General features: G+C 41.1%; 2 protein-coding genes and 1 pseudogene across 2 annotated transcripts in view; 2 read left to right on the top strand and 1 right to left on the bottom strand.

Moving 5' to 3' along the window:
• The first annotated feature begins 2,496 nt into the window (after nucleotides 1-2,496).
• On the top strand, nucleotides 2,497-35,706 carry DCT (dopachrome tautomerase). Its single transcript, XM_043477965.1, has 8 exons — nucleotides 2,497-3,139; nucleotides 12,115-12,414; nucleotides 14,527-14,627; nucleotides 14,756-14,922; nucleotides 17,476-17,655; nucleotides 19,317-19,452; nucleotides 30,576-30,777; nucleotides 34,820-35,706. The coding sequence occupies exons 1-8, from the start codon at nucleotides 2,845-2,847 to the stop codon at nucleotides 34,990-34,992; spliced, it is 1,554 nt and encodes a 517-aa protein (XP_043333900.1). The 5' UTR covers nucleotides 2,497-2,844; the 3' UTR covers nucleotides 34,993-35,706.
• Nucleotides 35,707-43,600: 7,894 nt separating this feature from the next.
• Nucleotides 43,601-43,844, top strand: LOC122447244 (annotated as a pseudogene).
• Nucleotides 43,845-65,395: 21,551 nt separating this feature from the next.
• Nucleotides 65,396-72,089, bottom strand: part of GPC6 (glypican 6) — a 1,184,501-nt gene continuing 1,177,807 nt past the window's right edge. The window contains exon 9 of the mRNA XM_043478329.1: nucleotides 65,396-69,826. Within this exon, the coding sequence (XP_043334264.1) occupies nucleotides 69,624-69,826 (203 nt within the window). The 3' untranslated portion in view covers nucleotides 65,396-69,623. The remainder of the gene's footprint in view (nucleotides 69,827-72,089) is intronic.

Raw genomic sequence — 72,089 nt, forward strand, 5'->3', positions numbered from 1 at the left:
ACTTCAGATATGCAGATGACACCACCCTTATGGCAGAAAGTGAAGAAGAACTGAAGAGCCTCTTGATGAAAGTGAAAGAGGAGAGTTAAAAAGTTGGCTTAAAGTTCAACATTCAGAAAACCAAGATCATGGCATCTGGTCCCATCACTTCATGGCAAATAGATGGGGAAACAGTGAAAACAGTGACAGACTTAATTTTCTTGGGCTCCAAAATCACTGCATATGGTGACTGCAGCCATGAAATTAAAAGACGCTTGCTTCTTGGAAGAAAAGCTATGACAAATCTAGACAGTGTATTAAAAAGCAGAGACATTACTTTGCTGACAAAGGTCCATATAGTCAAAGCTATGGCTTTTCCAGTGTTCATATATGGCTATGAGAGTTGGACCATAAAGAAAGTTGAGCACTGAAGAATGGATGCTTTTTTTTTTCATTTATTTTTATTAGTTGGAGGCTAATTACTTCACAACATTGCAGTGGGTTTTGTCATACATTGACATGAATCAGCCATGCAGTTATATGTATTCCCCATCCCGGTTCCCCCTCCCACCTCCCTCTCCACCCGATTCCTCTGGGTCTTCCCAGTGCACCAGGCCCGAGCACTTGTCTCATGCATCCCACCTGGGCTGGTGATCTGTTTCACTTTAGATAATATACATGCAGTTCTCTCGAAACACCCCACCCTTGCCTTCTCCCCCAGAGTCCAAAAGTCTGTTCTGTACATCTGTGTCTCTTTTTCTGTTTTGCATATAGGGTTATCATTACCATCTTTCTAAATTCCATATATACGTGTTAGTATGCTGTAATGTTCTTTATCTTTCTGGCTTACTTCGCTCTGTATAATGGGCTCCAGTTTCATCCATCTCATTAGAACTGATTCAAATGAATTCTTTTTAACGGCTGAGTAATATTCCATGGTGTATATGTTCCATAGCTTCCTTATCCAGAATGGATGCTTTTGAACTGTAGTGTTGGAAAAGATTATTGAGAGTCCCTTGGACTGCAAGGAAATCAAACCAGTCAATCCTAAAGAAAATCAATCCTGAATATTCATTGGAAGGACTGATGCTGAAGCTCCAATACTTTGGCCACTTAGAACTGACTGATATGAAGAACTGACTCATGGGAAAAGATCCTGATGCTGGGAAAGATTGAAGGCAGGAGGAGTAGGGGATGACAGAGGATAAGATGGTTGGATGGCATCACCGACTTAATGGACATGAGTGTGAGCAGGCTGTGGGAGTTGGTGATGGACAGGGAAGCTAGGTGTGCTGTAGTCCACGGGGTCACAAAGAGTCAGACATGACTGAGAGACTGAACTGAACTTCCAGTGAATATTCAGGATTGATTTCCTTTAGGATTGACTGGTTTAATATCTATTTTCAGTCCAAGGGACTCTCAGAAGTCTCCTCCAGCATCTCAATTGGAAAGCATCAATTCTTTGACATTCAGCCTTCCTTATAGTGTAACTCTCACATCCTCTGAACACTACTGCTTGAAAAACCATAGCTTTGACTATATGAACCTGTGTTGGCAAAGTAATGTCTCTGCTTTTAATACTTTGTCTAGGTTTGTCATAGCTTTTCTTCCAAGAAACATGCATGACATGGTGCTTTATGTATTTAAAAAGAAAAACCTGCTGCACAGATGCACTGAACAGAATGGGTGCTAAGTGACTTCAGTCGTGTCCAACCCTTTGTGACCCCAAGGACTGTAGCCCACCAGACTCTTCTCTCCATGGGGTTCTCTAGGCAAGAATACTGAGGTGGGTTGCCATTTCCTCCTCCAGGGGATCTTCCCAACCCAGGGATTGAACCCACTTCTCTTAAGTCTCCTGCATTGCCAGGCGGTTCTTTACCACTAACACAACCTGGGAAGCCCTGAATAGAATAGGACGTTATTGTTTGGAGGGAAGAGGATCCTCATTGTGAGTCGTGGAACAAAGCAATTCCTTGTACGTCAGCCCTCAATAAGTGTTTCTTTATTTGTGAAGTTGTGTGACAGCCTGTAGTGGTCTTTGGAAGCACGTCAGGGAGCAGTCAGGAGTGAACGGCTGTTAGCAGTGGGGTTGATCTCTGAAGGGCTTTTGACGACAAGCTCACTGCATCTATTGACTCCCTGGGAAGTCTGAGGTCACAGGCTTGGCCAGAGCACATGAGCCCAGATAATGAAGATGGTTTTGCCCTCTTGAAACAAAGCCAGACATTCTATCTACTTCATTGTGCACTCTGGGTCATGTGCTAACGATGGGGATTTGTCTAATACTAATCCCGCTAATGACGGCTTCTCCCAGCCCTTACACAAACCCCACCAGGCCCCGTGATTTGGCAAGCCAGACAGAATAAAGGCAACACGGCATTTGGCTTTTGAACTGAGTTCAAGGCAATTAAAGTCATGGGCTAAGGAGGGAAGGAGGGGGTTCAGAAATACCAGTATAATAAGTAGCATGACTGGAGCGCTCCGTCAATTAACTCAATTAGACAAAGCCTGTTTTAACCAGGGAAGGCGGTGAGAAGCGCTCCCCTCATTAAATCTGGCTGTTAGAGGCGCTTCTGGTGGAATGAAATTTGTTTTAGCGGTTTGCATCACATAAAGTCGTCTGTGTGTGTGCATGTACACACGAGCACACATATGTGGGTTCTGTAATTTTTGTGGGTCTTTTTTTCAAGAGGAGAGGAATAGAAGGCAGATCCAAGATATACTCCCTAAAACGTAAATTTCTCCCAAGGCAAAAAGCGGGTGAATGCTCAAGAGCCCAAGAGTGGAAGACCAGGAGAAAGCTGGAGAGAAGCAAGGAGTGAAAGACGAGAGAGAGAGAGAGAGAGTTCTTCCGGTTCTAAAGCCATGAGCCCCCTTGGGTGGGGGCTTCTGCTCGGCTGCCTGGGCTGTGCGCTCCCGCCAGGGGCCCGGGCGCAGTTCCCCCGGGTCTGCATGACGGTGGGCAGCCTGCGGGCCAAGGAGTGCTGCCCACTGCTGGGCGCCGACCCCGCCAACGTCTGCGGCTCCCGGGAGGGCCGGGGCCAGTGCGCGGAGGTGGAGACCGACACCAGGCCCTGGAGCGGTCCTTACGTCCTGCGCAACCTGGACGACCGAGAGCGATGGCCCCGGAAGTTCTTCGACCGGACCTGCAGGTGCACAGGTGAGGGCGGCAGGCGGATGTGCGCATGCGCCCAGCTGGGTGGGGCTGGCCCGCTGATGGAGGAACCCCTTCCAAGGCAGAGATGCTCAGCCTAGGCTTTGAAAGGCAAACCAAGTCTGTCCATTGGCATTGAGTAAGGCTGATGTCTGGGTATATTCTGCACACCCGTTAGTAGATCTAGTTATGAGAACTAAAGAAATACTCCATGGGCCACGCTTGATTCTATAAACGCGTGCCAGCACACCATGGGCTTGTCTGTTGGCGAGGGAAGCTAAAGAGTCCCAGAGTCAGCTTTGAAACTCAGAGCAAGTCCTTTCAAGATGGATTCGGTGCCCTCTCCTTCTGGGATGGGTTTGCACTTGTTGAAGAGGGAGGGTGGGTGATTCTTGGCATCGGTTAGACAGACGTCCGGGGGTAGGTGTTCTGTAGTTCGAGTCTCAGCATTGCTAACGATCTGAACAGGTCTCAAGCAGGATATATCTTGCTCGTGAAGGTTATGACTGGCTTGTAACTTTGCCATCCTTGGAGAGATGGAAAGACAGAGCTGAAGAACGGAGGGTAGTTTTTAGATAACAATGGCTTTTTTCACTCCTCTCTGGGTGTGATGTGAGCATTTCAGAATTTATACAGTATCCCTCTTTCAGACCTTGGTCTCTCTTATTACCTGTTTTTTTTTGAAATCTCTGTGCACTTCTTACTTCTTCCGCTCTTCTGAGCCTTCTCAAATCCTCTTTAGCGGGGCTCCTCTCCAGTGTTCAGCAAACATGCACAGCAGTGATAAACACTCAAAGGCTGGCAGGGCATGTGAAGCACACACACAAAAACATAAGCAGCAACTTTAGCTAAGCCCTTGGAAACTGTTTTACAGTGTCCAGCTGCCTAAGAGGTTTTCCTTTTTAATTATGTTTTTATTGATGTTCTTATATGATGCTAGAACATAGGAGAATATAGATAATGAGCTATGTAAGGACATTAAAAAGGTAAACTAAGAGAATGTACAAAGGGCTGTGATGTTGATGTAAGAATGAGATCAGGTTTCTTTTCTAACTGAAAATTCTGAAGCTATTTTATATAGAATGGATAAACAAGGCCCTTTGTATAGCACAGGGAACTATAGTCAATATTGTATAAGTAACCATAGTGGAAAAGGAAAAACTCTGGCTTTATAATCATTCCTTTGTAGTCATATTGTTAATTCTATAATTCAAAGGATTTGTTAGTTTTGTCTTGGGGGTATTAATTGTGACAAAATGTTTGTAATAACATGTTGAATGTATACTATTCATTTTTTTCTAATCTAATTGACCACTTGCTTCTGTAGACATCTCATAGATTCTCATGGTTTTTTAATCTAATGAGATGCAGCAGATTTCGTATTACTTGTGGGACTGGAAACCACACTACACAGTGACTTCTTTGTTGGTGACTCAAAAATTCTTCTGGAAAGCTTATTTCCAGGTCAGTCAATGATAGAGTGCCACAAGTTAGAAACTTTGGGAATCTCCATTTTATGGGATCCTGGAAGCAGAAGACATTAGGAGCTCAGGTATAACTGTTAACTCTCCTTGTGGCTACCCGTACCTGGGCTCCCAGGTGGTGCAGTGGTGAAGAATCCACCTGCCAATGCAGGAGGCGCAGGTTCAATCCCTGGGTCAGGAAGATCCCCTGGAGAAGGAAATGGCAACCCACTCCCATATTCTTGCCTGGAAAAACCGTAAACAGAGGAGCCTGGTAGGCTACAGACCATGGGGTTCCCGAAGGGTTGGACAGAACTGAGCAACTGAGCACATACACGCATATCACCATCTACTCTATCTTTCTGACCTGACTAGGAAGTTTTTTTTTTTTTTTTTTTAAGTGAAATGGAAGGAATCAGGGGTGGCAGAATAGAAGAGATAGTTACAGTCTCCCTGTCCTAAGAGAGTACTTATAAATATTCCCTCTAGAAGTGGCAATAACTTCGGGTCACAGTGACCTACTCTCAAAATGTTCTCAGGAGGATGTGTGTGCTCAATCACTCATTTGTGTCCAACTGTTTGCTACCCCCATGGACTGTAGGAGCCACCAGGCTCCTCTGTCCATGGAATTTTCCAGGCAAGAATACTGGAGTGGGTTGTCCTACTTCAGGGGATCTTCTTGACCCAGGTATTGAACCCGTGTTTCCTGTGTCTCCTGCATTGCCAGGTGGATTCTTTACCACTGTGCCATCTGAGTTTCCCAGGTGGCACAGTGGTAAACATACCTAAGAAGGCAGTGGGCCAGAAACAGGGCCTGACCTGTAAGTTCAGAAGGACATCACGTATCTGTAAACCAATCAAAGGAAGCAGGGTGTATGGTCTCCATCTCCAGCCATTGTCAAGGCCAGGACTGCCTCTTAGAACCCCTTGTCTCCCTCCTCTGGGATTTGATCTGTCTGGACTCATTCAGGACCATAGCTCTTTCCATCCCAGCTTTGGATTGACTCCACTTATGTTGGTTAGATGGTCTTTTTCTTTGAGCCTCAGGACACCAGACTAAGTCCTTAGTGATTGGACTGGACAGGTATTTAGTATGTCCAATAATCACTGTGATGTGTCATATGCCCCAAAGCAAGACACATGTTTTTCAATTTATTCTCCCTAGAGAGTGAATTGCTTGCTTTCTTAGGCTAATTTCTTCATGATGTAGGATGCAGTCTTCAGAAGTTAAACCTGATCTTCAGTGCCCAAAGTACCCCCGCCCCCGCCGTAACCTCAAAATTCTTTGGCAAGTAGATTCTTCTAGTGTCACCCCAAATTTATTAATGAAATGTAGATAGCAACAAGGCTGTTGATGACCTCAGAACTTTGTTAATTCCGTGGAAATATAAACACACCATTCATCTGTTAATGGACATTGAGATTGTTTCTTCATCTTGGTCATTGGGGATAATGCTGAAATGAACATGGGAATCTCAGTATCTTTGTGAGATCCTGATTAATGTTCTTTTGGATAAATACTCAGAAATTGGATTGCTGGCTTGTATGGTAGTTTTATTTTTAATTTTTTGAAGAACCTTCATACTATTTTCCACAGCAGCTGCACCATTTTGCATTTCCATCAGTAGTGTGCAAGGGTTCCAATTTCTTTGCATCCTAGTCAGATGGTATGTATTTGCAATTTAATGCTATTCAGCCCTAGAAAAGAAGGAAATTCGGCAGTATGCAGCAACATGAATGAACCTTGAGGACATTGTGCTAAGAAGATAAGTCAGCCACAGAAAGACAAATACTGGATAATTCTATGTACGTGAGGCATCTGAGATAGTCGAATTCATATAATCAAAGAACAAAATGGTAGTTACCAGGAGCTGGGAGGGAGGGGAAATAAAGATTTAGTAATCAGAGCCATAAAGTTTCAGTTAATCAAGACAAATATGATCTGTACAATGTTGTATCTAGAGTCAACAGTAATGTTTTAAACAATTAAATGTGTGTTAAGAGGGTAGATCTCATGTAAAGTATTCTTAGCACAATAAAATAAAAATAAAAAGAACCACCCGTAGTCTCCATGATCTTGAAGTTGGTAAAGGATTTTAGCTCAATAAAAATAAATAAATACAAACTCTGATGGGAAAAAAAAAAACCTAAATTATGTACTCAAATTTTCTAGACAGAACTTTTGTATTCTCTGTGGGGATAATTTCAAACTGAAAAATTATTGAACTTAATTTTCAAGAAGAGCTTAATTTCAGGAGATCTTGGCATCAGAGAGTCACCTTCCAAATCTTACCTGCCAATTGGCATTCCTGAGAAAAGACCAGTTGCAGCTGTGTTTTTGGACTTTTGAAAAACATGTGCACCAAATGGTTTTTGAACAATTGTCTGAGAATTTCTTGTCATACAACTAATGCCTCCATCTTCCAATCTCTAAAATGGGGATAATGATGAAACCACACTTGTAAAATCCTTTTGAGCTTTGTAGATGAAAGGCCTCATGTGAGTGTAAAGTATTGTTATTAATATAATAGAATCTCTAATTAAAAGGAATAGGCTATTTAGAGCTCCTTGTAAATTCACTAATCGGTGGTCTTTAAACTTATTTAGTCTAATAGCCTTTGGAGGTTGAGCTGATGTGGTTCATGTAGGAACGTGCATTGTTTCGTTGTTCTCATTCTTTTTCCATTTTTATCCTAGTCCTAAGTAGGTATAAGACTTTGTCTTTTTAAATTTCGTTTTTGCTCAAGGACATACTAAGTAACAGATAGACTGATATCTAGGGACCTTTTACTTTTTCTCTCTCCATTCCCCAGTGAGATAATGCAATCCTTCCTAAAGGGTCTCCTTTTTTTTTTTTAAAACTGTTGCTATTGGTGGATTAATGGAAAAACTCAATTCATTAAATTAATATAAGGGACTGCTAGGAAATCTAAATTAAAGAAATAAACATTTTGTTTGGTAAGCTTTTATGTTACTGCATTTTTCAGTTGTCTTCAGTATTTTAACAAATTCTTTAGACCAGGTTTAGAAGCACAAATATGAAAGGGAGCTGACTGCAGAGCTGTGGGATATGTTTTCTCTGAGACATGCTGGAAAAGGGATTTTTTTTAAAGTCAAATACATTTCTAGGTAATAGGTGAGCTCAAATCCACACAAACGCTTTCTTATTAGCATTTCTGCATTGCTTTTCAGGGACAACTTTGGCTTTGTGAGAAGAGATGGCTTTGTTCAACACAGTTGTGAACCATCTTTGATCTTCTGTCAGAATGAATCATTTCATCTTCTGTCATCCATGGTGCTCAGTTACTTCTTGTTTTCACTTTTCCCATGGTTAGGCTGGTGTTGATGTTTCATCGCACTCATGTTCCTCATACCACTAGATGAAGGCACCGAGCCTGATTTATATTTATATCCTCTAGCACTTAATGCCTTTTATTCAGTTATTCATGACTCCTTCATCAACCACCTAACCAGTGTTTATTTAGCACCAATTATGTTAGGTCCTTCAGATACTAAGGGGAAAACCCCAACATGATTTTTGATATGTCCAAATGTGCTGGTTGAGTAAGACAGGTATGAAAACAAATACTTAAAGACTATGAGATTTGATCAGTGGTAACTTGTAAAACTAGTACTGGTAACGCTTCATATAGAACTTACTATGTACCAGTACTGCTCTATGTTACCATGATTGCTTCCTGTAAGAACACTTTATTCCAATAGGACAGGTTTTGAGAAGTCAAGTCCACAGTAATCAAGTGTGGCAGTTGTATGAATGTACATAAATATGTGGGTGCGCAGAGAAGGACATGTTTAATTTTGACCTTTCTTTAGCTAATAGGTACTAATAAATTATTTGTTGAGTAAATGAATGAGGGAGATAGTTATTGGTAATTTAGTTTCTAGCAACCAAAAAGAATATTGGTAGAGAAAATGCAGAGATCTTAAAACTCAGTGCCTAGGTTATGAATTACTCAATTTTAATAATGAGACACCAAAATTCAAAGACAAATTTTATTCCTTTAAATCTAGAAATGTACTGAATTTATTATTTCAAAATGTGTGCATGCTATTTCTTAGCATTTAGAAGGAAGCAATTGCTCTCCTGTTGTAGACTGCATATTCACCTCTGATCATCTGGCCTTGGGGAAACAGCTGGAAGTTTGGGTATTTAGTGTTCTTCACGTGCATTTTGTTCAGTCACTTCTCAAGAAATACTCTGCTCCTATGCTGCTGCTGAGTCGCTTCAGTCACGTCCAACTCTTTGCAACCCCATGGACTATAGTCTTCCAGGCTCCTCTGTCCATGGGGATTCTCCAGGCAAGAATACTGGAGTGGGTTGTCATGCCCTCCTCCAGGGAATCTTCCCGACCCAGGGAAGGAACCTGTGTCTCTTATGTCTCCTGCATTGGCAGACAGGTTTTTTACCACTGGCACTACCTGGGAAGTCCACTCTGTTCCATTAGAAACTATGAAAGTGGAGGGATGTATTTCAATCAAGATGTTTTAAAAATAGATATGATTCAATTATAGTAGGCACCCCAAGGGAAAATAGATAGACTCCAAGCTCCATGAAGACCGAAGTACCTTGCATAACATCTGATACTATAGTAGCCGTTGAATAAGTGTTGATTAAATAATTTATATTTAATAGCTTCACCTGAGTGATCAACATAAATTTTAATGTTTAATGTAAACTGTTCAAAAACTTGATTTTCAGTCTTAGGACTAGTAGAATTTTTCCTTTTAACTATTATTTCAAACTTAAGTTTTCATTTGGTGTTGAAACAGGAAAATGCAAATAAAGCTAAGTAAGGGTAGGTAAGCGGCTTCCCAGGTGGCGCCAGTGGTAAAGAACCTGCCTGCCAATGTAGAAGACATAAGAACTGTGGGTTCTATCCCTGGGATGGGAAGATCCCCAGGAGGAGGGCATGGCAACCCTCTCCAGTATTCTTGCCTGAAGAATCCCATGGACAGAGGAGGCTGGTGGGCTACGGTCCACAGAGTCGCAAAGAGTCGGACACGACTGAAGTAACTTAGCACGCATGCACACAAGGATAGGTACGATATTTGGTATATTACAAAGAACATAGGACTACCCCCCCTCTCAAATTCTTCCTACTTATGATATTTTTAAGGACATTTCTTTTAACCATACAAAAATAGCAGACTGTATTTTCTTTATATAGGACACATGCTCATTTTGTTTTCATGATGTTGGAAAATTTTCTTTTCCTTTAGAGATCCAAATAACCCTCTTTTATATATTTTTATTTATTTATTTAGCTGTGTTGGGTCTTAGTTGTGACTCTTCGCTGTGTCCTGTGGGATCTTTCTTTGTGGCAGTACGGACTCTCTAGTCATGCTACATGGGCTTAGCTGCTCCTCAGCATGTGGGATCCTAGTTCCCCAAATAGGGATTGGACCTGTGTCCCCTGCATTGCAAGGAGGGTTCTGCGCCACCAGGGAAGTCCCTAACCTTCTCCTTACCATGGTCATAGTATGTTTTACTTACATCTATTTTGGTACTTGCAGTTTATCAAAATTACTTGCAGAGCCTGCTTTTCCTTCTGATTCACAAGGACAGGGAGAGAAAGAAAGAAGAAATTGAGAATTATTGAATCCATCTGCTACATGCTTTTTATATCCTTTTTTTAATTTAAAAATTTTAAATTTCAACTTTACTGATGTATAAATGGCAAATAAAATTGTAAGATATTTAAAGCATCCATTGTGATGATTTGGCTTTTTGCTCCTTTCATTCATTAAATGAAGATTCATTCGTCCAAGGCCCAGCATAGGCCTAGGCAGCAGGATAATTGCCTTCCAGGTGTCTGTAGCTGAGCCAGTAGATGTCTAAAATTGCCACAATTAATTCAATGAAAAAAGAAATAGGAGGTGTCGTGGGAGCACAGCTTGGGGGTCATCTGACCCTGATGTGTGGGATCAGGGATGACCTTGTAGAGAGTCCACTGTGCAGCTTAAAGGAGGAATAGGCAAACCAAGTGAAGAGGAAGGTAGGAAGACTGTGAGGGAAAAGTGTTCAAAATAGAAGGAAGAGCAAGTAAAAAGATCTGGGAGGAAGAGGAGGAGGAGAAGGCAGGAAGTTGACATGTTAAATGTTTCAGACAACCCCCAGGAGATAAGTTATTGCCCTCTTTTGTTTCAACACACAAACAATATTTAAGTGTTTACTCTCTAACTTATCACTACCTAAGGAATGAGGTGCTGGTCAAACCAAATGCAATGAAAGTCAAAGTCAAAGTGTAGTCATTTAGTCATGTCTGACTCTTTGTGGCCCCATGGACTGTAGCCCACCAGGCTCCTCTGTCCATGGGGATTCTCCAGGCAAGAATTCTGGAGTGGGATCCAGGATCCCACTTCTCTAGGGGATCTTCCTGACCCAGGGATTGAACTGTGGTCTCCGGCATTGCAGGCAGATTCTTTACGGTCTGAGCCATCAGGGAAGCCCAAATGCAATAATCAAGGCTAAACAGGGAAAAGTCAACCTAAAATAATTTCAGTTTTAGATGCTAAACAGAAAGAGGCCTGGAGCTTGGTATGACTAGTACTCGGTCCCTGGGATGATAAAATGGATGAGCAGTTTGTGCAGAGATGGGCAACCCTGCAGTGATTTGCACTTTCTGACACTAGGGCCACTAATTCACCTTTATGACCTGCCAGCCTCCATTGATTTTGTCTTAACTCTGTCTCCTTTGTAACATAAACCAGCTTTTTAAAAGTTGGATTCACCTAAATTCCTGGAAATCAGTTTATTTATTTTGGTTCCCCCTTTAGCTTGGTATATATTCTCTTCCTTCTGTAAATCAATAACCTTCTGCATGTGCTTCAGGGGAGAGGGACCAAGCAGGGATGACATTTGAGGCTGCAGCTCTGCTTCAGGAAGGGACATCTGACATGATCCATGAGTGGAACAGATGGCAGCACTTGTCTTAGTCTCCCAAGACTTCCATGACAAAGGACCACAGACTGGGTGGCACACAGAAACTCATTCTCTCGCAATTCTGAAGGCCTGACCTTCCAGATCAAGGTGTCAGCAGGGTGTGTGTCTTGAGGTATCTCTTGTTGGCTTGTTGTGTCCTGACACCCCTCTCTGAGTCCAAATTTCCTTTTCTTAAGTGGACACCAGTCATGTTGGATTAACCACACACCCCCTCCCTGCCCCACCACAGTACCTTCATTTTAACTTACTTTTTTAAAAGACCGTATCTCCAAAAATAGCCCCCCAAGTGCTAGGGGTTAGGACTTCAGCATATGAATTTGGTGGGGATTCAATTCAGCTCATAACACCATGGAATTTGTTTCATGTCCTGTTTATTTGCTGGGAATATTTCTAGAAACTCTCTGGTGTTCAGTCCCGTTGGAGAGACAAACATTTCAAGCAGAGCGCAAGGAAAGGCAACTGACCTTCTCTTCCGTTCTACTCCAGAAATTTCTTCCAAGCTACGTAAGCTTACTTCTTCTTCCATCTTTCCCTTAATTTCTCAAATGCACTAGGAAACTTCGCCGGCTATAACTGTGGAGACTGCAGGTTTGGCTGGACCGGCCCCAAATGCGATCAGAAGAAACCATTGGTTGTCCGGCAAGATGTCCATTCCTTGACCCCTCAAGAGAGGGAGCAATTCTTGGGTGCCTTAGACCTCGCAAAGTACACTCCGCACCCCGACTACGTGATCACCACGCAACACTGGCTGGGACTCCTGGGGCCCAATGGGACCCAACCACAGATCGCCAACTGCAGCATTTATGATTTCTTTGTGTGGCTCCACTATTATTCCGTCAGAGATACATTATTAGGTGAGCTTCTCCCCCTTTACCTTAAGGTATCTTAGGGGCGTCCTGGGTGGTTCGGTGGTAAAGAATCTGCCTGCTAATGCAGGAGCTGCAGGAGACTCAGGTGTTCTGAAATCGTGCTCTATTTGCAATTATCCTCACTTTTGAGGCTCCTCGTTGGAGTTAGGGTGAGTGAAGACACAGCGCTCACTTTGAATAGTAAGATTCTCGTTTGGAATCTATCCTTGTGTTTGGGCTTCCCTGGTGGCTCAGCAGTAAAGAATCTGCCTGCAATGCAGGAGACTTGGGTTCCATCCCTGGGTTGGGAAGCTCCCCTGGGGAGAGGATGGCAACCCACTCCAGTATTCTTGCCTGGAGAATCCCATGGACAGAGGAGCCTGGTGGGTTAGTCCATAGCGTCACAAAGAGTCAGCTGCGACTGAGCACAGTACAGCCCTTGTGTTTATCGCTCATTCCCCCTCCTCATTTTGTTTTGAGAACTTTAAACTTTGTTCTGCATTAAAACATTTACAAAGGGTTGCCTAGCCAACAGCAGCGACAGCAGCTTTTCCCCTCAGTGTGGGTCTTTTTAAAACTTGCCTCACAGGTAAGCATCTGTCTTTCTGTATCGATAGGTACGGAGGCTCTTCTGGCTATAAACCTTTATAGTTTTCCTGTCATCACTCTGAAGAATTTTTGCTTTATGAGAGGGTAATCTCTCAAGAGGAAAAGAAAACTATAGTTTCTGGTCGCATCTAGGAATTAAATTTATATTCATGTCTGTTCATCTCTCTGAAGTTATTATGGGGACTTTGAAAAAGAACTAAAGTTAGCTCAAGTTTCTACATAACCATCAAAAGCTGTTATGAGACGGAGAAGAAGGATTGGAAAGGCAGTAAGGAGGTCATTAAATCGCCCAAAGCTTTTCACTAAAATTGGCAGTTCCAGAGGCCAGCCAAATTGGTTGGAATGTATTTTTCCTCTCTTCTGGTCTCGGCAACCATGCTTGTCAGCTAATAGTTGTAACTGATTGATGGCTGAGGCAAAACCCGTGAAAGTTCCTTTTGGTTCCAAATGCTGAATTCAGACTAAGTGTAGTTGAAGTTGCTTTGTTCTACATTAATTGCTCCTTACAAATGCAGGCATTTGTAAGGAATGGGTTAGAAAAAGTCTTTTAAAATATATTTCATTTAGATCTTAATGATCTGTTCTTTGGGATACTCTTATTTTATCTTCCTGAAGCACTGCTTAAAAATTAAATTAACTTTATAACATAAATAATAATATAATATAATTTATAACACTGTTATAAATTAACAGGAGCTCTTAAGATGACCTGAGTTTCTCTGGATCTCTGCTGACCATCAGACTTTTGAGAGATGAAGGAGAATTTATCCTGAAAGTGCTATTTGCCTCTGAGATTGTTTTGTTGTGGTTGTTGTTTTCAGAGGAATAAATGACAAAAACAGCTGTTTTCCCTTATGGTTGCCAAAGAGGAAAGGTGGATGGGGAGATAAATTAGGAATTTGGAATTAACACCACACACACTGCTGTATATAAACTATTAATAGATAAACAATAAGACCCTATTGTATAGCCCAGGGAACTATATTCAATATCTTGTAATAAACCACAATGAGAAAGAAGAAATATATATATATATATATATATATATATATATATGTGCTTCCCAGGTGGTGCAGTGGTAAAGAATCTGCCAGTGTGAGAGACGTAGATGCATTCCCTGAGTCAGGAAGATCCCCTGGAGAAGGAAATGGTAACCCACTCCAGTCTGCTTGCCTGGAGAATCCCATGGACAGAGGAGCCTGGGGGGCTGCAGTCCATGGGGTCCCAAAGAGTTGAATACAACTGAACGTGTGCATGCGTGTGCACATGTGCGCACGCGCGCACACACACACACACACACACACACACACACATGCATTCAGCAAACTGAATCACTTTGCTTTCCCTGAAACATTATGAATCAGCTATTGCTTCAATAAAAATTAATTAATTAAAAAAATCCAGTTGTTTTTGACTAAAACATCAGAGACCTCTCCAGCGCATCCCAGGTAAGGTTCACATTAAAAAATTCTCTTCTGTGACTTCTAACATGTTTCCCAATTGTTTTAGGACCAGGGCGCCCATACAAGGCTATAGATTTCTCACACCAAGGACCTGCCTTTGTTACCTGGCACCGGTACCACTTGTTATGGCTGGAAAGGGATCTCCAGGTTGGTTGAAAGTTTCTTTTAATTTTGCTATGTATTTGGGCAAGACCCGTATAAGTCTTTGCTTCCTGCATTTTCTTATTGTTTCTGATGACATGAATTGAATGTCTGGTCATGCCCTTTGCTTTTAGCGCCTTACTGGCAACGAGTCCTTCGCTTTGCCCTACTGGAATTTTGCCACAGGCAGGAACGAGTGTGACGTGTGCACAGACCAGCTGCTCGGGGCAGCAAGGCAAGACGATCCGACTCTGATTAGTCAGAACTCCCGATTCTCCAGCTGGGAGATTGTCTGTGATAGGTAATGACATGGGTACCTGCTGTGGAAATTCAAGAGACCGTGTTTCCTCATGTCTGAGAGATGGACAGTCACTTTATAATTCTGTTTCTAATGCATGTTGAATTCTATTTATATGTTTCTGAAAGTTATTTTCCTGTAGGAAGTAGGATTTTTAAAAATCCTGAGTCCTTTAGTAAAAAAAAAAAATAGAGGTATGGAAATCACACTTATAAACTGAGTATGCTTGGCCATCACTTTGAGATCCACTGTTTTAAAATGAGAAGTATTTTCTGTATTCAGCCAACATGTCTTAAGCTCTGATCATATTCTAAGCAGTTTAATAGTGCTGGGAATACATGGATGAATAAAATACAGCCTTCCTTTGGAATATCGTCTTATACTTACAAAGGTAGATGCCCGGTAAACAAATTACAGTACAACGTGAGAAGTTATTTTAATAGGTGTGTGTGCAAAGCCAAGAAGAGAAGCAGGGAAAGTCTTTAGGAGGTGGAGATGATTATCCTGACACTTCAAGGAGGCACAAACCTTTCAACCAGAGGTGAGGGAGGGTGGTGTGTCCTTGGTGGGGGCAACATTATCTTATAAAGCTAGAAAAGCCTCTAGAAGTTGTCTGGTATGGCTGGACCACAGGTTTCTGGGGAGTAGAGGGGAACAGGATATGCAGTGGGGAGATAGATCTTTAAAGTACTAAAACTGGGTCATGTGCAGCTGGTGTGGGAACTTTTTTTCCTACCATAAGTTATACCAACATATGTTGGTTATTAAAAAAAATAAAATACTAAAGTACACACAAGCAGCCGGTAGCTCATGAAGAATTCTGTCCTCAGTGATTCCTTGAATATGTCTTTTTCCGAGCACACATCTCAGGAACAGATTCCCCAAGCAGATCTTCTGTCTCTCTGCATTTGTTTGTTTCCTCCACAACCCTCCGGTGTTGAACCCTGCTGTACTAACGCCCTTGTCCTGTGCCTTTGGACTGCTCCATGGCACAGAGCATTGCCGTCCACACCCCAGGCTGGGCATGCGCGTGTTTTCGGGAATCCAGCTCACAGGGACCCCATCTTCTCCATCCTGAGCTTTTCCTACAGCCCTCCAGAGAGTGCCCATGGGGATGTAGTAAGTGCTGTGTATGTGACTGAGTCATTCCAGAAGGCTCCATTTCTCATATGTCCTGGGCTATTAGTCGCTGGTATGTGAAAAGAGATTTCTCTGATCAGATACATTTAGAGAATGCTGAGCTTAAAAATCCTTTAGAAGTTTTAGAATGTTTCAGAGCCTTTAAGTAACTGTATTCTTATTTTTCAAGAGGGGCTTAAACTTACCTGACCCTGACACCCTTAATTTCACAGGCCGTCTCACTGGAACGCTCTGGGAAAGGCAGCTTTTGGAGGCTGTTTCTGCCTAGTTCTTAGGCACCAGGCTATTTCATCTTCCTGTGTGCTCTGATTCTATTCTCACACACCCAGTATGATTCCCTCACCGATTAAAATCCACACAGAAATGTCTTTAAAAATTTATGTCTACCAAATGAAATACTGCTCTGATGGTGGAATTCCAGGCCGCAACAGGCACGTGGGATATAATCTTACGGGCAGGGGTCCCCAGCCTCTGGGATCTAATGCCGGTGATCTAAGGTGGAGTCGATGTAATAATAACAGAAAAAAAGTGCATAATAAGTATAATGCACTTGAATCATTCTGAAACCATCCCACCACCCCCACCCCCCACGCCAGTCTGTGGAAACATTGCCTTCCCCGAAGTCAGTCCCTGGTGCCAGAAAGGTTGGGGCCCACCTTCTCAGCCTCCATGTTTACCAAGTAACCATCCCGACCTTAGAACATTTTCTAACACGGCATTTCTCCTAATTCCTCTCCTCCAGTAGTATCATCTGTTTGGACTCTGACCTCTTCCATGTCTTCAGTTTGCCTGGAATGCTTTCCTAGCTTCACTTCTGCAAAACTGGCTTAGTGAAAGTCGCACAGTCGTGTCCGACTCTTTGCGACCCCAAGGACTATACAGACCATGGAATTCTCCAGGCCACAATACTGCAGTGGGTAGCCTTTCCCTTCTCCAGGGGATCTTTCCAACCCAGGGATCAAACCCAGGTCTCCCACACTGCAGGCAGATTCTTTACCAGCTGAACCACTAGGGAAGACCTTGTGTGCTGGATGCTTGAATTTATCAGATCAAACTGGCTTAGCTCACTGTTAATACAGTCTACCCTGGTCTCTCTTCAGTTACTCCAGATTCAAATGCACGTACGATAGGAGTCACCATCTTGCCTAGTAAACCGTCTTACTGTCTTTCCAGTGGAATGGTAATTTTCCTCGTTATTTATGTGTTGATTCACATTTCATGCATCTGTGTTTTCAAAACTCCTTCATCCATAATTGCTTTTGGAAGCAGTTCTTTTACCACATACGTTTGACCCTTGTAAGGTAACTATAGTAAAGTTTTACCACCACTATGACCTTGATTGGTTTGTTGGGCTCAAAGTTATGATACTATCCATAAACTAAGAGGTATTATTTCTAATCTCCTTACACATTTTAGTTTGAATGACTACAACCGCCGAGTCACCCTGTGTAATGGAACCTATGAAGGTTTGTTGAAAAGAAATCAAGTGGGAAGAAACAGTGAGAAATTGCCAACTTTAAAAGACATACAAAATTGCCTGTCTCTCAAGAAGTTTGACAATCCTCCTTTCTTCCGGAACTCTACCCTCAGCTTCAGGTTGGTGCTCTGATATCTGTAGTTTATAGTCCTTTTTAGATTTCCATGCTTGTAGTTGTAATGAATGGGAAGGAAAGCTAGATGTTGGGAGACATCAAAGCTCAGTAATAGGGAAGCACTTTGTAAGAGGATAGCAAGGCATAGTGTTACCTATCATTAATTGTGTTTAGTTGCTTAGTAGTGTCTGGCTCTTTTCGACCCCATGGGCTGCAGCACACCAGGCTTCCCTGTCCCTCGCTATCATTAAGAACTTATATATCTTCTAACTCTGCTATTCAAAACCACCTTTTGCATTTCCAATTTCTATACACATATAAGTACAGTATTCAGAACCCTGGTACCTCACCTATTAAATAGAGTATTTTTAAAATATTTTCTTGTGTTCTTTCTTCTTTTCTTCCTTAATGAAAGATCAGTCATAGACCTTAATGTTTGGTTCTGAGATCTTAGAGGAGTAAAGAATCTGCCTGCCAACCCAAGAGACAAGGGACTCGGGTTTGGTCCCTGAGTTGGGGAGATCTCCTGGAGAAGGAAATGGCAACCCACTCCAGTATTCTTGCCTGGGGAATTCCCATGGACAGAGAAGCTTGGTAGACTATAGTCTGTGGGGTGACAAAGAGTCGGATATGACTCAATGAATGAGCACATTCAGACTAAATGCTACTCAGATTACAGCACAGTAACGACATTATGATACTTGAAATTTAAAGGCCAACCAGTAATTTTCTCCCTCTAAAAAGATTTTAAGAATTATGAGAAATATGTATGGCTGTGGGCTTCCCTTATAGCTCAGTTGGTAAAGAATCTGCCTTCACGGCAGGAGACCAGGGTTTGATTCCTGAGTTGAGAAGATCCCTTGGAGATGGAAATGGCAGCCCACTCCAGTATTCTTGCCTGGAGAATCCCATGGACAAAGGAGCCTGGCAGGTTACAGTCTGTGGGGGTTGCAAAAGTCAGACCCGACTTAGTGACTAAACCACTATCTGTGGCTATAAATAAGATTTTTTAAAATTTTGTTTATTGCTTACTTGGTTGCACTGGGTCTTAGTTTCGCCATGTGGGATCTAGCTCCATGATCAGGAATCAAACCCAGGCCCCCCTGCTTTGGGAGCCTAAAGTCTTAGCCACTGGACCATCAGGAAAGTCCCTATAAATAAGATTTTAACAAGCTTCTTTGAAGATCCAGAAAGGAATGGCGGATAGATTCATGGTTTTCATGACTAAACCCTGCAGTAACTGTTCAACTCTGAGCCCCTTGTGTTGCTCAATTGTGTCCGACTCTTTGTGACCCCATGGACTGTAGTCCACCAGGCTCCTCTGTCCATGGGATTCTCTAGGCAGTGCTAGAAACTGTGTCTCCTTATGCATTTAAAAGTGTATGAATGCTCAGTTGTGTCTGCCTCTTTGTGACCCCCTTGACTGTAGCCTGCCAGGCTCCTCGTTCAAGGAATTTTACAGGCAAGTAATACTGGAGTGGGTTGCTATTTCCTTCTCCAGGGGATCTTCCTGACCCAGAAATCGAACCCACGTCTCTTATGTCTCCTGCATCCTATTTCCCTACACAATCTGAAATTAGAAGACTATTACCTAGGCTGGAAACAAAAAGAGAGCTTTCTTTGTCAGTTCATGACTCTGGTTGCTGAAATACTGATTTCTCTCAGGAATGCCCTGGAAGGGTTTGACAAAGCAGATGGGACCCTGGACTCTCAAGTGATGAGTTTTCATAATCTGGTTCATTCCTTCCTGAACGGGACAAGCGCTTTGCCACATTCTGCTGCCAATGATCCTGTTTTTGTGGTATGTTCAAAGACTCAGACCAGATGAAAAATGTTCTAGATAATGTGCTGGATTTATTTGCTTTTCAACAAGATTAAGGTTTGGTGTGTGTTTTATTCTCTGTGTGAACAATGGGATGTATGCATATGTCAATTAATTTTAATCTACACCATACGGGTGGTTAGATAGTGTTTGAAGTCCCCTCAGCTGTGCTTTAGAGATGGTTAGCTTTGGGATGACCCTGGATGAGGGTTTACAGTCCAGAGGTGGATTCATAAATTAGCATAATAAGGTTATTCGTGCATGCGTGCTAAGTCACTTCAGTCGTGTCCAACTCTTTACAACCCAGTGGACTGTAGCCTGCCGGGCTCCTCTGTCCATGGGATTCTCCAGGCAAGAATACTGGAGTGGTTTGCCATGCCCTCCTCCAGGGGATTTTCCCAACCCAGAGATCAAAGCCGCATCTCTTACATCTCCTGCATTGGCAGGTTCGTTCTTTACCACTAGTGCCACCTGGGAAGCCCTAATAAGGTTATAAATTATATCATAACATGAGCATCAAGAGGAAGGATTTTTCATTGGTAGAATGAGCAGTGTTGAAGGTAAGTGATGGACTAGAAGGACTGTGCATATGCCATGACCCTGGCATGATGCCACCTACCTGAGGTCCAAAATTCTGTTCAGTGTTGGGTCCTGGCCCCCCTCCTTTCGCAACTGCTACTGCTAAGTCACTTCAGTCGTGTCCGACTCTGTGCGAACCCAAGGACTGACTAAAAATGTGCTGCTGTTCTTGCCGTCAGAGGATCAGAAATGTGGACTATTGGTCCCCGCTTCTAACAAGGTGAGGGGTTATCTGTAAATCCTCCATCGTCATCTTTGCTCTTCTGTAAGACACCTGCCTTGTTCACTGGTTCTATCTCACATCACTTTCAGTCCATCATTTCAGCCATCAGCTATGCCAAATATTTTCATGTCTACCTTCTCTGCTATCTAGCTATTTATCAATACTATATGTCTCTAAATTTTTATTAAAACATGCATTTTTAATTTGTACATAACAACCCTTATTCATAAGGAAGAATGTTACAGTACTGTTTATGCAGTACTCCAAAATATTATGAGACTAGCAATCCTCTGACAAATTGAAGATCAAACCCAAACTTCTCACTCCTACCAATGGTAAATAGTGGTGATGGCTAGTAATTTGATTTTCAGTCCTAAGTTTCAAGGATTGCCAAATCTTACCTCCTTATTTCGAGGAAACCCACTAAGTGGGCTTCTCTGGTAGCTCAGTCAGTAAAGAATCCATCTGCAATGCAGGTGACATGGGTTAGATCCCTGGATCGGGAAGATCCCCTAGGGGAGGAAATGGCAATCAATTCCAATATTCTTGCCTGGAGTATCCCATGGACAGAGGAGCCTGGAAGGCTACAGTCCTGCCTCAGTGGGGTCTCAGAGAGTGGGACATGACTCAGCAGCAGTATTTTGAGGAAAACCTACTAAGTCTGCAGGGTTTGACAACATTTTTCTGTCAATGACCAGATAGCACATGTTTTAGGCTTTGCAGACAAGATGGTCTCTGTTCTAGGTGCGCAGCCTGGCCTCTATAGCATGAAAGGAGCCATAGACAATACATGAATAAGTGAGTGTGCTACCCAAAACTGGGATCATCTCTTGGTGGGTGTTTACACAGAAAACACAGCCAAGCCAAAAATCAGTCGGGAGAAGGAAGGATTTATTACTTGTAGCAAGTAAGGAGAACACTTGGGATCTTTCCCAAAGCAGTGTCTCCTGGAGGAATAGCAAAATTGGGGAAGTTTTAAGCTAAGGGTACATGAATATTCATGAAGGGGCTTGTGCATAGGAGAACTCAGCAAGAAGTGAAGTGAGAGTTGCTCAGTCGAGTCTGGCTCCTTGCAACCCCGTGGACTATACAGGCCAGAATACTGGAGTGGGCAACCTTTCCCTTCTTCAGGGGATCTTCCCAACCAACCTAGGGATCAAACCCAGGTCTCCCACATTGCAGGTGGATTCTTTACCAGCTGAACCACCAGGGACTCAGCATAGAATTGGAGCAAAGGTTGACAGAGTCCAAGCTTTAGTTGGACTTAGCTTTAGTCCAAGCTTAAGTTACAAGTGAGAAAAGGTTAACATCATCATCTCCTAGGCACTCATCAAGTAATTGAGGGCTTTCAGAAGAGGGTTTAGATTCTTCAGAACAGCTCAAGAAAGTGCTTCAGGTTAATCTTTAATATTGAAACAGAATGGAGAGTCTTTACAATTGATTTGTTGTCTTTGCTATTGTTACTTCACTTGTCTGATAACAGTCAGTTTGTTCTTTTGTTCATTTAGAATCCTTATTGCTGAGGCTTGTTCAAGGGCAAACATTGTGGCCAGGCCTAGATGGCAAAATGGCTTATGCTTAAAATGGTCTCTTTTATGTCAAAAAGCTATATTTGGTTCTTTCCTTTCAGACCATCCATCTCCTACCTGCCTACAAGTGTGGTGTTCTAATAAAACATTATTTACAAGAATAGTGAGCCCTGTTTACCCAGCAGGCTTTAGTTTGCCAACCCCGGCTGGAAGGGATCAATGTCTTCTGTGTAGTACGGATATCTCTTTAGTCATCTTTCTCTTCCTGCTCTAGCTGGAAGCCTGCATTATGATTTTGTGGACGTGGGATTCCATGACTTACATTAGTTCAAAGACACAAGATGTTCTATCATCCTTGTCATCATTACTTTTAATACTTTTAATGTTTTAAAATTTTGTTTTCCTTGGTATAAGTTATGTACATATAAATAGACAAAAAGCCACAGCCTTTCTTTGAAGGCACAGAAGGAGTAATGTTTTGGCACCAGTTCCAGAACTCACAATTACTTTAGACTATTGACAAAGAGTTTCATGTTGAAGCCAATTCAGCTTCAACAATATTGAGAGGCAGGTGAAAGCACTTAAGTTTACAGAGTTATGGCTTCTGGAATTTCAAATTTATGCAAACATATTGCATATGACATTTATTAAATTTGTTTTTTGTGAACTCTCTTCAAGCAAGAGAAACACACATTTGTATTCGATTGAAATGAGTATAAGAAGGTATGATGCTAAAATGCAGGAAATACTCTGAACCAATCTCTGAAATTCTAATTTTAAGGTAATTGAAGGAAATGCACACATTTATCATGAAAATTAAGTTTAGGTCACAGGAATGTTAAATAGTTCCGTTTTCAATATCAAATTTGGGTATAACCTAGAAAAGAAAAAAAGGAGGGAAACCAATAGACTGTAAAGTTAAACAGTTAACTGCCATGAAAGAAACTATGTTAGAGGATCAGTGACTTTGTGCCCAAGTCCCAAAGAAAATATTCTTAACGATGTATTTGGATGTCATCCTCTTAGAAAAGGTACCTTTGGCAAGTTTTAATTCTTGGCGGGGAGATTAATAGGTTGCACAGTTAATATTTCCTGAATAGCTCATGTGTCTGTTCTTCACCTTTTACATTAAAATTCTAAATGGAATTAAGACATACCAGCAACCTTATTTGGAGAAGGCATTGGCACCCCACTCCAGTACTCTTGCCCGGAAAATCCCATGGACGGAGGAGCCTGGTAGGCTGCAGTCCATGGGGTCGCTAAGAGTCGGACACTACTGAGCGACTTCACTTTCACTTTTCACTTTCATGCATTGGAGAAGGACATGGCAACCCACTCCAGTGTTCTTGCCTGGAGAATCCCAGGGATGGGGGAGCCTGGTGGGCTGCAGTCTGTGGGGTCGCACAGAGTTGGACACGACTGAAGCGACTTAGCAGCAAGTACAAGAAATACTCTTGACTGAAATGTATATCACATATTCTATCATGATATACTCTTATTTATTTTCTTTGTTGAAGTATACTTGATGTACAATATTGTATGTTACAAGTATACAATTTAGTGATTCCTAATTAAAATTTTTAAAATTATACAGAAGTGGATTTCTTTTAAATATCATTTTACTTTATTTTAATTATTATTTATTTATTTTTGGAGGCTGCACCATGTGGCATGTAGGATCTTAGTTCCCTGACCAAGGATGAAACCTGTGACCCCTGCATTGGAAGCTCAGAGTTGTAACCACTCTACCATCAGGGAAGGTTTTTAAGGATTATACTCCCTTGGACTGCAAGGAGATCCAAACAGTCCATCCTAAAGGAGATCAGTCCTGGGTGTTCACTGGAAGGACTGAGGTTGAAGCTGAAACTCCAATACTTTGACCACCTGATGCGAAGAGCTGACTCATTGGAAAAGACCCTGATGCTGGGAAAGATTGAGGGCAGGAGGAGAAGGGGACGACAGAGGATGAGATGGTTGGATGACATCACCGACTCGAGAGACATGGGTTTGGGTGGACTCCAGGAGTTGGTGATAGACAGGGAGCTCTGGCGTGCTGCGGTTCATGGGGTCGCAAAGAGTCAGACACCACTGAGCGACTGAACTGAACTGAACTGAACTCCATTTACAGTTATTTAAAAACGTTAGTTATAGTCCCTGTGTTTTACAGTATATCCTTGTGGCTTATTTTATAAACAATAGTTTGTAGGGATGTTTTGATCTTTAACTTGCACATGCTCAATGGTTAAATGGAGCTGAAGGGGTTCTTTTCAATTCTAAATTTTATAAGGATAAACACATACTCTATGGAGAAGAATTAAACCTAAGAGATGAACTATATGCACTTCATTATTGATGAATTATGGAGAAGGAAATGGCAACCCACTCCAGTAGTCTTGCCTGGAGAATCCCATGGATGGAGGAGCCTGGTGGGCTATAGTCCATGGGATCACAAAGAATTGGACATGACTGAGCGACTAAGCACATTGATGAATTAAGTAATATAATGGCAAACCATAATATATGTACATATCGAAGATGGTTCTAGCATTGATTGGAGTTCCTCTCTCCTAGTGCGTTGGAGGCTCCTTAGCCTCGAATGGCCTGGGAGTATCTCAGTTCTCATCTATAACCTCTTCTAACATCACCCTGGTCCTCACTTTTCAGTCTGTACTGTTTGCCTCTGATGGATGCTGAACTGGTCACATCTTCTGAAGCTGACATAATAACAGCAGAACTCTCCTGGAGTCCTCTGTTTGCATCTCTTCAAAATTTAATGCTTAAACTACAAGCTTTCTTTCTCAAGGATATCACAGCTGAATTCCTAATGCTCTTGCTATTTCTTTTATGTGCATATTATTATACCTTGTATACAATGTATATGGTATAATTATATGTATACATATGTGTATTTTGTATGCAATGCTATCATACAAAGCTATGCAGAAAGGGTGCTTTCCTCAGGTAACTCTGCCAAAATGCCTGAAAAAATACCTTCCATTCTGTCTGCTCAGGATGCAGTGCAAGAGGGAAAGAAAATTATAGTAAAATGGGAAACACCCTCTGGGCTGAGCACTGCCCAGGAGACTCTGTTGTTATTCAAATGCCCACTTTCTCTGGTGCTTTCTTGTCTGTCACTAAATGTGCTGCCTATGGAGTACTCACCTCCCTGTGGTAGAGCTTAGTAGTCAGCTATGTTGAAGTTGGGTGTCATGTAACTATTTCAAGCCTATTACATATGGCTTCTTTAGGTATGTAAAACCAACATCTTGGCTATACATTGCTTCAAATCCTTGATAGAAGAAGGCAAGAATAAATAAATATTCTATAGCAATCTTTCTGTAGGCACAAATGCTCTTCTTGTGTCAGAGATTCCACATGGCAGGAATCTGAATTTTCAGTCCCCTAAGTGAAGGCTGGCTTCCTAGGTGGCTCAGTGGTAAAGAATCTGCCTGCCAATACAGGAGACATGAGTTAGATCGCTGAGTTGGAAAGATCTCCTGGAGAAGGAAATGGCAGTATTCTTGCCTGGGGAATCCCACACACAGAGGCGGCTGATGGGGTACAATCTATGGAATCGTGAAAGAGTTGGACACAACTTAGCAACTAAATGACAACAATGACAAGAGAAGGTTGTTAGTAACTTTATCCTCTAGTGATCTTGAGAAAGATATGCATGCTTTCCTTGTACTTTATTAAGTTTCTTTATGCCTCTAAGCACAATATTTGTTGATCAATTGCTTTCTTCTGCATGGTTGCATTTAAAAATTTTTACCTTGAAAACCCATGTAATCACATTTCCTTCAATATTGCCTTGCAAGTTGAAATTTAGCATTTTTTTTCCCTTCCTGTACCTATCTTTACTTTGTTGGAATACGATAGGCTAAGTTTGTGTACCAAAATTTGTAACCTCATTTTTGAGGCACTCAATTATTAATGCTAAAATATAAGTATAAATCTCTATAGCAGATATAAGGCAACTGCAGTTTACTTTTACTTTGCTTTTATTTATGCCCTCGAATTACATTTACAGAGATAGTAGCTTATTTTCAACCTGTGTTCAACAAAGATGGGGCTTCCCTGGTGGCTCAGATGGTAAAGAATCCACCTGCAGTGTAGAAGACCTGGGTTCGATCCCTGGGTCGGAAAGATCCCGTAGAGAAGGGAGTGGCTGGGAAATCCCATGGACAGAGGACCCTGGCGGTCTGTAGCTCTTTGGGTCACAAGAGTTGGACATGACTGAGTGACTAACACTTTTCAACAAAAATACCACAGGTTTGTCAAAAGCAATTCAGGTTATTTCATTTAGGAACAGTGTTCACAACTTTATCAAAAATACCTAGTCTCCCTGTTGCCCTGCTTCTCTTTCTAGCCTCTGGATACATTGTTGCTCACAGCATTTTGTCTCTGGCCTATTTTGCATCTCCCTGGCATATGCTGACCTTTTTTTTTTTTTTTTTTTTTTAACTACATTCTATAAATTGTTTCATATGTATGTAATTCCTATTAGAGCTTTTATTGGATAATGTTTAACGGCTCGTCTGAGACCTATAATCTTCTCCTTATTACTCTTCCCCTGTTCTTTCCCTCAAAATTATGAATTTCTTTAGAGTCTCCTCTCCTCCCTAACTGTTTACACTTCCACACCTGGTGAATTCTGGTGCTTTCACCCAGTTATTTGCCTCTTACAGCATTGACTCTATCTCTTTCTCTGCCCTGAGATTCTCTTATCTCTTTTTTTAAAAATCACAGTTTGATCTCTGACTTCAACTCAGATGGTTTCTAAAAGTTCAAGAGATACTGTGTGGCCTTTCTTAGAAAACACATTCTGATACACGCCTTTTTCTGTGTATCAGTTAGCACTTGGTTCAACTGCTTAAAACAGAAAACCAAAATTACAGAACTCTAAACAACAAATAAAGGGGTTTATTTTTCTCCTTGTGTAAAAGAACTCCATTGGCAGGTGGTTTAGCCTTGGTAGACTATCTCTATAGTCATCATAAACTCCTTCTGTCTTTCTGCTTGACCATCCTTGGTGAGTGGCTGCTTCTCTTAGCTTTGCTTGCAGGCTGCTAAGATAGCTGCCACAGCTTCAGCCATCGCACCCATGTTCCAGAAAGCAGTGAGGAGGAATGGAGAGGGAAAAGGGGCCCCTTTTAAGCTGGGACAACCATCTTTAACATCTTTAACAAGATTTTCTAGAAGTCCTATCCAGTGATTTCCAGCTAAATCTCATGGATAACTTGGCACATTGCTTCACCACAAACACCAAAGAAGTTACTGAGAAAGAAGAGGAGAAAGGCTATTGGTTAAACAATCAATAGTGCTTGCTACTCTTAGACATTGTGCATCTATTGCTTGGGCTCCACACTTGAGGCAGAACTTCTGTTTGAGGCTGGCAGGCTCCTGAGGCCAGACCTGGAGCATGGAGCTCTTTCTGGGAAACTTCTAACCTTATCTGGAGCTCCCAGGATTTTACAGCACCTGATATTGTTTTCAGGGACCTACACCAACAGCTAACGCTCAGCTCCTTTTCCAGGGTTAATGCCCCTTCTCAAAGAGAACTCTTCCTGAACTCTACTTGTGAGAGACATGGATCACTCAAATTATCATGTGTTCCTTCAAAGCTGTTGCTCATTCGATAAGCTTGATGCCTTTTATTCCCTCGGGGCTTAAATTCTGTGACTCAAAGCCAAGATTTCAGAACTCAAAAAATATTTTCTCTCTGTGAAAGCCCAGGTCTTACAATTTGATGTTTTGGTTTTTAACATGTATCTTGTGTTGACCAAAATACAGTCGCAAACTAAAAGTAGAGAGTTATTTTATTTGGTGGGAATGTTTAGGACTCCGGAGTCCGAGAGGCAGCATCTCAGTAGCTCTGAGAAAACCGCTCCAAGGAGGCAGGAGGGGAAGTCCTTCTATACACAAGTTTGCAACAAAGGAAACAGGCAGTCTTAACATCCAAGATCAGATATCAAATTAAGGAATTAAGCATTCCGTGTATGGGAAGATGCAAGCCTCTGGGCTCATTGAATTGATCCCTTTCAGACGCACCTCAGCTATCTGGGGCCAATCTTGTTTCCTTGTTTGTATTGCTTCCTGCATTCTTCCAGCTCCTCTGCAATCACCACGGGGGGTGGTGTGTGGCAGCAGTTTCAGGAACCCTCAAGCCCATTTGGAGGCCAGAAATCGCTGAAGGTTGTGACGCTTCTTGTTTATTAATATGGCAGGAGATATTTTCATTTCATACTTACCATGGACTTTAAAAATCCATTCAGGAAAGAAATCCTTTCAGTAAATCACTCGATTCTTTCCACTATCTCAGTGTAGACAATTTAGGTAGAAAGCTCTCAGTGTTTCCTGAATGGGTGAGCTAGCTACAAGGAACCTCGGGTAAAATCTGAAACTATTATCTACTAAATAAGCATCAGTAGTACAAGCCAGAAAGTGAAATTGTTAATTGCTCAGTCGTGTCTGACTCTGTGCGAGCCCATGGACTGTAGCCTGCCAGGCTCCTCTGTCCATTCTCTAGGCAAAAATACTGGAGTGGGTTGCCTATGCCCTTCTGCAGGGGATCTTCCAAACTGAAGGACTAAACCTGGGTCTCCTGCATTGCAGGCAGATTCTTTACCATCTGAGCTACCTGGGAAGCCCTACAATCCAGAAGAGCTTTAGAGGTTAGGAATTGAAGTAGTTAGGAAGTGCAAAGAACTAAGAATTCAGACTGAGGGCAATCAGGGAAGATGCCTTAGTACAGGGACTCTTAAGTTTATCTTGAAACAAGACTTTGAAGCCAGAAAAGAGAAAGAGCGGTATTTCAGACCGAGGGAAACAGCGTCCACTAGAAAGGGGCCTGTTTGGATGAGTTGTTGTTCAGTTGCTGTGTCGTGTCCTACTCCTTGTGACCCCATGGACTGCACATGCCAGGCTTCCCCTCCTTCACTCTCTCCTGGAGTTTGCCCAAACTCATGTCCATTGAGTCGATGATGCCATCCAACCATCTCACCCTCTGTCACCATCTTCTCCTCCTGCCTTCAATCTTTTCCAGCTTCAGGGTCTTTTCCAGTGAGTCGGCGCTTCACACCAGGTGGCCGAAGGATTGGAGCTTCAGCTTCAGCATCAGTAGTTTCAGTGAATATTCAGGGTTGGTTTCCTTAAGATTGATTGGTTTGATCTCTTGTTGTCCAAGGGACTCTCAAGAGACTTCTCCAGCACCACCATTTGAAAGCATCAGTTCTTCAATGATCAGACTTCTTTATGGCAAGAATACTGGAGTGGGTTGCCATGCCCTGCTCCACGGGATCTTCCCAACCCAGGGATTGAACCCGGGTCTCCTGCATTGCAGATGGATTTGTTGCCATCTGAGTCACTAGGGAAGCCCTTGGATGAGTTGTACAAAATATAAAAGTACTTTGCATGGCACTGTCGTCAGCCAACAGAAACTTATTAAACATCAACCCTGTCCGAGTTATAGACTAAGCCTGAAACTCCAAAGGTGAAAAGACCTTATCTCTGACTTTTAGGAGTTAGGAGTCTCATTATGGAAAATTGATAAACAAATAAGTGATAGTATAACTTCACCAGTGCTATATTGGTGGACGGATAAATGAATTCATTTAACCTGTATTTACTGAAGTAAGTATCTCCTTTCCCCCATGTGACAAGCCCTGGAGTGACAGACCCTGCAGACAAAGAGGGAAGGAAAATCAGACGGAGTCCCTGGGCTCCCTGAACTACTAGGAATGAAAGAAGACCTCTAATGGCCTGGGCTGAACGCTCATGTTTGTGTCCTGTTGCAAAATCAGGACTATAAATGTGAAATTTTGCTGTGAATATTTAAAAACACGTAATAATTGCTGTCTTTGAAAAGGACTTTAACAGCTTTCTTGAGAAAATAAAACAGTACTATGCACATTACAACATTTTTAGACTTTCTTTTGCTGGCCTAACGCTGAGAATGAGAGGCATACAGTGAGCACATAGAAGGGTGGGAGAAATTTGAAGGCCCGTTTTGGATGTTTTCTTTCTTTTTCTTTTTTAAAATTATCCATTTGTATTATACTATTGGTAAACAGAATGTCTCCTTTCTTCCTTGTTAAAATCAAAGCATCTGAATGTTGGTTGCACTATATATCTCATCATACTTGCTTTTTTTTCTGAATGTAATAATTAACATGAATTTGTTGAAGGCCTCAAATATTCTTAAACCAGTGCTACATGTGCAACATGAACCTTACTTTGTTCACTTAACAAAGGGGTTTATGGAGTGATATGCCATACAGCCTTGAAAGTGAAAAACAAAGGGTTAGTCCTCAGTCATGTCCAACTCTGCCCTCATGGAGTATAATCTGCCAGGCTCCTCTGTCCATGGAATTTTCCAGGCAGGAATACTGGAGTGGGTTGCCATTCCCTTCTCCAGGGGATCTTGCCAGTGGGTATGTCACCAAGAAGTTCCTGTTGTCAAGAAGAACCAACTTGATTTCATTTTAGAGAAAGTTCCAGTTAGATTGGTCTGATTAGCACAGACCCATCAATATTGGCAGGGCTTCCCCAGTGACTCAGCGGTAAAAAATATGTCTGCTGGTTCTATTCCTGGATCAGGAAGATCCCCTGGAGAAGGAAATGGCAAACCACTCCAGTGTTCTTGCCTGGGAAATCCCATGGACAGAGGAGCCTGGCAGGCTACAGTCCATGGGGTCACAAAAGAGTCAGACACGACTTAGTGACTGAACACACATCCATCAGTGTTAATGCTGAATTCAACTGTCTTGCAGGTCCTTCATTCCTTCACCGATGCCATTTTTGACGAATGGATGAAAAGATTCAATCCCCCTGCGGATGCCTGGCCTCAGGAGCTGGCACCCATTGGTCACAATCGGATGTATAACATGGTTCCTTTCTTCCCTCCGGTGACTAATGAGGAACTCTTTTTAACCGCAGACCAACTTGGCTACAGTTATGCCATTGATCTGCCAGGTAACGAATGCAACTTCTAAACGCGTGATTCATTAATCTTCTAAAGAGGCTTTCTTTTTTTTTTTTCCTTTCTTTTTCTTCTAAATCAAGACCTTAAATTGAAGTGCTCAGATCTAGTTAAGTTTATTGGCAATTTTTTAGAGTATGTATACTTACAAAATGAGCCTTTAAACTACCAATTAAACATCAGAAAAGGGACTGTTGGATGACTCTTGTTTTAGAAAATTGAAAGTTGTTAAGAGAACTTATTTCAGGGCAAGTATCTACAACTGCACCTGATCTGACAATTGAAAACCAGCCATGGTTTGAAATGCCTAACCAATAAAATCAAAATGCACTAGCCACAGATGGATGAGGACTAGCAGAACCTTTTAGAGATCTTTACTTAAAGGCAAAGCTGAGTTTAAGGTGAGGCAAATGCAGCACTTGCCTCAGGCACAAAGTTCAAAGTGAAGCCAAAAATTCAGTAATTGAGCTAAGTAATAATATAATGCAATATTATCAAAACCCCAAATTAATACCAAAAAAAAAAAATCCATGGTGAATACAGTATCAAAAATTTAAAGCCAGGCTGTTGTTTGTTTATACCTCTGTGTTAGTTTGTAAGTAGGCCATTTATTTTTTTCCCAGTTAACCCACACCACCTCTGCCTGATGGGTTTGTAAAGATGGCAATGACCTGCCAGTAGATTGGGCTGTGTGGGACTTCATGGGTACTTTTTTAAATGAACTTTTGGAAATCATGTTTTTATTCTTTTTTTAAAAATAATTTTACTTATTTATTTTTGGCCGTGCTGGGTCTTTGTTGCTTTGCGAGGGCTCTCTCTTGCTGCAGTGAGCGATGGCCACTCTTGCGGTGTTCAGGCTTCTCACTGCAGTGGCTTCTCTTGTTGTGGAGTACGGGCTCTTGGTGCGTGAGCTTCAGTAGTTGTAGCCCTCTGGCTCAGGAGATATGGCATGTGGAGTCCAGAGTATGGGCTCAGTAATCGTGGCACATGGGCGTAGCTGCACAGGCATGTGGAATCTTCCCGGACCAGGGATCGAACCCATGTCCCCTGCATTAGCAGGTGGAGTCCCAATCACTGTACCACCAGGGAAGTCCTGAAGTCATGTTTTTAAGTTGTAGATTTTTTATTAGCTTTTCCACTTGGTTCAAAATACAGAAAGATATTTTGATAAATGTAGGGGCATACTTTTTTTTTTTTCAATTTGCCCAGGCCCCAGTACAGCTCCATGTGCCATTTAAAGAACCTGCAGACAGGTTGATGAAGGAAAAGTAAAACACTAAAAAAAAAAAAAATCTCGTAATTTGTCAAGAAGCTGAAAAACTCTCAGTCTATGTGCTGGTGGCATTTTCCCATTAATGTCTATTTTGTCTCCTCTAAATCTCAGCCTGCAAAGTAACTAAGACCATTTCTGAGGTCACATCTCTCTCTCTCTCTTCATGTCTTACTCCCTCCCAGCCCCTTCTCTCTCAACTTTCAAAACCTTTCAGACCCTGGACTCTGTCCTCTGTTTTTCCTTCCAGTTCTACATCTACTGCAGCTTGTTCTCTTTACTGATTTGAAATTTCTCTTCTTTGGGCAGCTGAGGTGAGAATGTCTCTTTGAAACTTTTCTCATTTCTTTGAGATTGAACATAATAATAATCAGAAAGTTTGGCATGTGCTTCTGACCATGCTTCCATGTCCTCTGACATCGGTCACTTAACAGATATAACCCGAGAGTCTAAATATGCCCAGGATGCATTAACTCATTAGAAGATACAAATCACATTCTTTTATTGGTTTAATAAAAATTTACATCCATTCTGAGGAGACATAACTATAACTCAAGATTGAAGAAGGGAGAGAGGGATTTGGGAAAGGAGTTGGGTCCTGAACTGGATCAAAGAGATGGAGGGACTTCCCTGGGGGTCCAGTGGTTGACTCCACGCTTCCAATGCAGGGGTCTCAGGTTCAATCCCTGGTCGGGGAACTAAGATCCCACATGCTGTGCTATGTGGTCAAAAAAAGAAAAAAGTTTTTTAAAAAAAGAGATGGTAGGTTTTAGGTAGGTTGGAGGAAAGAAAGGGGCATTTTAGATTGAAGACAGGGAGGGAACAGGATTGTGAAAGACACGTGTAGTCCATATAGAGGACCGTGAGCAGAAAGCCTGGCTGTAGTGAAAGGCTTGAGTAATTAACTGTGAATTAAGGTTGGATCTGAGAGAAGGCCTGGTTACGAGGGACTGTAAAAGTCGGGCAGAAACCACAATAAGATCCCACTGTATACCCATTAGGATGGCTGCTACCAAGAAAGCAGAAGATAACAAGTGTTGATGAGAATGTGGAGAAAATGGAATCCTCATGCATTGCTTGTGGGAATGTTAGCATAGGCTCTGTGAAAAGCAATATGGTAGCTCCTCAAAAAATTAAACACAGAATTACCATGTGATCTAACAATTCTGCTTCTGGGCATAGACCCCAAAGAATTGTAAGCAAGTACTCCAACAGATATTTGTACACCTCTATTCATAGCAACAGTATTTGCAACAGGCAAAAGTTAGAAGCAGTTGGAGGGAGATGTAAGAGGGAAGGGATATATGTGTGCCTATGGCTTATTCATATTGATGTGTGGCAGAAATCAACACACTATTGTAAAGCAGTTATCCTCCAATTAAAAATATTTTTTTTAAAAAGTGGGAACAACCCAAGTGCCCACTGACAGATAAGCAAAATAACAACAAATAAAATATGGTCCATACATACAATGGAATATTATTCAGCCTTAAAAAGGAAGTCCTGACACATGCCGTAATATTGGTGAATCTTGAAGACACGCTAAGTTAAATAAAACAGTCACAAAAAGATAAAACCTATATGATTCCACTTATATGGGGCACCTATAGTAGTCAGATACATAGAGACGGAAAGAGTGGTTGCTTGTTGCTAGAGCGTGGGAAGGGATAGAGGTCTAGAGAATTATTATTTCAATTTTGCAGGGAAAAAAATTTCTATGAATGAATAGTGGTGATGAATGCACAACAATGTGAATGTATTTAATGTCACAGAACTTAAAAATGGTTAAGGTGATAAAATATATGTCATATATGTTTTGCCACAATTAAAAAAAATAAGTAATTTTTTAAAAAAGCTAGGTAGAGGAGTTTGGACAATAACAAAGGCAATCATTTTTGGCTCCTGAACAAAGAAATGACAGAATAAAAACCTGTATTTTAAGAAGATGAGGATGGCATTTGTTGCAGGAAAAGACAAATTAAAATCCTTTTGGAGAAACCCCATCAGAATGAGTCAGGGTCCTCTGTGGGCCTGGAGAGAAAGGACTAGAAGGACAGTCTTACATTTAGAGAAGTGTAGAGTACAGAAAAACTGTACTTCAGAAAAATTGATTTTAAGAACAACTGACCAAGGATAATTTTTAAGGAAATGACAAATAGGCATAAATACATTAGAAATGAAATCCATTAATTTTGTGGAAAAGTGCTTATAAAATACATTTGAATAGAGGATTGCATTTATCATGTGATGATTCCGATTTCATTCACAACTATTTAAATGGGTCCAAATTTCTTCTACTTTTGCTCTTGAATGACCCCTGTTATAATCTCTAGTCTCATCTGTCTTACTCACTGATCACTCCATAAAAAAGCTAGAGACAACAGCAGAATTTCTAGACCTGACTGTTGTATATTTTGCAGTTCCCCAGATACCATTTTAGCATGCACTTTTACAAATGAGTTTCTAACTCACAAAAGTAGTTATATACTTCCTTGGAGGGTTTATTCTGTATAAGTATTTATCATAAGGAATTTTTAAAATACAATAAGCTATATTCAAACAATGGAATGTCATTTTCCATTTCCACAAAAAAAAATTATGGATATGATAAATAGTTCGTAAGGAAGGAGAAAAATTTTATTCCAGTGTGCTTTTTCAACAAAAGCACACATGAAAGACAAATTGGTTTATTCTTCCCTTTTCTAAGGGTATGCAGCTGATGAAAACCCCAATTGTAAGACTCTTTTCTTCTGCTTTAATTTCAGTTGAAGAAACTGCAGATTGGACCACAGTGCTCTCAGTGGTCACGGGGATGCTCGTGGTTTTGGTTGTCCTTTTTGCATTGCTGCTTTTCCTTCAATATAGAAGACTTCGAAAAGGATATACACCCCTAGTGGAGACACAGCTAAGTAACAAAAGATACACCGAAGAAGCCTAGATGCTCACGCCTTGCTCTAGTGAACAGGCTGACCAAGCCGTAGTTCTGACTGACAATCTGCAAGTGAATCCTCACTGTTCTTCCTTTGTTGAAGAGCTTTGGCATAGCCCCTTCTGTTATGGTGATGATCCCCAAGTACGGAAGATGCTTCACTCTAGTTTCTGGTTTGCTTGTTTGTTTAACAAACAAGCTAAAGTGCTTGAGGGTATCTCTACCATCAAACAAAGGTAGAGCTGATGACAACTGGTGGTATCTGATAATAACTCCCCATACTGATTGATTAAGCCTCCTCGTGTTTTGACCCCCCAAAATCGATAGAGTGGACTCACTGAAATATGCAGATCAGTGAAATTTGAGAACTGGACCAGATCATGGTTACATCTTTCTTAACTCACGTGTCTTCCTTTGTAAAGGGCGGCAGAAAGGTGGCAGATGCTACATGAGTCTCCAAGGTCTCTTTTAGGCGTAAAACATCTATGTTTTTAGGTGGCTTCCTGATCATCTTCCCGAGGCTTCTTTTTTCTTCTTTTCTCTTTTTCTTTCCAGTCTTTAAAATGGCCTTGAAGATGAAAATAGGCCTTATTTTCCATATGGGAAGAAGAATGAATGAATGAATCATCAGTTTGGTTCTTTTTTATAAATTAGATGTTACAGAGTTTATAAAGTGTCTGCAGTTCTTAACAGCAGAGCTCTCACAAGAATCAATAGCTGAATGAACATTGATCCTATAGTGGTAAGTGAACAGATGAGGATTAAATTAGTTTAAATTAATCTAGTTGATTAATATACTGTTTTGAACTTATTAATGAGTACAGCATCACTCTTTTCGGGAAAGTCTGACTGGAGAAGGCTGGTGAGACTCTAAGCCTGAACAGGAAACAATTTGATTAGCATTCCATTGCCCTGAAGTCTCATTTGGCTGAAAGTCAAAGTCGCTCAGTCCGGTCTGACTTTATGCAACCCCATGGACTATACAGTCCATGGAATCCTCCAGGCCAGAATACTGGAGTGGGTACCTTTCCCTTCTCCAGGGGATCTTCCCAACCCAGGGATCAAACCCAGGTCTCCCGCATTGCAGGCAGATTCTTTACCAGCTGAGCCACGGCCCCAAACCAGTTCCTTTGCTGGGTAACGTCAGATGAAAAATTGTTCAAGCATTTGACTTATTTTAAAGAGTTGACTTTAAAATTCATTAATGCTGCACTGTACTAATGGTTACTTACAAATGCTAATTGGTTAAGTCTTATCATTTAAAAGTGAACAGTTCAGAATTAAATGGTTATGATCCACTAAGTAATCATCAGGTAACGAGCGATAAGAATGAGGCACTCTTTACGAAGATGTTTAGACTCACCAAGATGATCCTCACCTCCGAGACGTTAATGGCTCTTGAGATTTTTAAGGCAATTTCATCTGTTCATATCTGGTACCCATGCAGTAGGAGTGAAGCCATAGGATGGCCCTTCTGTCCACTCATTTCACCTCCTCTCTACTGGAATGGATGTGTGTGAACGGGATTAAGAAGTCTCTGTAGCCTTCTCCACATGGGAGCGCTAGAAGGTGCAAGGTTCACCAAGACCCTGTGTTATCCCCTGGAATAAGACTTCAGAAGTGAGAGAAAAGGACAAAGCTCAATCTGAACTGAATGAAGTTGAGTGGGTCTCATAAAGTATATCTGACAGTAGGCTCAGCAGGTGAGAATTAAGACAGCCCAGGCTCCTGAATGGGGTGAAACCTTGCCTGGACCTCTCATCAGTGCCGCATGCATAGATCTCAATGCCTCCCTTTAACAGAGTTCATGGAAAACTCATCAATGAGTTATTAACATGGTCCACTCTGGAAAGTTTATGCTCTGACCTCAGAGTTGTTGGGGGACTAATTTTTACATCCTGTTTGTAAACCAAAAGAGAAATATGTTAAGATGAAGATATAAATGTGCATGGTAGGTACGTTCCTGAAAAGTTGTGTACAAATCAATTATACATTAAAAGCACCAGGGGAAATTACTTTTTATGGATGAACTATTATGAATAATTCTATAAAGCACATAACCACCTCTAGCTTATCTTTCCAGTATATCAGAATTTTCATACATCATCTTGTCATAAGATTTGTTTAAAAGCAAGATCTATCTGCAGTAGAAATAAAGACTAACCACTTATACTTAGATCCTTTTAAGTATAGTGTGTGCAACTTTTCATAAATATTATGTTTTATGATGCCTTCCTAAGAGAAATAATTTCCTAATTTTGTAGTTCATATTACAAGAGTAAAATTTTCTAGCATTTTCTAACATTACAATAAATCAATGATGACTGCCTTTCAGCAAATCTAAAGGTAGAATAAACCTGTAGAGTAAAAAGTTGCTATTTACTTGCAGTGAATACTATGCAAATGAACTTAGAAAATATCACCAAGCATTTTATGGCTATACATCTCAATGATGGGGGGAAAAATTCAACCTTGAAGAAAATGAATAGATTGGCTTATATGCTTCTCTCTGCAGTATAAGAAAACTTGTATGTATATGAATCATGATTTTAAAAGAAATGCTTTTTTGAAGATAACATTCAAAAGTAAAATCCAATAACATCTTTCCTTTGTGAATTAAATTCTCTTCTAATTCTAAAATTCATTGACATAAATTTGTGATTTGCTTAGGATATAACATTATTAACTATAATAATCCTAGTGAAAAATTCTAATCTCACAATAAGAAGTAGAAAACTATTAAAAAGGAAAATAAAAATAAATGTTTTGCAGATTATTGTTTGTCTGTTGGTGGCTGTTGTTTGTTAATTTGTGAACATCAACTCACATCTTTTTGGCACTCAATATATACATAAGATTTTATGTATATACATAAAATACATGAGTAACTACTTCACTTTGGAAAATAAGTCCTTAAACTTGGAGGGTATTATGCTAAGTGAAATAAATCGGGCAGAGAAAGACAAATACTGTATGATTTTACTTACATGTGGAAATATATGCATTCATTTATAGTGAAAGTAACAAAAAAGAAACAGACTCATAGATATCAAGAACAAACTAGTTACGTGGGAGAGGGAAAAAGGGAGAGGTAGTATAGGGGTGGGGATTAAGAGGTACAAACTATCAGGTCTAAAATAAGCTACCTGTACCTATATTGTACAGCACAAGGAGTATAGCCAGTATTTTATAATATCTATAAATGGAGTATAATAATCCAGTATAATTCTGAATCACTATATTGTACACTTGTAACTTATGTGATATTACATATTAATTATACTTCAGTTTAAAAACAAAGAAAAGAAGTCTTTAAATAAACTGATGTTTCTACTTTCTATTGAGTTTCTAAGCAGCTCCTACTTCCTAGCTCTCTATTTTACAAGCAGGAAAATGAGCTACTACCATTTTCCCCAGGTAAAGAGTTACCTCTGATGTCCCTATAGTCTAAAGAGTGATATTGGAGAGGGAGGTGAGTAGGGAGGCCACTTGCAGTCATTGCCCAGGGAGGCAGGCTCCTTCTAGAGAGGCTATTAGCTCAGTCAACTTGTTGGAAATGCCCAGAAGAAGGAAAGTAGAGCCGACGAGGTCACGGTGACATGGTGTTCACTTCTACTTCTAGACCTGAAGCTTCTAGAGGTCAGCTTGTAGAGCTCTCCATACAGCTCCAATGCTATTGTATCAAAGCACTGTGAGTACTTAGGAAATGTGTGTGTGCATCTGGGCTAAGTTGCTTCAGTCATGTCCTACTCTTTGCGACCCCACTGACTGCAGCCTGCTAGGCTCCTCTGTCCATGGACTTCTCCAGGCAAGTATTCTGGAGTGGGTTGCCCTGCCCTCCTCAAGGGGATCTTCCCAACCCAGGGATCGAACCCAGGTCTCCTGAATTTTAAGTGAATTCTTTACCAAGCCACCAGGGAAGCCCATGCTCATCCTGAGTACTCTGTAAATATTTTTTGAATGAATAAACTAGTCTTAAAGTAAAACTTTTCATTCAGGTCTCCTGGCCTGTGTTTGAACATGTACAGGATAAAACATAAGCTAATAGGGTCATGTATCCCTGTTGTGAAGTGAATAGCAGCCTATCTTTCAGATTGTGAGTTGTACATCTGCCAGACAGTATTTCATTCCATACAACCTCGTACAGGGGGACACTTTTCAGCTACATTTTCTTCTTGGGTGTGCTTTTTCTCCACCATTTGTTGTTGTTGTTTAGTCGCATAGTTGTGTCCAATTCTTTTGTGACCCCGTGGACTGTAGCCCACCAGGCTCCTCTGTCCATGGAATTCTCTAGGCAAGAATACTAGAGTGGGTAGCCATTTCTTTCTCCAAGGGATCTTCCTGACCCAGGGATCAAACTTGGGTCTCTTGCATTGCAGGAAGATTCTTTACCATCTGAGCCTCCAGGGAAGCCCTCCCCACTACTGGTAGGCCTTAATCCTACCATTTATACGGACAAGGGTGGAAAGTGTAGACCTCACCATGTCATTATTCCATCATCTGATTTCTTAAGAGCCTTGTTTGTGCAGAAGAAGTTAGTGGGCAAAATACTTAGCCAGGCAAAATCAGTGCCTTTCTTACATGGGCGGACCCATTGGGAAGTTAAAGAACCTCTCAAAGATGACATGATACTTTACTTATAATGGCAGTTCAAGATGAAAATAACTCCTGTGACTTTAATTATGCTTTGGCAGGTAGTTTAATGAAATCTTGAGAAAAAACACACAAGAAAATTGTGAGCAGTAAAATAAAATCTTTGAAAACGAAACAAACAAAAACACAAGCTTCCCATTCAAGGATTGAATACGTTGTATGTTATCACTAACAGTATTTTTATTAGGCAGAAACCATTAACTATCTGGCAACTTCCCAAGTGGTGCTAGTGGTAAAGAATCCACCTGTCAGTGCAGGAGACACAGAAGACCCCTAGGTCAAGAAGACCCTCTGGAGTAGGAAATGGCACCACACTCCAATATTCTTGCTTGGAAAATTCCAAGGATAGAGGAGCCTGATGGGTTACAGCCCATGGGGTTGCAAAGAGTCAGACAAGGCTGGGTTAGCGCTTGCGTGTGTTGGCGTCTGTGTGCGTGTGTGCGTGCACGCATGTGCACACACACACATATTAACCTACTTGTGTTATTAGCCACATTAATTCAAGCCATAGTTCTTGGATGTAATATGACTAAATTTGATCATTTCTTCTTCAAGCCATTCTCTGCTCCTTTGGTGATTCATAACAAAGCTTAAATTTTTAGTGTCTCTCAAACATAACTGTTCTCTGTGTTTTAAATAATGCCACGTACAGAGGATTAAGCTTGTCCTTCTTTATTAAAATACTAGAGATTTCACTGCCATGGTAGACATTCTGATTGCTCATTCACTTTGGATGTTATTGAATGTTCCTGAATTTGTAATGAGCACAGCGACCAGCCTGATTAATGAGTGGAATTAGGCTCACAATAAAGCAAAACCTGCCCTCTTGTGTTTTAATAGAAAATTGCACAATTTTGGTAAAGTTTTCCTCTGCTGTGGTTAATTGCCTGGGGTCAGAGAAAAACACAAATGCTGGAAGATTTGCCATGAATTTAGAAATCAGAACAGTTAAAGTATGATATTTAGAAGAAAATGACTTCCTGTGCAGACAAAGTGATCATATAATTAAAAGTCTTAGACTTTCCTTTCTAATATGCTTTGAAATGTTAAAATTTTCCCCAGCAAGTCATAAAAATTTAGGGGACTATTTCAGGCCACTGGGCAAAACTCTTTTATATGCTTGCCAAATACACAGAGGATATAATTTAGTTAAGTAGATTTATATCATCATACTGCAGTTAGAGATTGGGGAGATTTCTTTTTCAATTAAAAACTTATTGATGAGGGGATAGGAGGGAGGTTCAAGAGGGAGGGTGTATATATAATATATATATATATTAGCAGAAACTAACACAACACTGTAATTATACTTCAATTTTTATTTTTATTTTTTTTCAATTTCTCTTTATTTATTTATTTTTTCCAGTGGGTTTTGTCATACATTGATATGAATCAGCCATAGATTTACACGTATTCCCCATCCCGATCCCCCCTCCCACCTCCCTCTCCACCCGATTCCTCTGGGTCTTCCCACTGCACCAGGCCCGAGCACTTGTCTCATGTATCCCACCTGGGCTGGTGATCTGTTTCACCAGAGATAATATACATGCTGTTCTTTCACAACATCCCACCCTCACCTTCTCCCACAGAGTTCAAAAGTCTGTTCTGTACTTCTGTGTCTCTTTTTCTGTTTTGCATATAGGGTTGTCGTTACCATCTTTCTAAATTCCATATATATGTGTTAGTATGCTGTAATGTTCTTTATCTTTCTGGCTTACTTCACTCTGTATAATGGGCTCCAGTTTCATCCATCTCATTAGGACTGATTCAAATGAATTCTTTTTAACGGCTGAGTAATATTCCATGGTGTATATGTACCACAGCTTCCTTATCCATTCATCTGCTGATGGGCATCTGGGTTGCTTCCATGTCCTGGCTATTATAAACAGTGCTGCGATGAACAGTGGGGTGCACGTGTCTCTTTATAAAATAACTTATTGAGATGCTGATAAATTCCAGAAAAACTTTTTTTTTTTAGAAAAAAATATTGGATCAGTGAATTGTAACCAGATATAAATATCTGAATTTGGGTTTGGGTGTGAGCAGTGTCAGAAAATGCCCATTACTGTGGAAAATTCACTTTTTAAGAGTGGATTATTGGTATGATGGAGCCAAAAAGAAATGTTTACCTGGGTGCCTGCAGTGGCTTCTCTTACATTGCGTGTGTGCGTGCTAAGTCACTTCAGTAATGTCTGACTCTTTGCGACCCCATGGACTATAGTCTGCCAGGCTCCTCTGTGCATGGGATTTTCCAGGCAAGAATACTGGAATGGGTTGCCATGCCCTCTTCCAGGGGACCGTCCCAACTGAGGAATCAAACCCGCATCTCTTAGGTCTCCTGCACTGGCAGACAATTCTTTACCACTGGGGCCACCTGGGAAGTCCTCTCTTATATTAGGTAACTGAAAAGGGACTCAAATAGTAAAGAAAACATGGTCTTTATCAAGTTTGTGTGAAGCTTTTTCTTCTAGTATGTGTACCCAGGGCAAGATTAGAGTGGGGGAAATGGGCAGGACATTTGTTTACTTATTCTGAGAAGGTCTATTTTAATTTTTTGGCCATGGCGTGCAGCATGTGGCATCTTAGTTCCCTGACCAGGGATCGAACCCGTGCACCTTACAGAGGAAGCATGGAGTATTAACCACTGGACTGCCTGGGAAGTCCCCTTATTCTGAGAAGGTTTGTTTAAGTGAAAAAATTCAAATTTTCCAGCTGGCTCTATCTATTACGTATTCTCCTTCTTTGGTAGTTCTCTCTGAATGGAGTTTCAGAGCCAGTGACAGGAGCTGTTTTTAGAGACAGTAGGGAAAAGGAAACACACACACACACACACACACACACACACACACACACCTCAAAGCAGAAATGGGGAGATCAGATTCAAGACACTTAGACTGCCACAGTCTTCCCTGGAGGAAAATCATTCATTTACTCCCTACTATTAAATATATTATTATGTGGCACTCTTTTCCTAAAACTTAATTTCCAATGCAGCAAATTTATTATTAACATTTCTACTTAAAGTCTCATTTTCAATATTTTTATTTGCTTCTTTGTCTTGACTGTTGCCACTAATCAGCTTCAGCTCAGTTCAGTCGCTGAGTTGTGTCCGACTCTTTGCAACCCCATGGGCTGCAGCACACCAGGCCTCCATGTCCATCACCAACTCCTGGAGCCTACTCAAACGCACATCCATTGAGTCAGTGATGCCATCCAACCATCTCATCCTCTGTCTTCCCCTTCTCTTCCCACCTTCAATCTTTCCCAGCATCAGGGTCTTTTCTAATGAATCAGTTCTTCGCATCAGGTGGCCAAAGTATTGGAGTTTCAGCTTCAGCGTCAGTCTTTCCAATGAGTAGTCAGGACTGATTTCCTTCAGGATGGACTGGTTGGATCTCCTTGTAGTCGAAGGGACTCTAAAGAGTCTTCTCCAACACCACAGTTCAAAAGCATCAATTCTTCGGTGCTCAGCTTTCTTTATAGTCCAACTCTCACATCCATACATGACTACTGGAAAAACCATAGCTTTGACTAAATGGACCTTTGTTGGTAAAGTAATGTCTCTGCTTTTTAATACACTGTCTAGGTTGGTAATAGCTTTTCTTCCAAGCAGCGTCTTTAAATTTCATGGCTGCAGTCACCATCTGCAGTGATTTTGGAGCCCCCCAAAAGTCAGCCACTGTTTCCACTGTTTCCCCATCTATTTGCCATGAAGTGATGGGACCAGATGCCATGATCTTAGTTTTCTGAATGTTGAGTTTTAAGCCAACTTTTTCACTCTCCTCTTTCACTTTCATCAAGAGGCTCTTTAGTTCTTTGCTTTCTGCCATAAGTGTGATGTTATCTGCATGTCTCAGGTTATTGATGCTTCTTGCAATCTTGACTCCAGCTTGTGCTTATTCCTTCTTACAAGAATATGTGTCTTTCAAAAATCTTGCAGTTCAGTGCTGAGCTGGAAGGGTGATGTGGCTGGGGCTTCACCGGCCTCACACTGTCTGCCATTTTCAATTTTCAGTCTGTTGACTGTAATCTTGCTGCTTATGTGTACCTGTGTTTATATCCAGTCCTTGGCATCCAGCCTCCTGGACAGAAATAAAACGGGGTTGTTGGGTATATTTTGGAAGTGTGCCAGAACTGGTGAACGGAAGAGTCCTAATGTTGCAGTGTGCCATATTGTGATGGCCTTCAGCATCCTTTTCATACAGTAGCTTGGAAAAAGGCCAGAATTCAGTGGCCATCAGATTTAAATATGACAAAAAAGGACTTATCTGCAGAAAATAATGGAAAGAATGGTTAACCCTTTTATCTCTGAACATTGAATGAGCTACATTTTGAGCTGCTGTTCTCTATTTTTGTTATTGGACCAATGTTCTATATAAATAATTAGGATGCAACATTTAATACTCAGAGTTTAAATAAATCTGTAATAATCAACCTCATTATTGTCACTACAATATTACATTCTGCATCTGTCATTCTGTTGTGCCAGATACCAGTTTTACTAGTGAGGTATCTTTAAGGCACAGAGTAGAAAACAAAATTGGTAAATTATTCAAGTTCCTCTCACTGTGATTTGGAAATGGTAAATCTTTAACGAATAAAAAAAAAAAAAAGCCTTGCAGTTCACACCAAGGAGAAATGCTCAGTTAAACCACAGGTGTTGATGCTTTGTCTCATATCTGCTTATGCAAACCAATGATCAGCCTTGGAAACAAAAATGTAATCTGAATCGCAGACCACGTAGTTCTCTCGTGTACTGCTTTTTGTTCTTCAGTTGTGGCCAACACATCACTTTCAGCCTTCTCAGTTCTGAAACTTTAATTTGAGCTTCACACTTTCTTTTCCTTTCAGGCAGAATTTTACAATTCTGAGGCTCATTAACATTTTATAAACTCAAGGTTTTCTTCCTTTCTGTGCCTTTCTCTCCTCAACCACCTCCTCTTATCAAGACACGGGCGCCTTTGTGTTTTTAACACTCTTTCTTGAGATAGTCGCAACTCTTTGATCCTGGGCTGACTTGAAATTGTTCACTGTCAGCCACCCAGAGCAGACATCTGGTGCGTCCCGGTGCTGTTGTCTGCCAGCTCCTGACAGCATTGTCGAGCCTCCCTGACAATCAAAGAGCTCTTCCAACCCAGTGACATGCAAACTTGTCCCTTCTCTGCTCCAGTTTGTCACAGCCCACATTTCTCAACTTAGCTGCACAAAGGCAGGCAGGGATAAAATAGTTCTGAGGTTGATGCTGGCTGCAATGGATATAAATTCACTGTTTTTGAAACAACAGCTACTCAGAACATCAAATTACTGTGAACCTGCCTTGCAGCTAGATGGCAGGAAACTACCTGCTTTTCAAGGCTTCCCAGGTTGTGCTAGTGGTAAAGAACCCTCCTGCCAATGCAGGCAGAAGTGAGACAATGCCTAAGATTCCTTGGAGGGCATGGCAATTCACTTGTGTTCTTGTCTGGAGAAGCACATGGACAGAGGAGCCTGGTCGGCTACAATCTATGGGGCTGAAAAGAGTCGGACATGACTGGAGCGACTTAGCATGCACACACCTGCTTTTTGCTTGCTGGAGAAAGGATGCTGCCTAGTGGCTTTTATCACATGTGTTCATCTGTGTTGGAGGTCTCAGAGGGTAAGCACTGTGCGCTCTGAAAGTTTTGCTGAGACTTCTGGGTATGGACCTAACTACACAGAGTCAAAGGAGAAAAGACAGACTCTACAGCTCATTTCCTGTTTTATCCGTCATCTCCTCCACCCCCCCGGTAGAACTTGTTCCCTTCACACATACACTACTTAAAAAGCCCACTACAGTATTTTTTCCTCTATTCAAGCCACCAGTAAGTGATCTGACCTTAATTATCTCCCTGCATGAAATCTCTGGCAGTTAAAGATAAGGGTTCTCAGCTCCCATGAACAGCACCGTGTTTCCTGAGCCCGGTCTCAACATAATTCTGTCTCTTGACCCTTGGCAGGTAACTTTTCATGCCCGTTGGCCTTGACACTGGTTCAGTGGTTAGAGAGGGCTCCCAAGGGCTATTTTCAATGGCAAAAGGGCACTTTGGGGATGAAACGTGAACTGGCTTCGGCTGGCGTGGAAGTGAAACGCATTAAGAAAGTTATTCTATTTTTTTAAAACTACTTTTTGTGGAAAAATACATATAACATAAAATTTGCCATTTAACCATTTTTTAAGTGTACAATGGGCTTCCCAAGTGGCTCAGCAGTAAAGAAGCCATCTGCTAATGTAAGGAGATGTAGGAAATGTAGGTTTGTTCCCTGGAGAAGGAAATGGCAACCCACTCCAGTATTCTTGCCTGGAGAATCCCATGGACAGAGGTGCTTGGCCAGCTGCAGTCCACAGGGTCACAAAGAGCTGGACATGACTGAGCATGACAAATGCGCAAGTGCAGAATACAGTGGCATAAATACATTCACAATGTCATACAACCATCACCCCTTCCATTTCCAGAATTTTTCATCATCCCAAACAGAAACCCATACCCGCAAAATAATAACTCCCCAAGCCTTCTTTTTCCCACCCCCTAGAAAATTTAACAAGACTTTGGGAAGTCTCCATTATCTCTCTCCTAAGAACCTCAGCTCTGATATTTGGCTGAAAACCTAATGACCTTAAACCAATTCCTCTGTTCCATGTCTTTGGCTTTAGTGTGTCAGCCATGAATGCAAACCGAAGGTGGAAACATCAGACAGGGATCTTTACTGAGGATTTTAGGAAATAAAGCCAAAAGTTGTGGTCTCATCCCTAAGTGGTTTGGCGTGAAGATGTGAGGTCTGGAATTGAGCAGCCATTTTATCCCCTTGAGGGAGAATTTGAAGCAATCAGGGAATACCCCAATTTTTTCCTTAATTTGGGCCACTTTGAGTTGGATTTTCTTACAATATGAGAAAGCTTAACTGATAAACTCACCTTCAAGCAATTTAAAAATAAAGTGAGGAAATAGAGAAGTTCATTTATTTATTGATTTTTGGACACCATAATCCATGCCTCCAATTGAGTAAAAAGAAATTCTTTGTTCTTTTAAGACTGTAAGAGAAACATATCAATGCATAAAGAAGGGCCCCCTGAGGGTAAAGGGACAGTGGAATGTAGTCATTTAAATTATATATGGTATTTAAATTCCAGCTCAATCACTTGTCACCTAATCTTTTTTAACATTTATTTTTTTTAACTGCTCTGGGCTCTAGTTCCCTCATCTGCAAAAGGACATCGATAACACTCCTCCTGCTCTGTACGCACAGAGCTTGTTGTAAGAATGAATTGAGTTCATTTATGTAACTTAGTCAGAATACTGCCTGTGAACTAGACTAGGTGGTCAAACAACAGAAGTTTCTTTTTTCAGTTGTGGAGGCTGGAAGTCCAAGATCAAGGTGCTGGCAGAGTTGGTTTCCTCTGAGAAAAGGTCTCTCTCCTTGGCTTGCAGACAGCCACATTCTTGATGCCTCTTCATGCAGTCTTTCCTCTGTGTACACCCACTCCTGGTATCTCTCTGTTTGTCTAAATATCCTCTTCTTATAAGAACACCAATCAGATTGGATTGGGGGCCACCCTACTGGCCTCACTTTATCTTACCCCTAGAAAGAACTTATCTCCGAATACGGTCACATTCTGAGGTGCGTGCATGCACGCGTGCTTCGTTGCTCAGTCATGTTCGACTCTTTGCAATCCCATGGACTGTAGCCTGCCAGGTTCATCTGTATCTGGGATTTTCCAGGCAAGAATATTGGAATAGGTTGCCATTTCCTACTCCAGGGGATCTTCCTCACTCAGGGATCTAACCTGTGTCTCCTGAATTGCAGGCAGATTCTTTACCCACTGAGCCATCAGGGAAGTCCCTGAGGTTCTGCAGGTTGAAACTTCAACATACGAATCTGGGGGACAAAATTCAACCTAAAACAGCCTAGAGCAAAGAAGTCACTGAATAAATGTTGATATTATTTGTCAAATCTATTCGGAATGCCGGAAGTGTAAAAGCAATGCTGCTGGGTTCAGTTTCATTGATCAGAGAGGAAATTGTAGCTCCCAGCTCAAAAGTAGGCTCTGCAGAGTATGCAAAGATAGCTGAAAACTAAGCAATGCTCTGTAGGAGGATGGCTGCTCTTTTATTCATGATGGAAGGACTCGTGTGATTTCTTGGTGGTCAGGTGGGGGCGGGAGTGTCACTGAGCCACAGATGGTTTCCTTGGGCATGAAGACCTCTTCGCCCTGGAGACAAAGAAGGGGAAGGGGGTAGGCACACACAGAGAGGAGCACTTCAAGGAGAGCCAGCCTGCCTGCTAAGCCCCAGAGGACACCACTGCCTTTTTCACTTGGTGGAGAGAGAACGGGACTGTAAATGGGGTGTGAAATGTTAAATGTGAGTGAATGTTAAGCAATTGACATGGTGTTTCTGCTTCATTACCAATTTCATTTTTTTTCTGCTGTGAAGCCAGAGAAAATGTTCCTGGCTTCTAGGTCTTTCTAAGAGCTGAAGAACTTTAAGAATGGACTCAGGTTTTGGATTTATCACTGTTATTCCTTGGATTTACCACTGTTATTCCTTGGATCCTGTCCTGTCTTTGGTTTTCAGCCCCTGGTTTGGCTTTGAAGTGGAAGAGAATCAGAGTCAGGAGGGGAAGGGCTGACTACCCCGTCTTTGACTGGCGCTTGAGCTGCTCCCTGCCTCACAGAACAGGCAGGAGAAAAGAAGAGATTCCACACCTGCTCAGCCACACGCACCCCAGCCCCTCTGCTTAGCACATGACTGGAAACTTGAAGGTTTCTATTTGGCATTTTAACCATCCAGAGGTCATTTCTTTCATCTTTGTATATTTTGTCTTTCCCATATTTGGGTGTTGTAGGACATATTCTTCCAAAAATTATGCATTGATAATCGCAGTCTGCCTTAGGAATTGCGCTTTGGAGTTGCACATCTCAGCGAACCAATGAAAACTGTGAGCCACTCTCACCTGCTAGGCCACAGTTCAATTTCAAGGATTGTTAGGTTTTCCTCCCTGCAGTGTTTGTGCACTTTTCTGAGTATTTAATCTCATGCTTACTCCTTAATATTTTACAAAAATGAGTAAAAAAAATGAAGCAAAAAATGGGAGGGCGGTTCAAGAAGGAGTATACCTATGTATACCATATGTATACATATGTATACCTATGTATACCTATGGCTGATTCATGTTGAGGTTTGACAGAAAACAACAAAATTCTGTAAAGCAATTGTCCTTCACTTAAAAAATAAATTAACTAGTAAAAAAAGCAAAAAACCTTGCAGATTAGTGCTATGATAAGTTTCACAAATTTAATACATTGAGGGCAAAAATGGAAATTTGTTGAGGGTTGATGTAGCCTTGACGGAATGTAAGTGGCTCATCTCTGGGGTTAATTGTGAAGGAAAAGAACAGAAAAAATAATAAAAATTCTGGAAATAATATCATCAAAGATTGTGTGGAAATGGTGAGGTGTAATTAAAAATTTGAGAATGTTTCACTGTCCAGGAATCTGTATCTGCTGTTGGATCTTTAACATCTTTGGAGATTGATTATCATTGGAATTAGAGTCAGCTGCTGTCAGACTGGCTCCCGGATGGATTTTGAAAATGGGTTGTAAACAGTTCACAGATTGCCCTGGTTGCCTCTGAGCTAAAGGATCTGTGTACTGCTGTCCCTTTCCCTTTAAGACAGGGCCTCCTTAGGATGCCGAGGTTGGCCCAGTTCTTCCGGAGCCACACACAGGCATCTCCTGGGTACCGGTTGCCCCAGGAACATGGGGTTTGGCATCTGGCTAGTCTTGTTTTTGAACTCATTGTCCCCTTTCTTTGCAAAGGGAAAGGATTATTCCCGTCCAAACCTGGCAGCTTTTCCTTGGCAAACCTTAGAACTCTGCATCATGACCGGAGAGGTCAGGAAGACGGGAGGATTAAACCGCAGGAGGGCAGTAAAGAAAGAACATGGGGAGACCTCTTCCCAGCTCATCAGAAACTCAGCACAGAGCCTCCTTGCCACTCCTGTGCTAACTTAAATGGTTAGTATGTGAGAAGAGGGAAATAAGGCAAATCAGAAGCACTTCACATCAGTGGGTAAAACATATTTGTTATTAATCCCCATACTATGGAGGGCAGGCCGTTTTTAAGTTTAAGGGCTTAAGTTTTTGATCAGTTGCTTTAACTATGTGTATTTATGTGAACACTTTCATAATCTGTTTACACATTCTGTTGTATGTCAAGAAAGGGCCACATTTTATAAAACAGTTCAGTGTTGTCACAAATAATTTTTGGTTGCAAATGACTCTAGCAAGTACATATGCTTCTTTTAGGAATCAACATGATCCTGGAAAAAAAGAGAGAGAGGGCATGCGGAGAGAGCCACAGTTGTGGGTGGGGAGACAGGAGACTGAAATCCAGCCCCAAGTCTTCCATTCACTGGCAGAGTGATTTGGGGTAACCAACCTGACCTCTCCGAGGTTCATTCTGCCAGGCTGGCATGCGGGGAGGGGATTAAATGATCTTCAAGACTCCACTAAACTAAAGAGGAGAAGCTACGTGATATAATCGAAAGAACACTGAACTAAGAGGCAGAAAGTTGGGTCTAAATTCTCTTTCTAACATTTATTGGTTCTAGATGTTGGCCAAACTATATATACATATTCTCTGACACTCAAGTTTCTTTCACAAAATGATGATAGTGCATTATTCATAGGTTGGTTGCAAGGATTGAGTTGGGTAACTTGTGTGAAAATACTAAAAGTGGTGCTAGTATATAGATGTTCAGCAGTCATTCACTGAATCTTCACTAGTGAATCTGAAGTTCATGGTTTGTGATTATGAAAAGGACTGGAGGACTGTTTCATTTCCATGGGATTTTTGCCTTACTTAGCTTCAGAAACTTTGGCTGACAAAGGCAAATAAAATGTAAAATATAGGATAAACTATCAAAAGGTTAAAATGAAACAAAAGGAGAGAGGAATTGATAATATCTTTTATCTGGACATAATTTACTTAGACCGCAGGACATCAAATCTAGGTTGGAGTTTCTTAATAGCTGAATAAAATGTAGGAATAATACGTCAACATTTACAGTTAGCCATTGAACCTTTAAGAAATCATGCAACTTGTGTAGAATTTGGTTTGTAGCGTATAGTTGATCATGCCAGTCCTTACATCAGTTCAGAGGAAACACTGATAACCTCAGGCAGTGTCTTCATCTGTAGTTTGATAATTTATTGTGAACTAAAAAACTCAAAGATGGAGTAAAGATTTTTATTCATTTGTTTTGTTTTGGGGTTCAGAGAGTGGGAAAATAAGATTGGTTTCAAAATAAAATGATAATAAACTGGCACTGGTGTTAGAAATAAAGAGAAAAGAATGGATACAGATTGTGTAATGTGAATGACTTCCGCAAGAGTCAAATACACTTATATTTCCATTTAAAACTGTCAGTGTGAAATATAAAGCTTATCTAGCACATGCATTTTGTTTGTAAGACATGTTGTAGGCTCCTTGAGTTTAAGAATGCTAGACAGTGTTTCAGCTCTCTGCTTAGGGACCATTAGACAGCAAAATGACCAACAGAAAAACACAAAAATGTGAACAGCATGACACTAAATAGACTGCATAAAGGATTGCTCTTGTTGTTGTTGTTTAGTTGCTAAGTCATGTCCGACTCTTTTTTTTTTTTTAATTTTTATTTTATTTTATTTTTTTTTATGTCCGACTCTTTTATGACCCCATGGATTGTAGCCCACCAGACTTCTCTCTCTGTGGGGTTTCCCCAGCAAGAATACTGGAGAGGGTTGCCATTCCCTTCTCCAGGGGATCTTCCTGACTCAGGGATTGAACCTGCATCTTCTGGATTGCAGGCAGATTACACTGAGCCACCAGCGATGCCCTGCAAAAATGATCTCATTTATAATCAGTGAACTGAAATGAGAGAGCAGGGCATCATCTTGTTCGACCTCAGCTGGGATGTGTGCTCAAGGGACTCTTATTTTTCACTGCTCCATGCATATGTGTGTCTGTGGGTAACTGTAGAAGTGCCTGAGTATTGGTTTGGGACTAACAAATTTTGGCGAGTATACAAATTTGCAGATATGGAATCTGCAAATCATGAGGATTGACCATGCTGAGGAGAAAGTACAAAAACATCGGCTAGGTATTTAATTCTAGTATTTAATGTAGATTTTGCAAACACCAGAGTTTGGTCTATTTGGGGAATAAAACAGCAAATGAAAGTGAAAAGATACACAATACAAAGTGAGTGCGTGGCATGTTGCATCCAATTCATATGAGAATGAAAATCACGTTTATAATGGCAGAGCCAACAGAGGTTTCTGTTGTTTGTGTTACTATTGTAGCTGTCATTAACAAGACATTCTATAAAATCAGGTCATCTAAGTATAAGTCAATTTTTCACAGAGGTGAGAAGTGTGTACAACAGTGTCAAAGACTGTTCCAGTGTGAATTCCTGGCGTTAAATTCAGAGTTGAATAAGCATAGCAGGAACAACTCCTGGGTCATTGGCTGGAAGAGATAGTAAGTTTGAGTTGCAATGCTTTTCTGGAGAGTTCTAGATTCTCTGGAAAGGAGAGTATCAGGGGCTCTGAGTCCTAGTTTGAAAATGTTGCTGGTGAATTTGAGGTTCTTGCTTCATGATGAAAGAATTCAGAGATGACGTGATAGGTAAAAAGTGGTTTTATTTAGAGAGAAAGCTCTGCAGAGGGGCCTGGCAGGCTACAGTACATGGGGTCACAAAGAGTTGAATACAACTGAGCAATTGAACACACGTGCACACAGATTCCACAGACAAAGTGTGAACTATCTCAGGAGAGAGAGAGAGAGAACTTTGAAATATGACTGGTTTGTTTTTATGGGCTGGGTAATTTCACAGGCTGATGAGTGGGAGAATATTTTAATTATTTTTGGAAAGGAGTAGAGATTTCCAGAAATTGAGCCTGTACCCACTTTTTGGGCTTTATGGTTACGCTCAGAACGGTCATGGCTCTGCTGGGTATATCATTTAGCATGCTAATGTATTACAGTCAGCATATAATAATGCGTTACAATAAGCATATAATGAGGTTCAAGGTCTGTTGGAAGTCAACTCTTCCACCATCCTGGACCTAAGTTGGTTCTGACCAGTTTTTGTCATGTCCTATGGCTATGTCATTCCTTTAAAGGTTGTGCCCTGCCCCCTTTCCCTCTTGTTTCAAAAATAGGGACTAGAAAGTAGGTTTAAGGATTTAGGTGATCACCTTTTTGATGATTAGAAACAGGGAGATTGCAAGCTGATTTTGGGGAGAAAGATTCCTGCTCCCAGATCTGTCTTTACCAGCTGTATATTGAATGAATGATGTGTTAGTTGCTCAGTCATGTCTGACTCTTTGTGACCCCATGGACTGTAGCCCACCGGATCCTCCATCCATGGAGTTTTCTAAGCAAGAGTACTGGAGTGGGATGCCATTTCCTTCTCCAGGGGATCTTTCAGGCCCAGGGATCAAACCCAGGTCTCCCACATTGCAGACAGATTCTTTACTGTCTGAGCCACCAGGGGAAACCCCACTGAATGAACACATACCTCAGATCACACTAGGAATTTCCTTAGGTTAACAGGGCTTGTGCTTCTTGGGGTGGTTTAGTCGCTAAGTCATGTGACCTGCCAGGCTCCTCTGTCCATGAGATTCTCCAGGCAAAGATACTGGAGTGGGCTGCCATTCCCTTCTCCAGGGGAGCTTCCCAACCCAGGAATCAAACCTGGGTCTCCTGCGTTGCAGGCAGATTCTCTACCAACTGAGTTACGAGGAATTAGGGCCACTACCGACCCGTTCACTGCCTTACATCTAGCAGTTCTTAGAATTGTATTCCCTATGGCTCAGACGGTAAAGCGTCTGCCCGTACTGGCAACCCCCTCCAGTACTCTCTCCTAAAAAACTCCATGGACGGAGGACCCTGGTGGGCTACAGTCCATGGGGTCGCAAAGAGTCGGACAGGACTGAGCGACTTCACTTCACTTTAAGGAGGCAGTTCCAAAGGCCACTCCCAAAACCGCTGGACTGAATGGTAACAGAGCAGGAACAAGAGACCCCTTGCCCTTCGCAGTTCCCTGCATCTCTCTTCTCATCCCTCTCCAGGCCTAAGGGAGAAATTTGCTGTTTGTTTTTTTTTTCCTGCCTCACTCATAGCCTTGACCCTTTCCCTTGCACACAAGCTTTTCCATATTTGGATCTTTCCATTTTGAAATAAGAAAAAACTTCTTAATAATAGGAATAAGGCACATTCGGTGGGAAATTAAGCGACTAGGGATCTAGAGGTACTTAACTCTTTTCCTTTTTTCGTGCTTTACAACAGTGATTAACTCAGCACAGACCACCCTCCACCATTTCTTATTGCTTAATTAAGAAACATCTCAGAATTTTCTCCTTATTCGTTTCAGGCAGATTAGTAGGGAAAAAAAAATATTTTAACAGATGCTAAAGAGTCTTTCCAACGATTTGAAGATTAGGAGAATGCCTTTTATAGAGCTTCCAAAGTGTTCCCTGGCTGCTTCTGCCAGAGTTGAAAAGAATTTAGTGGCTGAGTACTTAATGAAAAAGCCAAGAATGCTCTGACAAAGAACTCCTGGGCAACTATTACTCTGGCTCCAAAGATTTATTGCAAATTAAATTTTATCCTTGTCCTTTATGATCTATCTCAGGCAGGAGGTGTAACAACATGATGAAATATTCTTGTCTTACATTGTTAATAAAAGCACACGTTCATTAATATATGTGTACTGGCAGGAAATATGAAAAGGTGTGCTCTAGTTGGAAAGCTTGGATATCACATTGGCAACTTGGTAGGCAAAAGACAAGGTAAATACAATTCGAGTTTGGGGACAGGGTAATTACTGTCACCATCTGGTAACACATTCTTTATCTGAACTCAAACCTCTTATGCGTTTTAAACGCTTATGAGGCATCTTGCTAGGCAACCAACTACAGGATTAGTTTTTAAATGTTACCGGGAAAGCTTTTCAAGATTGTCTTTGTCTAGAGGCACAATATCACATCTGGCATGATCGTGATCACTGTAAAACAGAATCTTTTAATAGTATTTATTAAGCGCTTTCCAAAGATGCGTAATCACCACCATGAGTTTGGTGTTCGTAGAGAGTCATTAGTCAGCTCCGGCGTCAATATTTGTGGAAAAGTCAGACTCAGCGAGAAACACATAATGAATGGAGAGCAAATATAAAACACAGCATCCCTGCAGCCTACTTCTTTCCCTGATGGATGGGGACTCGGTATTTCAGTCGAGCTGCCTGGCGATTTCTGAGCACTGTCTCTCAAATACTTGGCAGGAAATATCATGAGCTAAACAAGCACGGGGCACACAGCAGCCGAGGGGAGCCTTATGGGGGAGATGGTATTTACTGTAATGGCCGCGGCTTAGGAAATTGCCATATTCCACACTGGGTTAATAAAGGCTTAGGGCGAAGTGGAGAGCGAAGGGCAGTCATGCTGACAGGGAGCGTGGAGGAAATGTCAAGCACCTTCTTCTAGTTGTGGCAAACATCAGAACTCTCCTCTCCCAGCCCCTCCCCATCCCCACAACCAGAGCAGGACTAGGGTAGAAAAGTATTGTGATTAGGCTAATTCAGCAGCTGGGATTGGGATTTTCTGATAGCCTCTAGACAATGGGGTGCTGCACACAGCGTAATAAATGGAAAAATTTGATGATAAAGCTGTAATTCCGTCAAGAGGTTAGATGATCTTTCATGTGGGGCAAAGCCAGTCTGGTTTATCTCATCAAGACCCCTGTGAGCTTGAACACAAACTTTGGAGTCAATATCTTGCCTCATTCATTTCTTTAGAGTACATGGAGCTGGGGGGAGAAAAAAACTCAGATCTCCTTTTGATCAGTTATTCTAGCCTGTGTATACGTGCGTATGTGTGCTGGGCTCAGTCATGTCTGACTGTTTGTGACCCTATGGAGCCCGCCAGGCTCCTCTGTCCTAGGGATTCTCCAGGCAAGAATATTGGGGTGGGTTGCCATTTCCTACTCCAGGGGATCTTCCTGACCCAGGGATTGAAGCCAGTTCTCTTGCATCTCGTGTTGTGGAGTTTTTACCCCTGTGCCACCTTATTTGATTATATATGTGCATATACACATGGCTTAAGGTATATCCTCCCAGAGCTATGCATTCTCCCCATAACCCAGGGTATGTACAGGAAATATGATCTGAAAAATCTTGGCAGAGTGAAAGCATACATGGAAATGAGACGATCACTGACTATTTTTCACAGACTGTGCCCACAGTGAAGTCCATGCTAGGTCATTATTTCTAAAGGTAGACACCCCCCCCCTTCACACCACTGCATGGCAGAACCTGGCCTCTGTTCAATCAGAGCTGTGTACTTCCTCAAGTAACCACACTGAGTTTCCAGCTCTGAGATTTCAACATTTTTCTTTTTTCTTTCCTGTTTTCATTGACATATAATTGACATATAGCACTGTGTAAGTTTAAGGAATGCAAGGTGATGATCTGATACACTTAAATATTGCAAAGTGATTACTACTCTGTTGGTGGTGGTGGTTTAGTTGCTAACTCACATCTGACTCTTGTGACCCCAGGCTCCTCTGTCCATTGGATTTCCCAGGCAAGAATACTGAAGTGGGTTACCATTTCCTTCTTCAGGGGATCTTCCTGACCCAGGGATCGAACCCGTGTCTCCTGCATTGTAGGCAGATTCTTTACTACCACCAGGATTACTACTATAGCCTTGGCTAACACCTCCATTGTCACATAATGACTGTTTTTTTGTATGTTGAGAATATTTAAGACCTGTCTTTGCAAATTTCTACTTTAAATACAGTATTATAAGCTATAATCACCATGCCATACACTAGATGTCCAGAAATTATTCATCTTTATAACTAGAAGTTTGATCAACATCCTTGACCTACATCTCCCCACTTGCCCCATTGTCAGCCTCTGCTAACCCCCATTCTATTTTCTGTTTTTATGAGTTCAGCTTTTTTAAATTCCATGTATGTGATATGATGAGACAGTGTTTTGCTTTTTCTGTCTGACTTACTTCACTTAGCATAATGTCCTCAAGGTCCATCCATGTTACTGTGAATGGCAGGATTGCCCTCTTTCTCACGGCTGAGGAATATTCTCTTGCATACATACACCATGTTTTCTTTTCCATTCAAACGTTGCTGGATACTTAGGTTGTTTCCCAACATTGACTACTGTAGTGACTTCAGCATTTTCTGTATCTTCTCAGTTCTACATGTATGTGACCTTGGAAGACACATTTAGCTTGTCTGTGCCAAGTTTTCTCATTTGTCTAATTAGGACAATAATAGTACCTACTCCTTTAAAATATATCTTAGTTTTAGAATAAAATGAATTAATATATGGGAAAGGATTTGAGCAATTTCCTATTGTTACTATTGGCGTTGCTTTCATTATTCTTTTTTAAGTAGGTATTATTATTTTCTCCTTGAGGAGAGGAATATATCTTAATCGATTATAAGCATTCCCAAATGTATATCACAGTATAAATATATTAATTGAATTTAACTCATTGGCTTTATCTTGCAAGTTTTGCATCATTTTTTTGGTATCATATTTTTAATTTTAGTAGAAACTTTCATCTTTATTCTACAGACAATGCAAACCTACACATTTATGCCCAGCCAATTTTTGAAGAATATCTTTAGGAACACATGCTCCTACAAAACAGAGCCTAAAGAAGACTTTGAAGGGCTGACTGATTTAATCAAAGTAAGTTCCTTTTTGCCAGGGGCCTTCAGTCAAAGAAGTGTCTTTTTATATGTTGGGTATCAGCAGGTGGCACTTTTTATATCACACTTTGTTCTCTCTGGAACACATCTTCCCAGACGTTAAGGGAACAGCACATGGTTTTAGAAGTCCAAGGTAGCAATCTACTGGAGAGTGTTGCAAGTAGTTTGTTAGAAATAATAATTAAACGAATAACATGTGTGAATGACTATGACTTGGAGTGAATTCCTCATTATCTTTGTGATAACTTTATACCCATTGTGTGTGTTAGTCACTCAGTTGTGTCTGACTCTTTGCCATCCCATGGACTGTAGCCCACCAGGCCCCTCTGTCCCTGGACTTCTCCAGGCAAGAGTAATGGAGTGGGTAGCCATTCCCTTCTCCAGGGCATCTTCCCTGATCCAGGGATTGAACCTGGGTCTCCCACATGACAGGCAGATTTTTTACCATCAGAGCCACCTAGGTTGCCCATTGCTTCCTTGCATTCTTATATGCTCTCTTGAGCAGGAGAGAAAAGTGAGGGGTACATTTAATGCACAGGAAATTATTGACACCACTTGAGTGAACATCCCGTGTCCTGTGTGCTAGGGCAGGAGAAAGATTGAGAGCTATGGGTTGAGAGTTATTCATCAAGAAATTGACCAGGCACGTGAGTGAAGAAACAAAAGGAAATGATTGTGCCTGTTTGGGGACTGCTAAGATTGCAAACAGAGAAAACAGGCCTCCAGCTACATCCTTCCAGGAGCAGCAAATGGAATCAGAATGCAACTTCTAGGGCAACTCCAATTGTCAGTGGTTTTGTTCACTGGCACATCCAGCAAAATAACTGAAAAACAGTAATTCACCTGGGATCAAGTTCCAAATATGGTCCATTTTGAGGTGATTAGAGGTGGGCATTTGTAAAGCTGGGATTATATAATTGATGATGTCAGAGTTATTTTTGGATTCTTGATTCTGATTACAGATGTTTTTCAATAGAAGCAATCAGGGTGAATTGAAATGGGAAGCTTAGTTGTCAGTAACATTACCCAGTACATCTTTAGTTGGTTGGATATTTTGAAAAATTGTAAGGTGTCATGTACCTTTGAGTGCAAATTGGTTTTGTGAATAACCATTATTCATACCCAGTGTGACCATGTAATTTATCAATCAGACCAGGGACACTCTCTAGAGAGTGAAAGGGGTGCTATTAATAATTACATTGGAACAACAGGCATAACTGGGACTGTCTCAAACAATTTGGGACTTTGAGACTTCTTATTTATACCTTGTGAGTGGAGAAGAGTGTTCAATCATTCAATGTACACAGTCCCTCTGAGGTTTCTTGTCTTGTCTTTTTTTTTTAACCAGTTCTCTTTCCACAGACCCCATTGCCTCTCTACTCCATGGTGCATGGTGAAAGCCTTCATCACATTTATCATAGCAGTTATACATTGAGCTGTTTATTAGTTTGCTCAGTATTCCCACACTCACCCTGCACTTCCTGGAAACAGGGCATATGCATTTTTATCCATCTCTCTACTTATTTATTTATATCGTGGTGAAGACCACATAACATAAAATTTACCATCTTAATAATTTGTAAGTGTATATAGTACAGTACATGTGCCTTCTTGAGCAACAGGTCTCTGGAGATTTTTCATCTTGCAAAACTGAACTCTTTGAACAGTGACTCCCCTGACAACTAGACCCCACAGTCCCTGGAAATCACCATTCATATGTCTTTTTGTGGCCGCTTTGTTTCACTCAGCATAAGCTCCTCTAGTTTCATCCACTTGGTAGCATATGAAAGTATTTCCTTCTTTTTTTTTAAGGCTGATTAGTATTCCATTGTATATGTATACCACATTTTCTTATCCATTCATTCATTGATAGGTGTATAGGTTGCTTCTATCTCTTGGCTATTGTGAGTAATACTGCAGTGAAAGTGCAAGTGCTAATCTCTCTTCAAGGTCCAATTTTCAATTTTCTTGGGTATATACCTGAAAGTGTGCTAATGTTGAATCATGTGGTAATTCTGTATTTAGTTTTTAAAGGCATCTTTATACTCTTTTCCACAATAGTTGCACCATTTTACATTCCCACCAATAGTGCACAAAGGTTCCAATTTCTCTGCATCCTCGCTAACACTTGTGATTTCTATTTTTCTTTTCTTTTTTTGATAGTGGCCATCTTGGATGAGTCCCTGGTGGCTCAGATGGTAAAGAATCTGCCTGCACGAGGGTGGAATGTTTCGAGAGGACAGCATCGAAACATGGATATTATCTAGGGTGATACATATCACCAGCCCAGGCTGGATGCATGAGACAAGTGCTCGGGCCTGGTGCACTGGGAAGACCCAGAGGAATCGGGTGGAGAGGGAGGTGGGAGGGGGGTTCGGGACGGGGAATACATGTAACTCCATGGCTGATTCATGTCAATGTATGACAAAACCCACTACAATATTGTAATTAGTCTCCAACTAATAAATATAAATGGGGAAAAAAAAGAAAAAGAATCTGCCTGCAATGCAGGAGACCTGGGTCGGATCCCTGGGTCGGGAAGATCCCCTGGAGAAGGAAATGACAATCCACTCTAGTATTCTTGCCTGGAGAATCCCATGGACAGAGGAGCCTGGTGGGCTACAGTTCATGGGTTTGCAAAGAGTCAGACATGACTAAACAAGTAACACTTTCACTTTCATCTTACGTGTTGTGAAGTACTAGCTCATGGTCATTTTGATTTGCGTTTCCTTGATGATTAATGATGTTGAGCATCTTTTCATATGCTTGTTGGCATTTCTCTGTGACTTAAGTTTTTCATTAGGTGGCATTATTTTATGTTGTCTGTAAGGTGTCTTTCATTTGAGAGGAGGCTTTCACAGTGAAGGTTTAGGATTGATAGAAATAACGTAGAAAACATCGTGTGCTGCAAATGGCAATGGCCCTGGATCTCTATTCTTTCTCTTGCTTCATTTTATCTCTTCCACTCCATCTTACCTCACTCTCCCTGCTTGTGGGCACAAGGAGGGGAAAGATTACAGGATTCCTCCAGTACAAGAAAGACTTTGGATGTAGGGGAAGTCTTTATTTATGTCTTTCCTGGAGAAGTCCATTTTGCTTTCACATTTCTCATGGCTCATGCTCCCTGTCTATGAACACACTATTCAATGTAAAATTTTCTCTTTTCAGTCAAAAATAAAAGACCCCCAGGCTTAAAAACAAACACATGCACAGAATCTGGGCTTATCTTTGGTTGTAGAAATACAGCCTGAATATACCAATTCATATGCAGTAGTTCAAACAAACAAAAATCAATGAAATAATTATGGTGCTATTGGCAAGCTTTTTAATAAAGGTGTTTGGGTGAAACTTCTTTGGTGGTTTAGTTGCTCAGTCATATCTGGCTCTTGCAACTGCATGGCCTGTAGCCCACCAGGCTCCTCTGTCCATGGAATTTCCCAGGCGAGAATACTGGAGTGGATCTTCCCAATCCAGGGATCAAACACACTTCTCTTGTGCTACAGGCAGTCTCCCGCATTGCAGATATATTCTTTACCCACTGAGCCACCAGGGAAGCCCTGAAACTTCTTTGGCTTGATATAATTTGGGGACATCTAAGTTTTTACATTCAGGAACTCAGTACATGCTGATCCCCAGTATGTGATTCAGGACCAGAGATGAATTAGAAGACTATTGGGGTATCATTCTACTGAGACTTAGCTTGGAGCATTTGCTTCTGTGTTCCTGTGACTGAGCTACTGGGGGCTGGTTCTATGAATGAATGAGAGGTTGATAGGAGCCAGAATGACTCACAGGGAAGTCCTTGGGACTTGGTTGGATGGGAAGTGAAGGAGAGAAAGCAGCAGCAAGGGGTGAATAAACACACTGAGAGGACTTTGGCTTCACTAGGCAGTGTCTCTGATCTGTAAAATAAGGATGATTAATTCTTATCTATTTCGTGGAGGTGTGGTGAAGATTATGAAGGAAAATAAATTTGAAAGCCCCCTTGAGGGTGAAATGTTTTTTGTAAATATAAGGCATTTTATGTCACAAAAGAAAAGAAAATAGAGTTTTGTAGGCCAGCCTTTCCCTAACTTGATATTCACCTGTCTTTATGAAATGTCCAAAGAGTATCTTCGAAAGAGAAATAAAACCTGTGATCAGTAACCTCAATTCTCTCAGGTAAGGAAGGTGATGACATGAGGAGGAATCCAACAATAGAAGGAGCTCTAACTCCGTGAAGAAGAGAGGCACATGGTACCCACCATCTGGTCTTTATTTTAACTGAGAAAACTCTCATGAGAATTTGATTCAGCTGGGTCTCAGTGTCATACTTTCAAGATGCAGTCAAGTTAGTCAACAAAGCAGCCAGACTACTTCTCTGTTTGAACTGACTAATTATTGCATTGTCTTGATTCATATTTTCCGTCCACTTGACTGCCTGAATGGACAACAAATTGTAGACAAGGCTAATGCATAGGAGGGCTTCCCTGGTGGCTCAGCCGTAAAGAATCTGCCTGCTAATGCAGGAGACATGGGTTTGATCCCTGAGTAGGGAAGATCCCTTGGAGAAGGAAATGGCAACCCACTCCAGTATTCTTGCCTGGGAAATCCCATAGAGAGAGAAACCTAGTGGGCTATAGTCCACTGGGTCTCAAAAGAGTCGGACACAACTTAGCGATTAAACAACAACAATGATGTATAGGAAGAACCCCTATGAGTCAGGCAAAGCCCTGTGGATGACTTGCTTTCTGTAAATATGATGTTTAAGCCAACTTGACAAATAGGGGAAAAGCAGATTTAGTACATGTTTTCCTCTTCTAGACATCAAACTTTGGTTCACAATGGCTTTAAGTTCAACACTATGCAAGAAACCCAGAATCAGTCATTTGTCTACATAGGATTTTAATTTTGGAAAAAAATAAAAAAGAAAAACAGAAAGCAAGTAAATGGCACTACATGTGTGTGAATGTGTGCTTAGTCGATTCAGTTGTGTCTGACTCTTTGCATTGCTATGGAAAATAGCCTGCTGGATTCCACTGTCCATGGGATTCTCCAGGCAGGAATACTGGAGTGGGTTGCCATACCCTCCTCCAGGGGATCTTCCCGAACTAGGGATCAAACCCACGTCTCCTGTGGAGGATTCTTTACTGCTGAGCCACTGGGAAAGCCCAAATGGTACTACATGTCAGAATAAAGTTTTAATATATATCCTCTATGTAAATGAACATCTATGAATGCCTGCTCACACACTTGCTGCCAATTCTCAGAACACCCTCGGATAATTCAATTGCACATATAATAAAAAACTGCAGTTACCCTTATATACTGCCACTTTTCTGCCTACTTGTTACAGCTCTCAGTTCCTATCATGGCCTCGCCCATGTCATTGGGCAAGTTAATTCATCTCACTGTGTTTAATTTTATTCAGTATAAAATGAACATTTTTATTTCTATGTTATAGAGATTCTATGAAGATCAAGTACATAAAGACCTTAGCATCGTTCTTTGCTAAAATGTGCTTTAAAATACTAATAAGTGCCACCAGCAGGGCTGAAGTGTAGAGATGGGTCCTTCTGAGGTTCTGGCTTCACCAGAGGGTAAAAGACCAGGGTTTTGGCTATTAAGCTTAGCATGGCTTCTTCTGTGTAACTCTTCAACCTTCTCCCACCATCCAACAGCTCACTGACTGGTCCTCAGCCACACTCATTTCTGGGCTGAGATCCTGACATTTGCTTTTACTCTGCCAGGCAGTCTCTGTCGCCGGGTCTGCACATGGCACTTTCTTTCCATCATTAGATCACAGCCTGAGTATCACCCGGGGCCCCTCTGGACCACTGGTGTCAAGGGGCATCTCCTCCTTAGTCATTAGCCTGTTTCTGTCTCAGTTCTTTTTTTTATGCAAACTTTTTAAAAATTGTATTTTTATGTTTTTGGCTGCTCTGGGTCTTCATTGCTTCACATGGGCTTTCTCTAGTTGCAGCAAGAGGGGGCCACTCTCTAGCTACTGTGTACAGGCTTCTCATTGTCATGGCTTCTTGTGTTGGTGGAGCATAGGCTCTACAGCGCTCAGGTTTTAGTAGTTGTGGCCCATGGGCTCAGTTGCTCCTCGGCATATGGAATCTTCCCAAACCAGGGATCGAACCCTTGTCCTCTGCGTTGGCAGGTGGATTCTTAACCACTGGTCCACCGGGGAAGCCCTCTGTCTCAGTCCTTCCTGGCGTCTTGCTCTGCTACCCAGAACTGTATCTGGCATGTGATTTAGTGTTTATCACATTCTTTTTTGGAAGAATAGATGACTATTGTTGCCTAAGTCAATTTTTTTCTTTTATTTTAAAACTCCATAGACAGTTCCTATTGAAGAGCAGATGGCTTTATTCGAGGTAAATACTCTTCCACTTGCCTCAAATCCAATTTATTTGTCTCCTTTATGCTTCTCTCCAAACTTGAACACTTGCTGGGTAAAATTTTCATTTACTTACTCTGCTATTTCAAGGTGTGCAAACTACAAAAGCAGGTGTCTAGTTTGTCTTAGCTTTGCTGTGTCCTCCGTGAGCTGACAAAATACATTTGGCCACATGTTTATATCTGCAAATAAATGTGTCTGTGGAATGGAGATGTATCTGTATTAAATGAATTGAGAATGTCTGTTTGAACATACAGAATTATGGCTACATCTTTCTAGCTATTTCACAAGTTAGTATTTGAAAAATCAATGTCCTCTTTCATATTTGTGTGTATATTCTGACTATAACTTAGTCCATTTATCCAAAGAGCAAATTAAAATATATATTGTTGATAAACCTGGCTGTGGTTTTATTATTTTTTTCAAAACCCTTTGAAAGCTTTTTTCCTTTGCATGAAATTGGTTTCAGTTTATTTCCAAATAGAATTTGTTATATTCTGGTTTTTAGATGGAATTATCCTGAGGTTAGGGGCCTACCAGGAGGTTCAATCTTAAAGAACCCTGCCTGCCAATGCAGGAGACTCTGGTTCGATTCCTGGGTCAGGAAGATGCCCTGGAGAAGGAAATGGCAATCCACTCTAGTATTCTTGCCTGGGAAATCCCATGGACAGAGGAGCCTGGTAGCCTACAGTCCATGGGGTCACAAAAGAGTCAGACATGACTAGGCGACTAAACACCACCACCATCCTAAAGTTAACTGTTTTATAGGAATCATTTTCCTTAATAGACGTCAACATAGTAATAATGTGAGCTAAATTGTAATGTTTAAAAATTATAATGTTGCTTACAGTGTTATATTTGTGATAACTTCATTTACATAGATTTCTTTATTTAAAAGAACATTTTAAAAATAAGTCATGTATTTGTAATAATTATGGGTAACTACAGTAAAGAATGAATACTTCCCAAATTTGACAACCAGTGACTGGCACCTAGACCAGGCAAGTGAGTAAGTCAAGTAAGAGTTTAATAAAAGTTTGCTAAATGAATCTCTAGCATGCTATACAGTATTTAGCATCCCTGGGAGCATGGAAGCTTCTAGAAATAAAAAAGCAAGGCAATTTGCTAAATCTGGAAAATTGTTAGTTCTTTTACATCTTATTTTCTGACATTATTTATAAAGTACTGACATCAATTCTCAAGCTACTAAATTTTATTTTAGAGGAGAAACCAACACAAAAGTTGTGTGTGATCAGTTCAGTTCAGTCGCTCAGTCGTGTCCAACTCTTTGCGACCCCAAGGACCGCAGCATGGCAGGCTTCCCTGTCCCTCACCAACTCCTGGAGCTTGCTCAAACTCAAGATACACATTTGGAAAGCTCTAAATATTCTAAAGTTTGAAAAGTCCTTGATTTCAAATGCCAAGTGTACTTCAGTGGGTGGTGCTGATTTAACCTATGGTTCTTTTCCTTTTTTTTAAAATATTGCAGCTTCTAAAAATTTCTCAAACAAAATAACTCAAAAGCTCTGAAATTTAGACTATGAAAATAATGAAGAAAATGCAGAAAGGGCACTGGTAGATTTTTAAAAACTATTTTAATACAAGATTAATAGCAATTTTCTATCCAAATCAGAAATGAAAAATCTTAACCCAAATCATATTCATTTGACAGTCACATAAAATTTTAGGTTTGATTGGTGCACACATTTGTCCTGCATATATGTTATGCATATGCACACAGAGACCTCACTACTACGCCAACTTGAGTTGTCTTTTCGTCGAAGTACCTCGTTACAAGGCAATGTCAAAGATTCCAGTACCTATGCAACCTTCACTGAGGTTCAAATGGCCCCATGCTAGGCTGAGTCCCGTGCTGTAGCAAACTGTGTTATAGCAAGGCTCCGGGATGCATACAAATCAATACTGTCTTTGTAGAACTTGGCCTAAAACCAAACACTGGCTAATGTCTCCACCAAGGAGGAACACACTGCAAATTTATAAGTTATGGTCTCCTTTACTGTTCTGTTAGCAAAGCTAAACTCCCCCTCTCCTCCCCTCCTTTTTCTAGTTAGAAGTCAGATTGGTTAGTGACTGTAAGTAAATGAGTTTGAATTTCTGCAAGTTTTGGGTAAGTCAAAACTTGCATTTGCTAACCCTTCCACCATTCATCCAACCACCTGATAATCAGCCTTGCAAAGAGAAGTAATGAAAGAATCACAACTCAGGAATCTGCCAAGGTTTTGTTCCTCCTTGAGGACTTTAGTTGGTGTTCAGTGTGTAGCCAAAACATGTAGGTAATGGCTAAAGAATTAAAGTAGGCTAATGTCTGCAGCAGGGAATATAAATTAAATATCAGGGTTCTGCATCCGATAATACTTTGTGTGTTTGATTTACAGAACGCTACTTTTACAATGACTACTGCTTGTCAATGAATAATCATGTTTTTTGGTGTAGGCAAAGTAGTATTTTCTATCCCTTACAATTAAAGCAAGTAATACAAGATATTGATCTGGTTAAGACACGGTAAGGGAGTCAGATTGCTAGCGCTAATGCTGTTTTATGATGGCTCTAATCAAAGTCCTGACTTGACCTTCATTCAAATGAGAGAAGGTCATCGTGTCTGTCCTTTAATACAGAACCATAAGCGGAGCTCAAACTCATGAATTTGCAATCCATTCTTCTCTGCTTAAGACTTTAGCCTCTGTTTAGGTTTTGTTATAACATATACAAAGTATAATATACACCAATTACAGACGTGTATTTCTGTTAGAAAAATACATATTATAACTAAAGAACATGTAAATAGAGGCACTTCAATAAGCTAAGTGTTTGCAGTTATGAGCATCACCCAACTGTTTCTAGCGTCCGATTTCAGTGAGTCTGTTCCTCTCTACTCATAACAGAGGTTATGATGTGATTACAGAATATAGGGGACTTCAAAGCAAGTGAGGGCAGGTCAGGAAAAACAATGGAGTATCATCACATCCCCTATCACTATGCTAAAATGAGAGAAATTAATTTGGTGGTGCAGGGAGGGGGAAATTCCAAAATACTGAAATGGGTTAACTAGATTAAGCTAATTCCCTTAGGGTACAAAAAAATTCTCATGTCAAATTAGTCTAAAAAATCATATGATGGGGTGGGATGATGACTAAAAAGCAGGAAGTACAATTTGAATAATATTTTGACCACATCCATGCGGGTGACGATTACTGTGGCATCATTAACTGAGAGTGATGTCAGCTTTCTGCCTGGCTCATATAGTTCACTATAGCTCACCAATATGAATAATATCGATAACAAAGGTGTGGAAACAAATGAAGCAGGCATTTATATACTATCGGTGTGTTTAGTGTGTACAGAACATGGGTTCACATTCATTAATATAAGGTGTATTCACACACATGCACAAAACCCTCTGGGGGTGAAAGCACAGGGAAAACAAGGCATTCGGATCTATTTCACAGAAAGCAATGCAAAAATATTTTTTTAAAAGGAAAGACCTGGAGTTTAAAGCTATGAAAACAAGTGATGACTCAAATATTCTGGAAAATCAAGACTGATTTAATTTGTATTGCACCTTAATTACTGGAGAAAGACAATACTGATTTCTGAACATACAATGCAATGAGCAACATAAATGATTGGTCCTTCATAGAGATGCTTTATGTGTAATTGGTGCTAGGAAGCTGAAGTTTGGCAGTGAAATGAATGGTTTTCTAGAAGTATGGAATGCCGAATTAGATTAAGTGTTAATTTCTTAAAGATTTAAATGAAAAGATGCCACAAAGTCTCTCAGAATCCTACGTTCCATATTTTGTTAGGCATACAATAGCAAGAGATGCTTCTAAATACTTTCAGTTTTGCAAAAGTGCTCAAATATACTTAATACTATTGTGCTGCATGTGTTCTACTTAAGTGTGATGACTAAATCGATAACTAATTATAATTTTGATGAGTATGGAGATAAAAAATACCATTTATGTGTCATGACTGCCAATAGGTTAGTTTAACATGTGACTGGCATACTACGGTGTCTTGAAACATTACTTTTCCCAACCCCAGAAGCATCATAGAAACCAAAAAAATAAAAAACATGGATAGCCAACTGTATTCATAAAGCCCCAGTTTGGTTTATTTTGCTTCTCTCTATCAAGGGGAGCATCATGCCTGGCTTTGGCACACCTGGTGGAAGAGTTAGGCTATAAATCAGCCTGTTAAATTAGGACATCTCTCAAGTGCCAAGCAGGAATCCTAGGCTGAAGGCGTTGTTCTGAAAGCAATGGTTTTGCATGAATAACACATTCCTTGCACATACAGTTTCCATGACCGGTACAGTTCTGCACACCCATGGCTTTGCCCATGAGTTAGGTACAGTGTGGAGCACCCAGGGCAAAGCACGCTCATGCGAGAAAGGTGTGCCCTGGCAAACTTTTAATAAATGGACAGTTAGATACGTAAAAAGTTCTCTTTCTTGATTCTTGGTGCTCACAGATAAATGAGGAATCCCTTCTCTGAGCAGCACAAAACAAGAAGAGCTGGTTGACAAAACATTTTCGTTACAAAGGTGTGTCAACCCTGAGCTTGGAATTAAGAAGTTAAAATCTGTGATTTATATATATATAGATATAAAAATAGATGATCATACTAAGACTAAAAAAGTGAAAGAAATCTCCATGTCAATACTATATATATTTTTTTTTGTCTTGACGTTTTTTGTTGTTGTGAGTTATTTTGTAAGAGAATGCCCTTGTGATGCAGAAACCAATTGACACAAAGTAAATAGTTAAAAATAAAAACTCACTTATGGATCGAATTGTTCTTCCATTCATTAAAAGAACTCTTCTTTGGGGAGGGTACTGAGCACAGGGCAGAAACATTTGATTCGTGTCAAGCCTGTGGCTAAAGCAAAGAGATTGTATTGTTGATGATTGTTTTCATTTCAGACCCTTGAGGGGGATGAGTTCAGGCCGGTGTCCACTAGTAACTGAAAATGAAGCGAAAAGTCTGTGCCAATTGGATACAGTGGACAGACACTGTATTATAAAGTGTATAATTAAAAGAATTAAGAAAAATGATGCCATTACTGAAACTGAAGTCGGGCAAGGTAAGAGAGAGGTGCTGAGCTATATAGCAAATTTTTCTATCATAGTAAAGATAGAATTCTAAATTTACCCTCAGTACCTCCAAATCAGCTGGGGCATTGTGTGGTTAGCGTGCAAGACCTCCAAGACAACAGTGTTTTTTCACTACATGAAGAAAATGTCAAACTTTCTCTCCGTAAGCATTCTGTAACCCTGATTTGTTACTGAAAAGCGTACACTGGGAGCTGGCTGGCAATGCCAAACTTATGGCATTAAAGCTCTTTTATTTTTCTCTCTTGTTTGCTTCTTTGTTCCAATTGCAGTTGTCTTGGGGTTTGGCCTGATTTTGCAAGGAAAATGATCTTTTCTTCCTATTTTTTTTTTAAATGGGGGAAAAAAAAACTCACAACGTGAGATTCCTTTACGTCTGCAGCATAAAAGCAAATGAAGGTAAGAAAATCTCCTGGTACGAAAGATCGGAGTAAGAATTCTTTAGAATAAACAAGGTCCCCACAGATAGCTGACGGAAAGAGGAAGCAGTCCAGTCTGGCGCCCGGTACTCTTTGGGAAAACAAAAAGGGAGGCAGAGTACAGTACTGCCCTCTTCTCGGAAACCGGTAAGTTTTTGTGGCATGGTCCACTGTCCAAGGGTGTAAGAAAAGAAGTGAGTTGGCCGTTCCAATAGCTCAAATGCAGTTTCATCTGACCGAAAACCCAGGATTATCTGCACAGGCTCTGCAGTGCCAGGGCGACGCAGGCGAGAGATCCTGAGAGCAGGGAGTGGCCCGGCTGGCTGGCAGAAGAGTCTACTTCTCTCCGGTCGGGGTCCACCGCGGGGGCCTCGGTGGTGACAAACTCGAACTCTGTAGGACACACGTCATCCATGCACCCACTGCCGCTCCCCGAGCCGCTGGATTCGTCGCCTGGTGTGGACAGACAGAAAAAGAGAGTTAGAGCCAGGCCAGCAAAGAGTGGGGCACAAAAGAGATTTGGGCATGTTGGTAGAAGACCCCCTCACCCCGCCCCACTAGGTTTATTTTTAATGGACAGGTTTGTGATGGGAGGGTGGACTGTATCTAAATAAAAAGCAGAGACATCACTATGCTGAGAAAAGTCTATTTTATAGTCAAAGCTATGGGTTTTCCAGTAGTCATGTATGGATGTGAGAGCTGGACAAGGCTGAGTGACAAAGAACTGATGCTTTCAAACTGTGGTGCTGGAGAAGACTCTTGAGAGTCCCTTGGACAGCAGAGAGATCAAACCAGTCTATCCTAAAGGAAATCAACCCTAAATATTCATTGGAAGGACTGATGCTGAAGCTCCAATACTTTGGCCACCTGATGCAGAGAGCCGACTTGTTTGAAAAGATATCCGGAGTCACCCAACTAAAAAACATAGGAATCCCAGATTCAGGGAGAGGCCGTACCCACCATGTTGGAATCTGAAATGAATTTCATATTCTGGCCAATATTTCAATTACTTTAAGAACTTTCATTCTTTGCTCATTTTCAAAACTCAGAGCCATTGTTCTCAGGAGATATAATGCTTTTAGAAAGGATTTTGAAAGGATATTTTAAAGGAAACCATTGAAGAGGAAAACCGAAAATGGAAGTAAGAAATCAGAGAATGGCAGCACATAATTGTGGAAGGCACAGCTGGTTATTGCCATTTTTGGCTACTTTTTCCACTGCTGTTCTCCTCCTAAGTGCAAGCATGGATTCTGACTTGACCATTGGTTGACAAACCATGGCCTCCAGGCCTGCTAGTTGTTTTTGTATGGCTCTCAAGCCTGGGCTTCCCAAGTGGCACTAGCGGTAATGATCCCGCCTGCCAGGTTCATGCAGGAGACGCAAGAGATAAAGTTTCAATCCCTGGATTGGGAAGATCCCCTGGAGGAGAGCTTGGCAACCCTCTCTAGTATTCTTGGCTGGAGAATCCCATGGACAGCGGAGCCTGGCAGGTTACAGTCCATAGGGTTACAAAGAGTCGGACATGACTGAGAAGATTTAGCACACATGCATCCAAGTGTGACTTTGTATAATCCCAAGAATGGTTTTTATATATTGAAGTGTTTGAAGAAACACAAATGAGGAATAATATTTGTGATATGTACATAGTGTATATCTGAAATCTAAACCTCAGTGTCTGTATGTAAAATTATATTGGGACACAGCCATGGTCATTCACTTATGGATTGTTTAATTATGCATTCATATATGGCCCTCCAAGCTGAACATATTTAATATGTGGCTATTTACAGAAAATTTTGCCATTCTCTGCTTAAAACCAAAGTCCAGGTGTCCACTTAGTATGTTTTCTCAGCCTGGCATCTTCCCTGCCTGCCCAAAATGCCTTCTGGGGCTGCTCTATTCCCACTTCTGACCACTTGGTTCATGATTCTTAAACCCTGTATCTCAGACTTGGGTCTCAGGTAAGTCTCCATCTATTACTGGTTGTGGTGGTTTAGTTGCTAAGTTGTGTCTGACTCTTTGCGACCATATGGACTGTAGCCCACCAGGCTCCTCTGTCCATGGAATTTCCCAGGCAAGAACACTAGAGTGGGTTGCCATTTCCTTCTCCAGGGAGTCTTCCCAAACCTAGGGATCAAACCTAGGTCTCCAGAATTGACATGAAGATTCTTTACCAACTGAGCATCCATTACTAGCTATATGAAAGTACTTATCCCCATTTGCAACTCTATTATTTAACTGTTTGCTTTCTTGTTCCCTCTCTGACAATGTACACTTGTTGAGGAAGGGCAGACACTTTGTATATACTGTTCATTTCTGTATTTGCATTTGGCTTTAATGATCCCTGGCATACAGTAGGTGCACAATAATGATTACTTACTGAATAATTAAATATGCCTTGGACACTCTTTTCAATTTATTTGTTTCCTCAACTCAATACCTACTGACAATAACATTTACCTTGTTGAGGATGGTGAAGAGCCCCTGATAAAATGTGAGAACACCAAATCCAATGTGTGCAATGATGCTTGATAGGAAATATATTGTTCCTCCAGCAAAGACGACTTAGATTTTAACCTGCTGTCTTTTGTTTAAGTCAGTTAGCCTTGCTAGGCCCTGCTTGCTCACCTGTAAAAATGAGAATAATCCTATCTACTTCATAGAATTGTTATAGGGTGAGATAAGTGTTATAAGTGAGATAATGTTCCTGGGAGGG

This window comes from Cervus canadensis, chromosome 9 (assembly GCF_019320065.1).
Source record: "Cervus canadensis isolate Bull #8, Minnesota chromosome 9, ASM1932006v1, whole genome shotgun sequence".
Taxonomy (NCBI): Eukaryota; Metazoa; Chordata; class Mammalia; order Artiodactyla; family Cervidae; genus Cervus; species Cervus canadensis.

Coding starts and splice junctions, on each gene's coding strand:
- DCT (XM_043477965.1), top strand. CDS start 2,845: ATGAGCCCCCTTGGGTGGGGGCTTCTGCTCGGCTGCCTGGGCTGTGCG. Junction 12,415..14,526: donor CGTCAGAGATACATTATTAG/GTGAGCTTCTCC, acceptor CAATTGTTTTAG/GACCAGGGCGCCCATACAAG. Junction 17,656..19,316: donor AACTCTACCCTCAGCTTCAG/GTTGGTGCTCTG, acceptor GATTTCTCTCAG/GAATGCCCTGGAAGGGTTTG.